The sequence below is a fragment of the Salvia miltiorrhiza genome, chromosome 1 (assembly GCF_028751815.1).
Source record: "Salvia miltiorrhiza cultivar Shanhuang (shh) chromosome 1, IMPLAD_Smil_shh, whole genome shotgun sequence".
Classification (NCBI taxonomy): domain Eukaryota; kingdom Viridiplantae; phylum Streptophyta; class Magnoliopsida; order Lamiales; family Lamiaceae; genus Salvia; species Salvia miltiorrhiza.
This window is the reverse complement of record NC_080387.1, coordinates 25666772-25738860: the sequence shown is the minus strand read 5'-3', so window position 1 is coordinate 25738860 and position 72089 is coordinate 25666772. Positions and strand designations below refer to the sequence as shown.

Below are 72089 nucleotides of genomic sequence, written 5' to 3'. Positions count from 1 at the left end.
TTGTGATATTAGATTACCACGATATTTAAATAGTGGTGTAAATGTTTCTATATTTTAATTTTCTCAATCCTCATATATTTTCATGTCATGAAACTTGTAGTTACTACTTTCCTTTAAGTAATCTCTCACTCGTAGACAAGTTATATTTGAAAATTCAAATGTGACAAACTCTCATTATATACTATCAAGTGTAGTTCATATCAATGTTTGTTACGTAAATTCCGTTATAAATACTATCCATGTCTGTTGCAAAGTACTCTTAAGTTTGTCATAATTAAGAGATGCGAAGGATTAAGAGAAGCAGCACAAACAGTTACATAATTCAATTACGTCTGCAGAATAAACCTACGCCATTTATAATCGCGACGAAATACTCATTTGAGTCTGATTAATTAAGCCTCATGATTATATATTCTTATTTATCTATTACACGACATCTCATATTTATTAGTTATATCTATGATTTAATCCCTCTTATGTTTAATTAAAATATATTAATTATGTAATATATAATATATCCAATAGCAAGTACTATATTATTACTCTTTAAATAATGGGCTACATCTGTAAGTGTAAGTGTGTAACACATACTTACTGGCTACTGCTAGTACTTAGTAGTATACAAAGTAGAAAAAGAACGCATAGATGTATGGAAGCTTTAAACAATAATCATATTAAATTCGGAAACAACATCAAATTTGAAAATGAAATTCAAGCACACAGTGAAGAAAAATATCAAAACTTAACACGATAAATCTAATGTTTCATAGATAGATATTAATGTTCTTCAGTGATTCTTTATGCGATCCGTTATGGATGTCCTTTTCCTATGTGGAGTAAGATGCCTATTCCCACATTTTTTGGCTTTCCATAAAGGGTAGCTAAATTAATTCTTGGGTCCCCACTAGAATACTACTATTAAAATAATAATTACATAAAAGAAAGAAATTGAACATTACAAATTTTGAAATAACATTTGGTATTTCTTTTTATGCACAACGCCATATAAATGTAAGAATAATTGGTGGTCTTATTCTTGAAACGTGGCACAAGGAGGGTAATATAAGGAATTGCCCCCACATCCACACAACATTATTGTTTTGGCACTTAGATATAATGCCAAATCTCGTGGAATTAAACCTTTGTAAGATTCCACACATTTTTCTTCTCATTTTGCTGCTAATATGTATGTGTGGGCGTCATGAACATTATTCTTTTACGTTCGGTTAGGTATAAAATCACACACTATTTATTAACTATTGATTTGGGACCGCATGCACCAATAAATCAGTAGTTACCGCGCCAATAAAATAGCGTAAGTTTGGTACGGATAATTATGATGTACTATTTTATTTAAGAAGAAATAATACAAAATAATTAATTATAAGTCTGCTCCATGTTATTTTTTAACTGTGATTAGGATGAATCGATTTGATTATCCTAATTTTAGATTTAGGGGGTGTATTCGTTCAGGATTTTAATAGATTCTGCAGACTTTTAAAATTTGGGTGTATTCGTTCAAGACTTTTAAAAGTTTATCAAAATCTAGAGGTATTCGTTCAAGACTTTTAAAATTCTATAAAAATCCAGAGGTATTCGTTTCCGACTTTTAAAAATCTATGAAAATCTAGAGGTATTTAAAAATCTGTGGATTTTAAAATTGAACTGATTTTCATTGATTTCATTCAAAAAATACGCATGAACAAATCCGACCTCCGACCACGAGAATTCGGAAGATTTCATATTTCAGCGCCTGCTGGGCTCCAGCGGCCGTGGCTCGAAGAAGCCAGTGGCCGCTGGCACCCAGCGATCGTTGGAGGAGAGCGGCGGCTGTAGAGGCGTTGGGGAGGCAGCGATCGCTGGGAGCTGTCCCAACGCTCAATTAACTCCAACGAGCGCTGGGATGGTAGATTTCAAATCCGTAAAAATCACGTCAAATTCTTGTTAAAATCCGTCCAAAATCCGTTCAAAATCTGTACAGATTCTGTTTAGAATTCCAAAATACATGAAGAATCTATGTGAAATCTGTAGATTTTTAAAATCTCTGGATTTTAAAAATATACAAAATTCCTGAATGAATACACCCCCTTAGATTTCATGATGATATGTAGTTTGTTTTGGTTTGGTTCATTTTTGATGTTATTTTCTTTGTCTTTTGGATATAGTTACTATTAGGTCCTTGAGAGTCTCGAATAGGTGTATGGGGGGATACACCTATAGGCTATTCTAAATCGAAAACAAACTGACACAACCTTTTTCAATAAAAAGAGTTTAGCAAAACTTAGGTTGGCGACTGATACTGAATACTCTTCAGTAAAGAGTTATCAGTTAAGTCAAAGATTTTAACTGATACACGTTAGGATTCAGTCGAGTTTGTAAAATAGAGGAGTGTTATGAATCTTACTGACTATCCGAAAATTTATCAATTAGACTGATAACATTGGCAGCGAAAAACTTTTCTTTCGAAATAACCTTTGTGATTTAAACAAGTTGTCAAGATTTATGTTTCATTTTGCTATTAATCAGTTTCAGTTATCAAAAGGATTGTGCACAGATAAGGAAAGTAAATACTGAAAGCGATAAACAACAAGAGAATTTTTACGTGGTTTGGAAAATACTTTCTACATTCACGGTTTCACTGGGCTTGTGCTTACGGGTGCATAGCAAACCTAAACAACCAAAGATCCAATCTTCAGTACCAACACACACTACATGAAAATCAGGTTCTTTGTGACGACAATTTGAGTGACGATAAAAATTTTGTCACTACAAATGGCTGCATTGTGACACCAATTTTTGTCGTCACAAAATACTGTAACAGTGACAAATATTATTGTGGTCAGTAGTTATTGTCACTATATGTTAGTGACGACCATAATTTTATCACTATAAATATATACGTAGCGACAATAAATGTTGTCATCAAAAAAATGTGTAACAGTGACACAATTTTTCATTGTCAGTATTTATCGTCACTATACGTCAGTGACGATCATGCCGGTGTCACTACAAACATATATGTTGTGAGACTATTTTTTTTTGTCACAAAAAAATTATAATAGTGACAAGTTCTTTTGTTGTCAATATTTTTTATCACTAAAAGTTAGTGACGATCTTATTTATGTCACTATAATTATATATGTATAGTGACAATCTTATTGATGTCACTATAACCATATATGTATAGTGACGATTATTTGTCAAGTCACAATAAAATAAATTAGTGATAAAATATATTATTGTCAATATTTACCGTGACTATATATCAGTAACGATTATGGTGTTGTCACTAAATATATATATATATATATATATATATATATATATATATATATATATATATATATATATATATTTTCGTCCGACACAAAAACTATGTATTAGTGACACATTTTTTTGTTGTCAATATTTGTCGTCACTATATGTTTGTGACAATCTTTTTTTGCCACTCCAACCATCTCTATACTATAATAATATCTTCCGTTACAAATAATAGATAACAATGACATATTTTATTATCATAAATATATATATATATATATATATATATATATATATATATATATATATATGCTATTAGGTAATTTTAATATATATAACATCAAGAACTCATATTATAGTAGTTAGTTTTTTATGTGTTTGGTGTAGATTTGATCATTTTTTTATGTATTGAGATATTAATTTTAATATACAATTTTATTATTGATTTTTTTATTGTACTAAAAGTCAATAAAGTATACATATATTTTTGTATAAAATTTTAAATAATTTTTTGAATTACAATAAACTCATTTTTTTTTTTTGTTGGCAGAATCAATTATTATTTCGGTTCGAGAGTTTAATTGAAGGTTGGCGAAATTTGCTTGAATTAAATTACCCATTTAATGCATAAAAAATATTTCAAATGTTATCATCCTTACTCTTCTATTATGGATAATTGTTGTTAGGTTGTATTCGTTATTATTTTATCAAAATACAAATTTTAAAATTAAACTATATATCGTTAACTTTAAATAATTCGTTAGAGTATATTAACACTCACAAACAAACATGTATATATTAGTATAGTGTACATTTTTATATAATTTTGTATAAATTATTTTAATATAATGTCAACTTTAATTTTGGCAGGTCAATTTTAACAGCGAAATTCACTAATAGTTTTTGGATTTACAGTTCATTACTGCCTCGAGAAAATATGTTGTAAAATACAAATATATTAAAAGTTTTAAAAACTCCTTCTATACTAATATAAAATTTGAAAGAAAAAACATTTAGATATTTTCCTGAATTTTTTTGAAAAATATATAATAATAATAATAATAATAATAATAATAATAATAATAATAATAATAATAATAATAATAATAATAATAATAATAATAATAATGCTGATGATGATGATGATGATGATGATGATGATGAAGATGTTCATTAGATAAAAAAATGTTTTGCCAAGATATTGGGTCATTCATATGATACGTCTCCAATTATAAAATGAATTCATCTTTATTGATTAGAGCTCTTTTACATAATAAATAATTCATCAATTTTATTTTTTAATTATAATATTATAACCAATAAATATTCTAAATTATATTATTGAAAATGTCCTCAATTTATAATCGTGTATCGCACGAGAGGACGTACTAGTTAAATATTCTTAATAATGTCACAAAAAAACACTTTACTAATATTATTAATAATATTTTAAAAAAATTAAACAAGATGATAAAATAAGTATCACATGGGAGGATGTACTAGTTAAATTCTTAATAATGTCACCAAAAAACACTTGACTAATATTATTAATAATATTAAAAAAATTAAATAAGATAATAAAATAAAGAACTATTACACGTGAATTTAAAGGGACGGTGAGTTATAGTTAATTAATTTGGTGTACATGACTATATTTGCATAGCTGATTATTGTCTTGCTTGCATATGACTCAATACGAGAGTATATTATGTTGGGAACTTAATGAAATATCCTATTTCTTGTTTTGATGATACCAAAATCAATAGGTTTCTTTTGTAATAGACTAGAACTACTCGAACTCAAGTGTTAGAGTTCTTTTTCTAGTTTAGTTGTTGTTCTGAAGACTGAAGACTAAAAAACGAAGGACTGAAAACTAAAGATCCCGACTGAAGCAACAGTCGAAGAATCAGTTTTGGACTGATTACCTAATGCATGCCACGTGGAATCAACGGATTGATACTAAAGTCAAGTATCAGTTAAACATTCTTCCTCGGACTGAACCTCCAACGTTCAAAGGAAGCCACATACTCCAGAAGTACAGCCGCATTAAATACAGAGATCTCAGGATCATCCTTTCTCTGCAGAGGACACTCATCTTTGGTGATTACCTTTTCAGAGATGTCACATCTCCTGCTCTTCAAAATGGCCGTTCTCACCAAACAAGGAACCTCGAAGATTGAAGCCTCAACGCAAGTTCAAATTACTCTCTAACGGAAGAAATCTTGAAGACCTTCTTCGCCAACGGATCTATTCAATCTTCACCGATTCAACAACATAAGCTGAAACTCTACCACAAGTGTTTCTCAGCCAAAGCCCAACCTCTCCAAAGTTTGAATCGAAGAAGAGAACCTGATAAACACTCATTTTGCATGATTTTTATGGTTTATATTCTGTAGTTTAAGTCGATTTTACACCCGTTTCATTATTGTTTGGAGTTCATTTACTATTATTTCGAGATTTCACGGTTGGGTGTAGTTTTGACTGTTTAGATGCAGAATTGAGTGATATTGGAGCATTGAGTGTAAGGAACATGTTGAAGAGAAGAGTTTTGAGAGAATCGAGCCCAAAAATCGAGAAAAGACGAAGATTCTGGAGTCGGGACGGAAAAGGAGCAACTCGGCGGTCAAAGGGCGTTGACCGCCGAATTTTGGTGATTTAAAGGGTGAAAACGGCGACCAAGACGGCGATCGCCGGCCAGGTCGCCGAAAACCCTGACTGAATTTTGGCCTGGAGCTGGAAAAACGGCGGTCGCCGTTTTCGTGTACAAAATGGCCTGAATTCGGCGACCAGTTCGGCGACCGCCGAACGGGTCGCCGTTTTGAGGCGTGTTTTATTTTCCTTCCGCGTTTTTACGATTTTCAAGTTATTTTCGGTTTAGAACTTGGTTTTTCACCCTAAGACTATAAATAGGTCCTCTTTAGACCTATCTAGGGTTCCCAGCTTTAGTTTTTCAGTTCCCAACATTCATATTTCAGTTTTATAGCTTTAGAACTTTTTAGCTTTCCAGTTTTCAAGGCTTGGATCAAGATTGAAGATTCAAGTCGCTACAATCGTTTTAATTCGGTTTTTATACAATTTGTTTTTACAATTGCGTTCAATTTAATTATGTTTATGTTTGATTTTATTATGTCTGGCTAGTCTTTTAATCTGAACCTAGGGTTTGTACATATCTGATTGATTATGTGTTTTTGATTTATTGATATCAATTTGCCTTCCAACTTGTGATTCATGATTCCTGGTGCCTGTTCTCTTGTGAATTATCTGATCAATGATTTACATGTCTAGCTATTCAGTTTGAGTCTTGAATGCGATAATTGTTCAGTCGATTCAGGAATGCATGATATAGTGTTAGCCTTGAGTCTTGAATGCGATAGGTGAAGCTATAGGAAGCTATTCTTTATGTGCTATTTGGAGTTAATTTATTCCTTGGAGTCTTGAATGCGAAAAGGGATTTATTAATCTACGTTCATAGGTGGTCGTTAGAGACGCTTGTGAATAATATAGTGATCTTTCATCAGGGTTGGATTAAAATTGGTAATTGAATCAATAGGTTAAATGCATGTAATTGATTAGTGAAAGTACATCCCTAGGGTTAGAGTTTTCCATATATTTGAGTTAAGTAATTGTTATTTATATGCTCTTTAGTTTTAATTTAGTTAATCTTAGTTTATAATTCACCTTCAGTTTCGTTTCACTTGCATACTGTGAGAGTCTGTGTAGGAGATAGTTAGAGTAATTTCGGTTTACAGTCTCTGTGGATACGATACTCTGCTTACTGTTTTAGTACTACAATTACACTGTTTAGTTGCAGTTATTGTTGCTATAAAAATAGTGATCAACTTTTTGGCGCCGTTGCCGGGGATTGTTTAGATTTTGCTTTAATATTTCCAATAGGACTTTATAGTACTGCAAGTTTTCTTTGTTTTTATTTTTGTTTTCTAACTTTTATAAGTTGTGTTTCTGTAGGTTGCATATGCAGACAAGATCTCACGGGAATCCTCTCTTTGAGTTTGACCCTGAAATCAACAAGACCTTGCGCAATCTAAAGAAGCAGAACGATCAAGTTGAGACAGAAACGATGGCTACTCCAGAACAAATCCAAATTCGAGATCTGCAAGAGCAGTTGAAGAAGCTGCTTGATGCACAGGAGACGAGAGAGGCTCAGAAACAACCAGCCATCAATGAAGCGTTCATACCACAATATGTGTACCAGGAGCCCCCAAGAGTGAACGTTAACAACTTTGAGCTGAAAACGGGTTTGATCACGATGGTCCAACAGAGCCAATATGGTGGACAGGCGATCGAAGACCCTAATGCGCACCTGGCGCATTTCCTGGAGCTGTGTAGCACGGTGAAGATGAATGGTGTCCCTGATGACATTATCCGTCTTCGTCTTTTTTCCTTTTCACTGCGGGATAAGGCGAAGTCGTGGTATCATACGCTGCAGCTGGGAAATAATATTGTGTGGGAGGATTTGGCTCATGCATTCCTACACAAGTTCCATCCGCCTGGCCTTACATTGAAGTTGAAGATGGACATCGTGCAGTTTCAACAGTACGATGGAGAAAAGCTAGCGGAAACCTGGGAGCGATATCAGGAGAAGCTCAGAAAGTGCCCAGGCCATGGATTCGATGAGGGCACGCTTGTGATAATGTTCTACAATGCTTGTGGGGAGCGTACAAGGATGCACATGGATACAGCTGCAGGTGGCTCTCTACTCCAGAAAAGTAGTTCTGACGCATGGAACATTATTGACAGTATGGCTTCCACAAGCTACCAATGGCCATCTGAGCGAATACAATTGAAGAAGGTCGCAGCTGCTTCCAGTTCTGATCCTATTGCAGCAATGGTTACTCAACAAGCTGCGATGGCTACGCAGCAGACAGCAATGGCTACACAGCTGGCAGAGTTGACTACGAAACTTGGTGAGTTGAATGTTGGACGTCCTGAGCAAGCTGTGATAGATCCGTCAGTCATGGAAGATGTAAATTTTGTGAATGGCAGAAATTATGGGAATTTCCAACGAGGACAGCCAGGAATGTATGGCAGAAATCAACAGTTTCAGCAGGGTCCTCAGCAATTCCAGCCAGGAGCACGCCCACATCCAAACCTTTCTTACGGCAATCCGAACAATGCTTTGCAGCCTCCACCTGGATTTTCTGTGTCTAGCGGAGGAGTTATCAATGAGCAAAAGAAAGATTCGATGGAAGACATGATGAAGCAAGTGTTGGGAAAGATAGGTGGTTTGGAAACGAATGTAGGTGCGTGGAAGACCAACATGGAGAACCAAGTGAGTCAAATAGGAAATCATGTTTCATCACTGTCCAAACAAGTGCAGATTTTGGAGACTCAAGTTGGTCAAATTGCCAACCAAGCAGCTGCGCAGCACACCCCAGGAAAGTTTCCCAGCAACACTGAGATCAATCTTAAAAATCAGTGTAATGCGATTCATCTAAGGAGCGGGACTCAGTATCAGAATCATCCAGAGCTGCAGGATGGAAAGGAAAAAGGTGTAGAGATCATTGAGGAGGATGATTTGGAGACGATTGTTTGCGATTCGCCGCCTACTTCTAAGGCATCGAGTTCTGCTGCTGTGAAGGAGCCCAATCCTACTCCTACGTTTCCCAGGCCAGAGTACAAGCCTGTAGCGCCTTTCCCGCGTCGCCTGGCAAAGCCAAAGATGGATGAGAAGTTAGCCAAGTTTATGGAGGTATTCTCAAAGCTTCACATTAATATTCCTTTACTTGATGCTTTGAGAGATATGCCAGGCTATGCCAAGTTCCTCAAGGATGCAGTCTCCAACAAGAAGAAGTTGGGGAAATATGAGACGATCAATCTTTCCGAGGAATGCAGTGCTGTGCTACAAAGAAAGCTACCATTGAAGCAGAAGGATCCTGGCAGCTTTACTATAGCTTGTGTGATTGGAGGGCAGAATTTCTCACGTGTTCTGTGTGATTTAGGGGCAAGCATCAATTTGATGCCTCTCTCTATTTTCAACCGGTTGGAGATTGGAGAAATCAAGCCTACATCTATCGCTTTGCAGATGGCAGATCGTTCCCTTACTTATCCCAAGGGAGTTGTGGAGGATGTTCTAGTGCAGGTGGAGCAGTTTATCTTTCCTGCAGATTTCGTAGTATTGGACATGCCGGAGGACAAAAATACTCCATTGATCTTGGGGCGTCCGTTTCTAGCTACGGGCCGTGCGTTGATAGATGTTCAGGAGGGAGATCTGACTTTCCGTGTCAATGATGAAAAGATGACGTTGTCTATCTATGATGCGATGAAGAAGCCAGCTGAGCCACAAGTTGAGGATTGCAACCTAATTGATACTATGGTGGATTTTCCTGCAGCTGTAGATGATCCTTTGGAGGAGTGCATCACACAGTCCTTATATCCTTATTCCGATCTTGATGAGGCGTGAGATGAGATTTTAGATTATATTGCAGAGCTGGAGGCCGTTGAGAGCCATCCCATCGATCCTGTGCCTTATATGGATATTCACAAACCTGTTGATGGGGGAAGCAAGTCCACGGAAAAAGGAGCTGAGTTTCCTGCGCCAGCTGCAGCTGTAGCTGCACCCAAACTTGAGCTGAAACCGCTTCCTGAGCACTTGAGGTACCAATTTTTGGGTGAGAATGAAACGTTTCCTGTTATTGTGTCTGCTTATTTATCTCCGTTGGAGTTGGAGAAGTTGATGCGAGTGTTGAGGAAATACAAGTCTGCTATAGGATGGTCTATTTCTGACATCAAAGGAATTAGTCCTTCTATTTGCATGCATCGTATTTTATTAGAGCAGGAATACAAGCCTAAGGTGCAGCCGCAACGACGTTTGAATCCGGCGATGCAAGAAGTTGTGAGAAAAGAGGTGCTCAAGTGGTTGGATGCAGGAATCATATATGCCATCTCTGATAGTGAGTGGGTGAGCCCAACTCAAGTTGTCTCTAAGAAGGGAGGCATGACTGTGGTTAAGGATGAGGGAGATGAGCTTATAGCTACGAGGCTAGTCACAGGATGGCGCGTGTGCATTGACTATCGAGCTTTGAATGCAGCCACACGTAAGGATCACTTTTCTTTGCCATTTATTGATCAGATGCTTGACCGCTTGGCAGGATATGAGTACTATTGTTTCTTGGATGGGTACTCGGGCTACAATCAAATTATGATAGCCACGGAGGATCAGCATAAGACCGCTTTTACTTGTCCCTATGGCGTTTTTGCTTTTAGGAGGATATCTTTTGGTCTCTGCAATGCTCCTGCCACTTTTCAACGCTACATGATGGCGATTTTCCATGGGTTGATTGAAAACATTATGGAGGTATTCATGGATGACTTTTCTGTTTTTGGTTCCTCCTTTGATAATTGTTTGGACAATCTTGCTCAAGTGTTGCAGCGTTGTGAGGAGACGGTACTAGTGCTCAATTGGGAAAAATGCCACTTCATGGTTCGAGAAGGCATTGTTTTGGGGCATAAGGTTTCTGCCCAAGGTTTAGAGGTGGATCGTGCTAAGATCGTGGCTATAGAGAAGTTGCCGCCTCCTACGTCTGTGAAGTCGGTGCGGAGTTTTCTGGGGCATGCAGGATTTTATAGGCGATTCATCAAAGACTTCTCCAAGCTGTCCAAGCCGCTTTGTGCTTTGCTAGAGAAGGATGTGAAGTTTGTCTTCACCGATGAGTGCCTCGTCTCCTTTGAGAAGTTGAAAGCTGCACTGACCACTACGCCAGTTTTGATCACGCCGGATTGGAGTGCCCCGTTTGAGTTGATGTGCGATGCTAGCGATTGGGCCGTGGGAGCTGTGTTGGGGCAAAAGAGAGATAAGCTGTTCAAGGTAATTTACTACACTAGTAAAACTTTGGATTCTGCGCAGATGAACTACACTACCACGGAGAAGGAGCTGCTAGCTGTGGTGTATGCCTTTGATAAGTTCCGTTCTTATTTGATTGGAACTCATTCAATTGTCTACACTGATCATGCCGCCATCCGCTACTTGTTCACAAAGAAGGACTCCAAGCCCCGCTTGATTCGTTGGATCTTATTGCTGCAAGAGTTTGATATGGAGATCCGAGATCACAAGGGATGTGAGAATGTGGTAGCTGACCACTTGTCTCGATTGGAGAATCCGATTGAGGGGGATGATCCAAACATGGCCATCAATGAGTCTTTTCCCGATGAGCAGATTTGGGCGGTGCTATTTAAGGATCCATGGTATGCCGATTATAGCAACTACTTGGTTATTGGAGCTCTTCCCGAGGGGTTATCGCACTATCAAAAGAAGAAGTTCCTCCATGATGTCAAGTTCTATTATTGGGAGGATCCTTACCTATACCGGAGGTGCGCCGATGGCTTTATTCGGCGATGTGTTAGGGAGCATGAATGGCCGAAGATCATTGAGGAGTGCCATAGCTCACCTAGTGGAGGCCACTTTGCTGCCAACCGCACTGCCATGAAGGTAAATCATAGTGGATTCTATTGGCCTTCAATTTTTGCAGATTGCCATGCTTTCGTGAAGTCTTGTGATCGATGCCAACGCATGGGCAACATTACCAAGCGGGATGAGATGCCACAGAACATCATTGTTGAGGTTGAGCTATTTGATGTTTGGGGAATTGACTTCATGGGTCCTTTTCCTCCTTCATGTGGTTTTTCCTATATATTGCTTGCGGTTGAGTATGTGTCTAGATGGGTGGAGGCGATCCCGACTGTCACCAATGATTCAAAGGTAGTCATTAAATTCTTGCAAAAGAATATTTTGACTCGATTCGGAGCACCGAGAGCGTTGCTTAGTGATGGGGGTTCGCACTTCAACAATAAGCTGCTAGCAAGCGTTTTGGCGAAGTATGGAGTAAAGCACAAGGTGACGACTCCATATCATCCTCAAGCTAATGGGCAGGCAGAGTTGGCAAATCGAGAAATCAAGCAGATTTTGGAGAAGAGTGTCGCCAACAAGAAAGATTGGGCCAAACACTTGGATGATGCTCTTTGGGCGTATCGCACCGCCTACAAGACTCCAATTGGTATGTCTCCCTATCAACTTGTTTTTGGCAAATCCTGTCATTTACCTGTTGAAATAGAGCACAAGGCATATTGGGCGACGAGGAGAATCAATTTGGAGTTCAAGGAGGCCGGTCATACAAGAAGAGATTTGTTGACAGAATTGGATGAGTGAAGGAATGAAGCATATGAGAGTTCCTGTATCTACAAGGAAAGGGCGAAGAAGTTCCATGATTTGAGCATTCGCACAAAGGAATTCAAGCCGGGACATGAGGTACTCTTGTATGATTCTAAGCTTCGACTTTTTCCTGGCAAGCTGCAGTCTAGATGGAGAGGTCCATATGTGATTCACAAGAGCAATTGGAATGGGACTTATGAGTTGCTTGCATCGAATGGGTCCACTTTCACTGTTAATGGACATCGCCTCAAACCGTACTTCAAAGCTGAGATGGACCACGACGTGGAAGTGGTAAACTTCATTGATCCATGATTGGAGGTATCGTCAAGCTATAGACGTTAATTTTAGCACTTGTTGGGAGGTAACCCAATTTTTATTCCTTTGTTAGTTCTTGCTTGTTTTTATTGCTTTTCGTTTGTCGTTGTTTTTCCTCTCGCTTTTGTTAGTTTTTATTTTGTTAGTTTTTCTTCGTTTTTAATGTTTTTCCTAGTGTGTTTCGTTTTTGCAGTAAAAAAAAAGGGGGGGGGGGGGAAAATCGAAATTCGGCGATCAAAACTCAAAATCGGCGACCCAAACGGCGATCGCCGGCCAGGTCGCCGTTCTCCCTGGACAAAAATTTGCACTTGGTTCCGAAAAACGGCGGTCGCCGAAATCCTTCATTAAAATGCCGAAAAACGACGACCAACTCGGCGATCGCCGAGTTGGTCGCCGAACGGCCCAGGTCAGTTTTAAATCACGTTTTTTCCCCTATTTTTCCTATCTTACACCCAAAACACACACTCAGCACACATAGTAGCATTTTGGTCGAAAATTCTTCATCCAATTACTCCCAAACGACTTTGAATCTTCACAATTCCTTCCATACATTCACTACCCACATCATTATCTTCCATTCCATCCGATTACTTCGGGTTTTCATCCACCAAATCGGGAGATTCACGAATTTGGGATTTTTGCTCAAGAACACTTGAATTTTCGAAAATCACTCCTAAATCCTCAAGGTATGTGCTTCTAACTCTTAATCTAGTATCATTCCTATGCTATTACTACGTTCCTTTGGTTTGATTGTGAAATTGTTGATGGGTTAGTAGAGCTAGGGTTTATGCTAGAAATTTTTATGAGCTTAATTGTTTAGGGAGTTTGAATCAATTGCTTTGTGTTGGTGTTTGAACTTATTGATAGATCATTGTTGGTGTTGATGAGTGATGGAATCCAAAAGAGCATGCTAGTTCTAGAATTGTTAAGTCTCAAGGGGATATCGTCGTTGCTTTGATTTTGATCGGTCTTTATTTGAAGATTATATGTGATGTTGATTGTGGCATTGATAATATTCATGAGGCTTTGTATCTTTTGAAAGACTTAGCATGATGTGGGGGATTATGATAGACACAAGAAGTTGATTTTGTCAAGAGAAATGGAAAGGGGGTGCTAGTTGGCTTGTTTTGAAATCTTGTGGATGTTTAAATGGTTTCTAACTAGCACTTAATCCAGGTACAATGGCCCCAAAGAAGCGTAGAACCGCCGGCGCCTCAAGCTCACGCCAACCGGGCGAATATACACGGGAGGACCCCGAGTTTCATGGGGTAGTCCTGATATCCGACGATGATAGGGTCCGGTTTAAGAAGCTTGCTAAGAAGGGGATTGAAATCACACGGTATGCCGATCATGACCTTCTCCGGGAGATGGGCATTTATGACGACGTGAAAGACTTGTTCTACCATGTGGGGTGGGTCTACATCTTCAACGGTGGATGGCCCACCTATGAACGAGCAACGCTGGAGATTCTGAGCTCGTTGGATCAGTCGGTCTTCAAGGAAACCAGACCGAGAACCATCTCTTTCCAGCTCAATAATATTTGGGAGGCGGATACTTCGGTGAACGAGATCACCAATGCACTCAACTGCAGGGTAGGGGGCTACACCGTGCACACAATTGGTACCGAGTTCAATGCTGGAGCATTTTGGAGAGAAATAGCCCTGCCGAGCGCTGGTGCATTCGAGTCGGGGACATCGAATGCGGCGGATATCAGAAATCCTGTCCTAAGGATGGCACACCGCATCTTGGCTTATACGGTGCTTGCACGGAAGGACAACACTCATATGACGCAGCAGGAGCTGTTCATGATTTGGGGGATGCTCACACGCACCCCAATGGATTTGACTCAAATCCTCCTCAAGCAGTTGTTCAAGGCATCCAGCGCGACCAGAGGAGTGATTACAATTGGAGGGATGCTTACACCCCTTGCCCGACGTATTTGTCCTGCCGTTGCTCAATGGGATGCGTTGGCAGGTGATACGCTACTTAACGGTCGCCGATTGGTCCACATGCGATTCTTGACGAGCGCCCAGCCCCCGTTCAAGCTGGTGCAAAGTGATGGAGACCACTTCCCCCTGCCGAACCCGCCTCTCACCCGAGTGGGCGGACGCTTTGAGACGTAAAATTGGCTAATGAACACTGACGCCCATTTGAGGGTTATTGCAGGACAGCGGGTTGATGAACAGGTCCTTCAGCAGGAGCAGGTGCATGAGGAGGAAGAGGAGCAGGAGGAGCCCGCGGCAGAAGCAGCAGGAGAACAATGGGGACCGGGAGCCCATTTTGATGTGACTGACCTCACCGATCGGATGCAGCGGTTGCAGGGCTTCGTCGAGCAACAGGAAGCGCAGCTCACGGTGATGCGCACTGACGTCACAGCGGTTCGCCTGCAGCAGCAAGCGATGGATGCATATCAGCGCGAGCAGTTTGCTCATTATGGCGCTTTTGAGACTTACGCCCGGGAGGAGTTCAACCGGCAGGCGACCTTTGAGGCGTGGCAGCGGGCTGAGATGGCGAGACAGCAGCAAGAATATGTGAGGCAGATGGCTATGCAGGAGGAACTCCTACGACAGTTTCAGGAGTTCCAGAGGCGACAAGGAGGACCGCCATCTTGAGTGATTTGTAAGTATGCTAACCATAACTTTTATCTATTTTTCCCTCCAAACTTATTTTCGAGCATTCGCTCCTTAATAAGTTTGGGAGAGGGGGATGGAGATTAGTTATGGTTTGCATTTTTAGCCTAGCATATTTTTGATCTTTTTGATGTTTTGAGGAGTTTTACTTAGTTTTTCATTCGTGGGCCTGTAATTAAATTGATATAATCTCTCAGACTTACTCCATAGTTTCTGTGCTATTTGAATGGTTGTTGCTCCATTTAGTTGATTGGTAAGGTGCCTGTGACGATTTCTGCGAAAAAGAAGGTAATTCTCAAATTTTCTTGATATGTTGACATGATTTGAACCGATGTGTGTGATTGATGAGTAGATTTTGCCTTGACTTTTGACGTTGAACAAGCTAGTGAGGAATTGAGCCTTAACTGCCCATATTTGCAGTTTGTTCTTTGTTTTTTAGTGTTGTCATGCATGTAGTGCGCTTCTAGAACTTGCCATGAGTCTTGGTCGAGGTTGCTTGTTGTGTTCAAGAGTTTGAGATGATCTTAGGCCATTTTTCGTGATCCACGTTATATCCCAAACACTGTCCTGAAAATATTATTCCCTTGTTAACCGTGTTTGAGCATTTTTAAGCTTTGATTAATTAACCGGATGATAGGGGTGATGGAGTATATGGGGATCGTCGTGTGATATTGATATTGGGTTGATTGAAATAAGGGTGAAACATGATTCTAGTCATTCTTATAAGCTCTAGAAAAAGAAAAAAGAAAAAAAAAAGAGAAAAAGAAAGAAATTTTGATGAAAGTTGATTGAGAAAGTCGAGTGATAATTGAAAAATTCATGGATAGTCGACTTTGTTGTTATGAGAAAAACGAGAGCATAAAAGAATGTCTAATTTGATTTATGATGATTATATCCATTGGTTTGTGATGATTATGGAGATGTTGTTAGGTGGAAGATGGAATTTATTCCATGCTTGAATGGTGAAGTCATAAGGTTGGTGAGAGCAATTTAATTTGAGTCACTTAGCCAAATTTCCCTACCTAATCCAATGTTCCTACATTAGAACCCAAATTTAAGACCTATTTGATCTTACCCTTGACACACTTTTAGCGATGGAGATTTTGAGACAATTGGCAAGCATATGGTAAGTAATCTGCATTTCATGAGTTTCGATGAGTGATACACTTCCTTTTTCCATCAATTGAGAGTTGAGCGAAACACTTTTATCTTGAGAGTCAATTGTTGGAATGTCGAGGTTGAATTTGCCATTGATTATGCTTGTTGCTGATTATTGTGTTCATATGTTGAGAATTTGAGGGAATTCGAAAGGTTTTATTTTTCTGAGGCATCGATGATCCAATCATCTTACCCATTCGTGTTTATTGTTTTGTTCTTCTCGTTGTTCGAGGACGAGCAACATCTTAAGTTTGGGGGAGTTGATAAACACTCATTTTGCATGATTTTTATGGTTTATATTCTGTAGTTTAAGTCGATTTTACACCCGTTTCATTATTGTTTGGAGTTCATTTACTATTATTTCGAGATTTCACGGTTGGGTGTAGTTTTGACTGTTTAGATGCAGAATTGAGTGATATTGGAGCATGGAGTGTAAGGAACATGTTGAAGAGAAGAGTTTTGAGAGAATCGAGCCCAAAAATCGAGAAAAGACGAAGATTCTGGAGTCGGGACGGAAAAGGAGCAACTCGGCGGTCAAAGGGCGTTGACCGCCGAATTTTGGTGATTTAAAGGGTGAAAACGGCGACCAAGACGGCGATCGCCGGCCAGGTCGCCGAAAACCCTGACTGAATTTTGGCCTGGAGCTGGAAAAACGGCGGTCGCCGTTTTCGTGTACAAAATGGCCTGAATTCGGCGACCAGTTCGGCGACCGCCGAACGGGTCGCCGTTTTGAGGCGTGTTTTATTTTCCTTCCGCGTTTTTACGATTTTTCAAGTTATTTTCGGTTTAGAACTTGGTTTTTCACCCTAAGACTATAAATAGGTCCTCTTTAGACCTATCTAGGGTTCCCAACTTTAGTTTTTCAGTTCCCAACATTCATATTTCAGTTTTATAGCTTTAGAACTTTTTAGCTTTCCAGTTTTCAAGGCTTGGATCAAGATTGAAGATTCAAGTCGCTACAATCGTTTTAATTCGGTTTTTTATACAATTTGTTTTTACAATTGCGTTCAATTTAATTATGTTTATGTTTGATTTTATTATGTCTGGCTAGTCTTTTAATCTGAACCTAGGGTTTGTACATAGCTGATTGATTATGTGTTTTTGATTTATTGATATCAATTTGCCTTCCAACTTGTGATTCATGATTCCTGGTGCCTGTTCTCTTGTGAATTATCTGATCAATGATTTACATGTCTAGCTGTTCAGTTTGAGTCTTGAATGCGATAATTGTTCAGCCGATTCAGGAATGCATGATATAGTGTTAGCCTTGAGTCTTGAATGCGATAGGTGAAGCTATAGGAAACTATTCTTTATGTGCTATTTGGAGTTAATTTATTCCTTGGAGTCTTGAATGCGAAAAGGGATTTATTAATCTACGTTCATAGGTGGTCGTTAGAGACGCTTGTGAATAATATAGTGATCTTTCATCAGGGTTGGATTAAAATTGGTAATTGAATCAATAGGTTAAATGCATGTAATTGATTAGTGAAAGTACATCCCTAGGGTCAGAGTTTTCCATATATTTGAGTTAAGTAATTGTTATTTATATGCTCTTTAGTTTTAATTTAGTTAATCTTAGTTTATAATTCACCTTCAGTTTCGTTTCACTTGCATACTGTGAGAGTCTGTGTAGGAGATAGTTAGAGTAATTTCGGTTTACAGTCTCTGTGGATACGATACTCTGCTTACTGTTTTAGTACTACAATTACACTGTTTAGTTGCAGTTATTGTTGCTATAAAAATAGTGATCAGAACCCTAAAGCGAAAAATCAGTCACTGCTGATTACATGAATTCTCTTAGACCTTAGGCAAACCTTGTTTATCCAAAGCTTAGGTCAAACTAACTCCAAAGAACTTGTTCTTTGAAGTTTAGTTGGCAAGTTTTCAAACCTCCATTCGACCGACAGAATCGAAGTTTGAGTTGCAAAGGAGTTCAGGAAGGTACTCTGTCTCCGTGAGATCCTAATGACCAGAGCGTGTTAGGAGTGAGAAATCCAACAAGGTGTGTTGGTACTGAAGATTGGATCTTCAGTTATTTCTGTTGTGTGCACCCGCAAGCACACATTTCGGTTTGCTGTGCACCCGTAAGCACGAGCATCGGTTTGCAGTGCACCCGTAAGCACTTGCAGAGTGAAGTTGTTGGTTTGATCAACCGACCGTGGATGTAGGAAGTGTTTTCCGAACCACGTAAAAATCTCTGTGTTATTTACAGTTTTCAGTATTTACTTTCTTACTTGTGCTCTTCCTTTCATCAATTGAAAATTGATTAATTGCAAAGAGAAACTTAAGACTAACAACGTGCTCAACCCAAAAGGCTATTGCGAAACAAAAGTTTTCCACTGCATGTGTTATCAGTCTGACTGATCTATCATCTGATAGTCAGTGAGATTTATAACATCTCTGTTTATCAAACTCGACTGAAGCTTTACGTGCATCAGTTAAGTTATTTTAACTTAACTGATAACTCCTTACTGAAGAGTATTCAATATCAGTCGTCAACCCTGTTTTGCTCAAAACTCCTTTCAGTTAACAGGTGTCTGAGTTTGTGTTAAAAGTTTCGTTTTGATCTCTGTGTTGAGATTTCAAAAATAGCCTATAGGTTTATTCCTTCCGCCCCATACACCTATTCGAGACCCTCCGGACCTAACAATTGGTATTAGAGTAGATTGTTCTCAAGAACAATTCTGTTTTGATTAGGTTCTAACTGAACTAGATCCTTCAGAGGGTTGTTTTCACTGATCAAAATCATCTCAAGATTTTTCTTGAGATTGCATGTTCTGTGTTCTTTTCTTTGTTCCAGTGTTTTTCCTTTTCTCTTTCTCATGAACAGGATCAAGAAAGACTCCTCCAGCGACTACATCAAAACATTCTTTCAAGGAGTCAACGGACTTGAGATTGGGACATTGGACTCTGACCTCAACGACAGATTCATCTTTCCAGAAGAAAATCAGAGTCCAACTCACTCACCGTCAGAAGGAACTTGCAGATATGATCAAGATCGAAAAGAGTATCAAGACCTAAGAATGAGATTTGAAAATCTCTTTAAGGAGCACAGGCAAATCATCAGAGAGATTGTCTACGTGCAAGATGCTCGAAGGATTGTCATGCGCCACATCTCAGACGAAGACGAAGCTGATATAAGAAATGTTCAAGAGCGCAGACTAATCAACAGACTGAAACTTCTTCAGTTTCAGAAACAAGAACTTCTGCCACGTCTTGAAGAAACAGAGATGAACTTCAAAAGGACGTCAGAAATTTTTGAAGGAGTAATTCATGAAGCAACTGTTCAGACCAGAAGAAAGATGAAATAAGAAAAGAAGGTGCAGCAACAGTCAAAACCGGAATCTAAAGAATCAGTCATCGCTCAAGGGGGAACTTTCACTGCTCTTAAATGTTCAAATCAAAACTGGTTGACGTGTAAGTTTTTCTCAATGAGCTCATAAAGTTTAACGACTATTTTCCTTTTAGGACTCTCCATTGTAAACTGTTAAAAGGCTGATTTGTCATGATAATATCATTTCCTTTGCTTAATGATACTTAGAACTTTCGTCTAAATATGTTAGTCACACGTTCGCACGATCCCGCCCTTTTTACTAACAAGCGGATTGATCCACACGTGTCACGTATCTATTTGCACGAATTTCAAAAGTTCATTGAAACCGCCTTGTGCACGATCTTCCACATTCTCTTCAAGATCGTTTCATCTTCTGCAAAAAATTTACTCAATCTCAGAGATACTCATTCACTTAAAATCAAAAAGTGTCTTCTTCTCTCTCGACTCACCGTGAAATCCACAGTTCAATCTCTGTGAGAAAATTTCAAGATCTTTGCAGGAACTCTTCATTCCAAGTCTTACTCATGGCAAGATCTTCAAAATCCGCCTCCCAACAAGTTGTCTGTTTTGAACCCTTCATCACAACTGAGGCTCTTCAGAAACTTTCTGAACACGACAAGATCAATGAGATCTTAAGCCGTCATGGATGGACAAAGTTTCTTCACAGCTCACTGACTCAACCTAGAACACCTCTAGTTTGACTTGCAATAGAACAAGGACATTCTAGTGATGGTAAGTTGACCCAGTGTCATCTCTCAAGGAAAGTCTTAAAGGGCTTCTAGTAGTATCGTGGAAAAAGTAATAAAAGAAAGCAGTAAAGAGTTTGATTATTAATCTAGAACTGAAACTTAAAACTGAATTAAAACCAAATTGTAAAATTACTAGGCGAATTAAATTATTAACCCTAGGCAGAATTAAAACAACTTAAATAAAATCTAACTTAAGAAATTAAGTACTTGTAAATTAAAAATAAAACTAATCTAGGCATGAAACTAAAGTGCATAATTTAAATTGCATAATTAAAAAGAAAGCATAAACATGAACTAAAAACATAAACATGATTAAACGAAAATAAATTGAATTGAAATACGAAATACCGTAAATGTCTTGAACGTGTAATTGTGTCACGCAATCACAATCCAATAAATAACTAAAAACTTAACTTAATCGAAAACTAACTAAAAACAATGAATTTTCAATACTATGAAAAAGAACTATGAAAGCAATAAATTCTAAATTTCGAATGCCAAGAGATCTCAAGGATGGAGTCTAAAACTATAGCAAAAGATAGATGATTTTACAATAGAAATGAAACCCTATTTATAGACCTAGCTCTGATGAGAATAAGCATAGCTAGATACACATGCGGCAGCGCTGGCAAGAATAAACATAGCTGGAAAGTAATGATGCTGGCAAGAATATGCGGAGCTGGAAAGAATAAACATAGCTCTGGAAAGTGAACTCCTATGATTATGCTTGGGAAAGGTAGTCAGCGTTGGCGAAATAGGCGGAGCTGGAAAGTGGTCAGCGCTGGCAAGAATGGGCGGAGCTGAAAATGGTCAGCGCTGGCAAGAATGAGCGGAGCTGAAAATGGTCAGCGCTGGCAGTTATGAGCTGAGTTGAAAATGGCCAGCGCTGGCAAGAATGGGTGGAGCTGAAAATGGTCAGCGCTGGCAGTTATGAGCTGAGTTGAAAATGGCCAGCGCTGGCAAGAATGGGTGGAGCTGAAAATGGTCAGCGCTGGCAAGAATGGGCGGAGCTGAAAATGGTCAGCGCTGGCAAGAATGGGTGGAGCTGGATTCGGCAGCGCTGACTGCAGTAGCGCTGACTTTGACTTTGGCACTTAGCTCTGCTATGTCGATGTCTGCTAAAAACACCATTTTTAGCCCAAAAATCTCCAAAATTGCATTCTTCCATCTATAAACCCAAATCTCCTGCAAAGCATCAAACAAACCATAAAACGCACCAATTTCCAGAAGATTTAATTTAAAATATGCACATGCAAACCCCTAAAATTAGAACAATTAAGCATAAATCAACCCTCCCACACTTAGCCTTTTGCTTGTCCTCAAGCAAAATCCATATGAATCCTAGGAAGAGATTGATTTCAACAATGCAAATTTCCATCCAAACATTCACAAAGTCAATTCAAAATTTTATCAACAACACACATCTCTTGATCATGCAAGTAACTCAAAGTTTAAGACGCAACAAAAGAGTAATGCAAGTAATTCGATCAGACCCGATTCTCCGCTAGAAGTGAATTCCCTAATGTGATCACCTTTATAATCAATATCCCCATTTTTCACACTTTTTGTGCTTAAGATTTTCAACAGTTGAGCCATAATTCATGAAATAAAACCATTTGGATGTAATCCAAAGTCTTTTCACGTGGTTTCCCATGCTCATAGTTAGTCTAGAGGAGCAGAGACTCAGAGCTGTCACGTTTTCAGAACAGGCCAGATGTTTCAGAGCTGGAATTTTCAGAGTTGGCAATTCGTCCAACATTTTTCACATTTCACAGATAAGATACAATCGTAGGTAATCACACTGACAATACTCCTTCTAGTATCTGCCGGACAAATCACGTTTTACTAACAATCATGTTGCAACAAAACTCATAATTCTTTGTATAATCAAGAGACGCATATTAAAAATAAAACAAGAATAACCACCATTCATTCACAAACCCTAAATGCACATCGAAAACCATCTTCTCTTCCACAAATTCATAAAAATTCGCATGAGACAAAGACCAAAAACTAAGCATAGAAGACTAATCTCGCCAATTTTTTTTTTTAATTTTTTTTTATTTTTTTTATTATTATTATTATTTTTTTTTTATTATTTTTTATTTTTTAATATAAGCACAAGAAAACACCCCCCCACACTAAAAGCATGCCATGTCCTCAGGGAAGAAAAGAAATACGAAAAGTTAAGAAAACTTCTCTGATTATCGGCATTGAAAAACTGAAGCATTGTGAGAGGCGGTTAAGAAAGGGCTTTGTCTGTTGCAAGTGGAGAGTGGCAGCATTGATAGCTGCAGAATAGAAAGGCAACGCTGACTCGTCGTGTTGAACGTAGCACAGCGGGCTGGCCAGCGATGGCAGTGTGGAGCGAAGAAGCCGGGCTGGGCTGCCGTGTGGCGTGACAGCGCTGACGGGTGTTGCTATGAATTTGGAGAGCGAAGGCACTGGGCAGGTTGGCAGAGCGCAACCGGGCTGGCTGGTCAGCGTTGGCAGCGCTGGCATGGTTCGGCGCTTAATATGGAGAGCGAGAGCGCTGGGCGGTTGGCGGGTGGCTGGCGGGGTGGATGGCGGGGTGGCTGGCGGGGTGGCTGGGCGGGGCGTGGATGGCGGGGTGGCTGGCGGGGTGGCAGCGCTGGCGGGTGGCAGCGCTGGCGGGGGCGTGGCTGGGCGTCTTGGCAGCTGGCAGCGCTGGCGGGGCGGCTGGGCGGGGCGTGGATGGCGGGGTGGCTGGCGGGGTGGCTGGGCGGGGCGTGGATGGCGGGGTGGCAGCGCTGCCGGGGGCGTGGCTGGGCGGTCTTGGCGTCTTGGCAGCTGGCAGCGCTGGCGGGGCGGCTGGGCGGGGTGTGGATGGCGGGGTGGCAGCGCTGGCGGGTGGCAGCGCTGTCGGGGCGTGGCTGGGCGGTCTTGGCGTCTTGGCAGCGCAGGCGGGTGGCTGGGCGGACATGTGGCGGTGTGGCCGGATGGGGCGTGGCTGGCGGGGTGTGGCTGTCGGTGCTGGCAGCGCTGACGGGGTGGGCTGCGGTTCGGGGTGGCAGCGCTGGCGGGTGGCAGCGTTGCCGGGGGCGGGCTGCGGTTGGCGGGTGGTTATTTTTGGTGACTTTTCCTTCTTTTGCTAGCCTGCTCCATTCGACGTTTGGCCATCGCTGACTCTTTTAACTTCAATCGTTGACGTAATTTCCTAGCCAAAGCTGCGTTGGCCCTTTCTTAGTTTTTAATCCAGCGCTGACTCCTTCCCCTCTCTTTTAGCAATTTTTAACACCTTTATCAGCTTTGGCCCACACATTTTAAATCAACGCCTTCTCTTAGACTTGGTGTATTCTCAATCTTTTAGGCAACGGACTCCTTCAGCTATTCTTTTTTTTTTTTATATACGAATTTTTTCATTTTTTTTTATTATTAGCGTTGGCTCCCTTCTTCCCTTTGTCGGCGTTGGCAACCAAAACTGAAGAAAGACTCAAAACAATCAACGAAAACAAAGAAAGCAAAAGAAAAATAAAAATTAAAAACAAACCAAAGGTGGGTTGCCTCCCACCAAGCGCTAGAGTTAAAGTCTCCAGCCCGACTTCAGAGCTGAACTTCAGCTAGGGTTGTGCAGAGCTTGAGACTCCTCCTCCATAGGCGAGCTCTGGTGCTCGTAGTACGGCTTCACTCGATGGCCATTCACTCGGAAACTCTCCTTTGTGTGCTCGTTCAACAGCTCTACCGCACCATGCTCGAACACCTCTTTGAGTAAAAATGGACCGCTCCACCTGGATTTCAGCTTTCCTGGAAATAACTTAAGTCGAGAATTGAACAAGAGCACCTTCATTCCAGGGCAAAGATTCTTGTGGCAAATGCGGCGATCGTGGAGTCGCTTCACTTTGTCCTTGTAAATTCTCGCATTCTCATACGCCTCATTGCGTAGCTCATCTAGCTCCTCCATTTGTAGCGTGCGCTGCTTCACAGCAGAGTCCAAGTCATAGTTAGCAGCCTTGATCGCCCAATAAGCTTTATGCTCAATTTCCACCGGCAGATGGCAGGCCTTGCCATAGACGAGACGGTACGGACTCATCCCAAGCACGCCCTTGAAGGCAGTTCTGTACGCCCAGAGAGCATCATTCAACTTTGCGGACCAGTCCTTGCGCGAGGGTTGAACCGTTTTCTCCAAAATTCCCTTGATTTGCCGATTGCTCGTCTCGGCTTGGCCAGAGGTCTGCGGGTGATAAGGTGTTGCTACCTTGTGCGTGATTCCATTCTTCTTCATGAGCTTTGCAAACAACTTGTTACAGAAGTGCTTACCTCCATCGCTAATGATGGCTCTAGGAAATCCGAATCTAGAAAGAATGTTCTCTTGCACAAACTTAAGTACCACATTAGCATCACATGTTCGCGTGGGAATAGCCTCAACCCACTTGGACACGTAATCTACAGCAAGTAAAATATATTGAAACCCATGTGAAGTAGGAAATGGCCCCATGAAATCAATGCCCCACACATCGAAAATTTCAACAATTAATATGCTTTGGAGAGGCATCTCATTCCTGCGGCCGATATTTCCTACTCTCTGGCACCTATCGCATGCAAGAGTGAAAATGTGTGCATCTTTGAAAATGGAAGGCCAAAACAAACCTGATTGAAGAATTTTATGTGCTGTTTTCTGCCCCCCAAAGTGTCCACCACAATGATCTTCATGGCACATCTTCAACACTTGTTGTTGCTCCTCTGTCGGCACACACCGTCTAATGACATCATCCTTTCCAAGCTTGAAGAGGTGAGGAATCTCCCAATAGTAGTGCCTGCACTGAGCTAAAAACCTCTTTCTCTCCTGTGATGTCAGCTTAGGTCGTAGAATACCACAAACTAAGTAATTGACAATATCGGCATACCAGGGCTCGGCGCTCGCAGGGCTGTACTGAGCCGCGTTGGGCTGGGCAGCGCTGCATTCGGTGGAGCTGGGCTCGGTAAAGCTGGACTCTGCAGCGCTGCACTTGTCAAAGGTTAATGCATATGTTTGCTCAAAAGGAAAAGATTCAGGGATGCAATTAAGATTCGACTCTATCCGATGATTATCCAAGCGTGAAAGGTGGTCAGCTACATGGTTCTCGCTCCCTTTCCTATCCCTGATCTCTACATCAAATTCTTGCAACAGTAAAACCCAACGGATCAGACGAGCTTTAGCTTGAGGTTTAGTCATCAAATATCGCAGCGCAGCATGGTCACTATGAACAATAACCTTAGACCCAATGATGTAGGCACGAAATTTATCTAAGGCAAAGACCACAGCAAGCATCTCTTTTTCAGTAGTGGTGTAATTTACTTGTGCACTGTTCAGAGTTAAACTGGCATAGTAAATTACACGTAACATCTTATCCACACGCTGACCTAGCACAGCTCCTACAGCAGAGTTAGACGCATCACACATAATTTCAAAGGGCAATGACCAATCAGGCGCAATCACCACCGGGGCAGAGCTCAATTTTAGTTTTAATGTTTCAAAGGCATTCATGCAAGAGTCATCAAAATTAAACGGAATGTCCTGAGCTAGCAGTTTGCATAGAGGTTGGCTAATTTTAGAGAAATCTTTAATGAAACGTCGGTAAAAACCGGCGTGACCTAAGAAACTCCTAATTCCTTTAACATCAATAGGGGGTGGTAACTTTTGGATTACCTCCACTTTAGCTCTGTCGACCTCTAGTCCATGCTTAGACACCACATGACCCAAGACAATACCACGTGTAACCATGAAATGACTCTTTTCCCAACTCAAGGTTAAGCCACTTTCAATGCACCTTTGCAACACTACATCAATCTTCGTCAAACAATCATGAAATGACTGCCCAAAAATCGAAAAATTATCCATAAAAACCTCCACGAATTTACCAATCATTTCAGAGAATATGGACATCATGCATCGTTGAAACGTCCCGGGTGCATTGCACAACCCGAACGGCATCCTCTTCCATGCAAACGTCCCAAAAGGAGTGGTGAAGGCAGTCTTGAGTTGATCTTCCGGGGCGATCGCGATCTGGTAATATCCTGACAAACCATCAAGAAAACAATAAAAATCATGCCCAGCTAAACGATCTAACATTTGATCAACAAAAGGGAGAGGAAAGTGATCCTTCTTGGTGACGGCATTGAGTTTCCTATAGTCAACACACATCCGCCACCCCATCGTAGGACGCGTCGGTACCAACTCCATCTTGTCATTGCGCACAACCGTCATTCCTCCTTTCTTTGGCACGACATGCACGGGACTCACCCACTCACTATCAGCGACAGAGTAGATGATCCCTTCGGCCAGCAACTTAAAGATTTCCTTGCGCACGACATCCATCAGAATAGGATTCAATCGTCGCTGAGCGTCTCGCTTGGGTGCTGCTCCCTCCTCTAGGTTAATTTTGTGCATGCATGTGGCTGGACTTATGCCACGAATGTCTGCCAGGCTCCATCCCAAAGCTGCCTTGTTTCTCTTCAATACCTTGAGCAACGCTGCCTCTTGCTCCCAAGTCAGCGTGGAAGATATGATCACTGGCTTCTCCTCACCTGCTTCTAAAAATACATATTTGAGATTGGCAGGGAGTTCCTTTAGTTCCAGCGCTGACCTCTTGGTTTCCATCTGTTCATCAAAGGGCAGCTCGGTATGGCTGAAGGGTGCTGAGCTCGGCAGAGTTGACTGTAGCAGCGCGGGAATCGGCAGAGCTGGCTGCGGCAGCGCTGACTCTTCAGGCAGCGCTGATTCTTCAGCTTCCTTAGCTAATTCCTCCATGTCGGCCGATCCAGCAAAAGCTTCCATATACTCCTGTTCCTGAATAAATACCTTCTCAACCAAGCCATTAATAGCATCTATATATGAACATTCACTTATGAAATTCGTAGAAGGCATTGCACGATTTTCATGCACCGAAAAAGACACCGACTCCCCTAACACCGTCATTTTAATAGTTCCATGTTTAACATCAATCAAAGTGTTAGTGGTTGCCATAAAGGGTCTTCCTAATAGTAGAGTGTGGTCTCTACCATTCTCATGCACATCCCCAATCTCAAGCACTACGAAATCAACAGGCACAATCAAACCCCCGACTCTAACCAGAATATCCTCTACTATCCTACGGGGGTACCTAACGGACCTATCAGCTAGTTGTAGACACATGCGAGTGGATTTCAAATTACCTAACTCTAATTGTTGAAAAATAGAGTAAGGCATCAAATTAATTCCTGCTCCCAGATCTAACATACCCGTGGCCTTCTTACCATTTCCCAAAGCAATATTAATCACAAAGCTACCTGGATCGCGCTGCTTTGGTGGTAAGGATTGCTGCATGATTGAGGTCGCTACTTCCGAGACTAAAATTTTCTCATTATCCCCGAACTTTCGCTTGTTGGAAACCAACTCCTTGAAAAACTTCACATACGCCGGTACTTTTCTGATCACATCAAGGAGAGGAAGATTCACGTTCACCTTGGCAAGCATGTTGTAGAAGTCGGCGAACTGTTTATCCAGCTTTTCATTCTTCAATCTGCTAGGAAAAGGGATCGGAGGTCGATAGGGTGTGGTAGACTTATGAAGTTTATTCTCCTTTTCTTCCTCCATCTCTCCATCTTTTTGTTGATCTGCCTTCTCTCCATTGGTAGGGTTGGTCAGAGCTGAGCTCGGCATCTCTGGTCTGGGCTGTGCTGAGCTCGGCAGCTCTGCTCTTGTGAAGGCAGAGCTATTCAGAGCTGAATTAGGCAGAGCTGGACTTGGCAGCGCTGACATCGGCGGAGCTGGATTCGGCAGCGCTGACTGCAGTAGCGCTGAATTAGGCTTTGAGAGATTCTGTAATGCTGAGTTCGTCAGGGATGATCTTGGCAGCGCTGGCACTTCCACTTTGTTATCCACCATCTTACCATTACGAAGAACAGTTACAGCTAGAGCTTGATGCGGCTGAGCAGGATGGCCATGAAACTTTCCGGGCTGTTGTTGTTGTTGGATTTGATTCAAAGTACCGGAAAGTTGACCGACAGTTGTTTCAAGCCTTTTTATGGTAGATGCTTGGGACTCCATATTCTGCTTAGTCATCTCCATATTTTGCTTACTAATCTCCATGAAAGCTTGCAAGGTATCCTCTAGGGATGTTTTCTGTGGTGGCATGGGCTATGCACTCTGCTGCAGGGCTGATTGTTGGTGTTGGTATTGCGGTCTATATGGTTGAGAGGAGCTTTGCTGCGGAGGGAAATATTGTGGTTGCTGTTGGTAGCCCATTTGGGGTGGTCGACGGTATTGATTCCCCCCAAAATTTTGATTTCCCCATCCAGCATTTGGTTGACTTCTCCATCCTCCATTGACATTCTGTTGCCCTTGATTCATGTTCTGCCCATATGGTCTACTTAGCCCTTGATTATAGCTTTGAAATCCTTGTGCCGCATAGACCTCGGCTTGTCCTTCCGGAGTAAACTCTCCCATTCTATGGCACTCATTAGCTCCGTGGCTGAAATCTCCACAAATACCACAAGGCTCCATATTCTGCATAGCTGGGTTCGGCAGAGCTGACATCGGCAGTTCTGCATTCTGCAGAGCTGGTGTCGGCAGCGCTGAATTCTGCAGAGCTGAATTCTGCACCGGAACGGAAGGTGTATCCATCTTGCCCATCTTCAGCTGTTGTACGTCCCGCATGATTGAAGCCAATTGTTGTTGTATTTCAAATTGATTCGTCACTGCGCTGGCTTCAACTCTTCTTCCACGGACGGATTTTTGTTGGGAGCTCTCAGCTAAAGTTTTGAAAATCCCTTTTAACTCAGTTGCTGTCTTCCGAGCTATGTTACCTCCTGCCGTGCTATCCACCATAAATTGGGCAGTTTGCACTAACCCATCGTAAAAGAACTGCATCAACATAACATTAGTGAATTGATGTTGAGGGCATTGACGGAGGAGTTCTTCATATCTCTCCCAAGCTTCATGCAAAGGCTCGTCCGCTCCTTGGGTGAACTCCATTATTTTTGTTCTCAACTCCTGTGTCTTATGGCTTGGGTAGTATTTCAGCATGAATTTTTCACAGGCATCTCCCCACGTAGTGATTGAGTTGGGTGGCAGAGATGGCATCCACGTCCTCGCCCGGTCTTTAAGTGCATAGGGGAAGCACTTGAGCTTGAGTTGGTCCTCCGTGAGACTAAGCAAAGGAATTGTTTGCACTTGGGTGCAAAAATCCCGGATGAATTGTAGAGCATCCTCGCTTGGCATCCCGTGGAACACCGGCAGTAAACTCGAGTCATTTGGTTTGAGATTGTAGTTTCTCACAGCAGTGGGGAGCACGATTGCCGACGTGTTGGTATCTCCAATCACAGGTCTGGTGAAGTCTCCCATGTATTCTATGTTCTGGGCCATCTCCTTCTTCTCCTCGTTTAAATTCTGCTCAACTTTGTCCTGTTCAGAGCTAGTTTCTTCCTTGGTGGTTTTCTGCTCAGTGTGGAAGTTGGCAGGGCTGGCTTGGTCTGTGCTGAAATTGGCAGTGCGAACTTCGGCACGGCTGCCAGCGTTGACTTCGGCAGAGCTGGCAGCGTTGACTTCGGCAGCGAAGAACTTGAAGGCAGGGCTGGCAGCGTTGACTTCGGCAGAGCTGGCAGCGTTGACTTCGGCAGCGAAGAACTTGAAGGCAGGGCTGGCCTCTTCCTCCTTGAAGGCAGGGCTGGCAGCGTTGACTTCGGCAGCGAAGAACTTGAAGGCAGGGCTGGCCTCTTCCTCCTTGAAGGCAGGGCTGGCAGCGTTGACTTCGGCAGAGCTGGCAGCGTTGACTTCGGCAGCGAAGAACTTGAAGGCAGGGCTGGCCTCTTCCTCCTTTGTCTCTACGGTGTGCTCTGGAATTTCAGGTTCAGATTCAGAGCCAGAGTAGAAATCGTCAGTTGGAGACACCAATTTGCCTTTAAGACTACGGCGTCCCTGCATGCATAACACTGAACAAACAGATTACGCGTACCGAGTGGAAGAAACGTAAAAACAAAACCGAGAAAAACTGGAAATTAAATAAAGCAAGTAAAAACGACACAACTAAAACGCCTAAAACTGTCCCCGGCAACGGCGCCAAAATTTGACTCAACCTAGAACACCTCTAGTTTGACTTGCAATAGAACAAGGACATTCTAGTGATGGTAAGTTGACCCAGTGTCATCTCTCAAGGAAAGTCTTAAAGGGCTTCTAGTAGTATCGTGGAAAAAGTAATAAAAGAAAGCAGTAAAGAGTTTGATTATTAATCTAGAACTGAAACTTAAAACTGAATTAAAACCAAATTGTAAAATTACTAGGCGAATTAAATTATTAACCCTAGGCAGAATTAAAACAACTTAAATAAAATCTAACTTAAGAAATTAAGTACTTGTAAATTAAAAATAAAACTAATCTAGGCATGAAACTAAAGTGCATAATTTAAATTGCATAATTAAAAAGAAAGCATAAACATGAACTAAAAACATAAACATGATTAAACGAAAATAAATTGAATTGAAATACGAAATACCGTAAATGTCTTGAACGTGTAATTGTGTCACGCAATCACAATCCAATAAATAACTAAAAACTTAACTTAATCGAAAACTAACTAAAAACAATGAATTTTCAATACTATGAAAAAGAACTATGAAAGCAATAAATTCTAAATTTCGAATGCCAAGAGATCTCAAGGATGGAGTCTAAAACTATAGCAAAAGATAGATGATTTTACAATAGAAATGAAACCCTATTTATAGACCTAGCTCTGATGAGAATAAGCATAGCTAGATACACATGCGGCAGCGCTGGCAAGAATAAACATAGCTGGAAAGTAATGATGCTGGCAAGAATATGCGGAGCTGGAAAGAATAAACATAGCTCTGGAAAGTGAACTCCTATGATTATGCTTGGGAAAGGTAGTCAGCGTTGGCGAAATAGGCGGAGCTGGAAAGTGGTCAGCGCTGGCAAGAATGGGCGGAGCTGAAAATGGTCAGCGCTGGCAAGAATGAGCGGAGCTGAAAATGGCCAGCGCTGGCAAGAATGGGTGGAGCTGAAAATGGTCAGCGCTGGCAAGAATGGGCGGAGCTGAAAATAGTCAGCGCTGGCAAGAATGGGTGGAGCTGGATTCGGCAGCGCTGACTGCAGTAGCGCTGACTTTGACTTTGGCACTTAGCTCTGCTATGTCGATGTCTGCTAAAAACACCATTTTTAGCCCAAAAATCTCCAAAATTGCATTCTTCCATCTATAAACCCAAATCTCCTGCAAAGCATCAAACAAACCATAAAACGCACCAATTTCCAGAAGATTTAATTTAAAATATGCACATGCAAACCCCTAAAATTAGAACAATTAAGCATAAATCACTCACCAGAATTCTTACTCGACGAACAGACCATCAGAATGTTCTATGACACCATTCAGGTTGACGAGTCGACTGGTAAATACACAACAAACATCGACATCTACACCAACGAAGATTTTTCAGAGTCGATAAAGTTTACTATCAACATCTCTCAAGCAGCAAGAGAACTGTTCAATCTTCCTGCAGAAGGACCTGATCCAGTTTTCACAGATGAAGAAGCCACCAATCTCATGAGAGATACCCTGATGGATGATGCCTTCTCCAACTTAAGCATTAAGAACGTCTTGAGCATGTCAAGACTGCATCCCCACCTCAGACCCATTGCCAAAATGATCAAGAAATGCTGGTTTGGCATTCTCGGATCACCTGGTCATCTTTCAAGACCACACAAACTGGTACTGATCGCATTGCTTCAAGAAGGCCCATTCAACTGGGAAAGGGCATATCTTCAAATTCTTGCTGAAGAGAAGAGAGAAACTCATTCCTCCAGACATTTACGACAAGGGACAAGAGTGTTATCCCTGATCCTTCACAGCACAAAAGGGATTCAATGCTTCTGGAAGAACACCACCAAAGTGTCTTCCACAATTCATCTCTTTGAAGAGCAAAAGAGCTCAACCAAAGGGATTTCCAGCTTGCTTAGTGAAACCCTTGTTTCAACAACAGAGGCTCACTACAGAACTCGAGGTTCAACCAAAAGAAACCTTAACAGTTCTTCAACTCCAGTCAAGATTTCTCTTGACTCCCCTCAGCAACAATCGAAGGAGCATTCTGAAGAAGCTGCACAGAGGATTCCGGAGGAAGTACTGATTCCGGGTACCGAAACTTCTCACCAACCACCATCACCCTCTGCTGATCCTCCTCTATTTCAAGAAGAACAACAACCAAAAAAGTCACAAACAGCTGACAAAGAAGGAAATCCAACAGAAGAGCTTCATCCACCTCTTACCGGATTCTTCCATTTCTGCCTGGAAGGATTCAACAAGAAGGTCAAGTTTGCAGAGCCTGTTGATCTCGATGCTGCATCTTCATCCTCAGTAACTCCGCTCGCTCTTCTTAAGAATTATCTGACACTTCTTGCTCAACACTCTGTCTCTACCACTTTTCCCTTAATCATGGCTACCGAGCATGCTGAAGAGTTTTAAGACCTCGTCAGCTACTTCTTCTTAATCTTCGTCAAGACAATGCCCAGATCCAGATTTCATGGAATTGACGAAGTTCTTTCAAACTTTGGAATGACTTTGAATTGCTGAGTGACGAATTCGGCAGCGTTGCAGCTTGTGTAGTTGAATCGGTGAAGATTGAAGTGATCCTCGAGCTCTATTTATAGGAGATCGAGGTCTTGAATAGATCTGTTGGCTAAAATGGTCTTCAAGAATTCATCCGTTGGAGATAGATTTGAACTTTGCTGAGGCTTCAATCTTCGAGGTTCTTTGTTTGGTGAGAACGGCTACTAAAGAATAGGAGATAAGACATCTCTGAAAAGGTAATCACCAAAAAGGAAGGCTCTGCAGAGAAAGGACGATCCTTGAGATCTCTGCATTTAATGCGGCTATACTTTGGGATGGCGTGGCTTCCTTTTAACTTTGGAGGTTCAGTTCGAGGAAGAATGTTTAACTGATACTTGACTTTAGTATCAGTCCGTTGAATCCACGTGGCCCGCATTAAGTAATTAGTCGTAACTGGTTCTTGGACTGTTCAGTCAAATATCAGTATTTGACTCTGGCTTAATTCGTTACATCAGTCGGCAACTTCAGTCTTCAGTCTTCAATCCTCCGATCTTCAGTCTTTAGTCTTTAGAACACTAACTTAACTAGAAAAAGAACTCTAACACTAGAGTTCGAACAATTCTAGTCTATTACAAGGAAAATCTAAGGATTTTGGTATCATCAAAATAAGGATTAAGATATTTCATTAAGTTCCCAATAGTTACTTTTGAACTACATCTTAATATGGTTTTTGTTCTGTCTTATTTTTGTGTTTTTCTGTGATTTCTGCTGGGTATTGTCACTTTTGGACAGCGTCATGTATGAGATACTGGTTAATGTTCTATTTACAGGTTGTGGGTCTGCCTAACCCCTCACCCCCTTCGGGTGTTATTATTATTTTTTTAAAGTAATACAAAATATATAACTTTTTAAAATTAAAAATTCAAAAATATTATAAATAGGAGGTGGTATACGTAATATAAATCTTAATTATAACTATTACTCCCTCCGTCCCAGCTTTTTGTATCCACTTTTAGTAGTATTTACTACTAAAAGTGGATACAAAAAGCTGGGACGGAGAGAGTATTTTTTTAGGGAAATTATAACTATTATTAACTTTTATATAATTTTAATACATCACACCAAATAATATACATTTTATAGACAGTTTAATGAATTCTACCAAACATGAAATTAATATGATATATAATAAAAGTTATCCCAAACAAACATATCACACATTATCCCATACTGCGTACCAAACGAAAAGTAAATAGGAACTAACTTGAGTTTTAGTGAAAATTTCATTTAAGGAACTTTGTACTTAACTTATAAAGTAATTGTATATAGTTAATGCAAATAAAGTAATTGCACTTCTATGATCCTATAAATACATTGTAATTAAGCCCCTTATGGAATTTGAACCCAAAACTAAAAAGGTTCGCTTGGTACATACGATTAAGCTGTATAATATACTTATGAGATCCTAATATCTTGTTTACTATAAAATAAATGACCCTTTATAAATCAAAAGCTCAAAAATATTATATATATTTGGGTAATTTTGTATACCACCTCTTATAGGTGGTATATATACATAATACAAATTATAATTATAACTATTGTTAATTTTATATGATCTTAATACATTATATAAATATTTTAATACATTCGACCAAATATGATATTAATATGTATGATAAAAGACACTTCAACCAAATATATCATACATTATCCCATATTGTGTATTTTAAAATACTTTATAAGTTAAATCTACATACTTTGTATTAAATTTAATATTTTAAATTCAAGTGATTCATATTTTTTAATACAAATAAAGTTTTTATTTGAACTTTTTCGAGTAGGAAGTATCTATAAAATCAACTTCCGTGGATTTGTGTATAAAATTAGACTTTTTTTAATATATCAAAAACTCGATATATCAGAGATATCGTATCGAAAAATACCATAAAATACAGAACATAGGTATATCAAATTTTTCGGTAAGGTATGATAATGTATTGAAGACTTACAGTATGATAAAAGTATGAATTTTTCAGATATTGAGGTATACCGATATCTACCGAACACCGCAGCATATACCAAAAAAATTAATAATTATCGTATTAAAGGTATTATCGGAACAAGGTATGATACCTTCTTACCGGTATACTGTAATATCTTGTATATACCGGTAAGTTATCATACCTTGTTTTGATATACCACAGTTGTCGGTATATATCGGTATACCGAAAATCGCGGTCTATACAATATCAAAATCTATAGTTTTAAAATATATAATATACTCCCTCCGTACCCAAAATAAGTTCATCTTTGGGGATGGCACGAGTTTTAAGAAAAAATGGTAAAATATATTGATAGTGGAGAAAAATATGTTATAATTAGTATTGGGAGTGGTGAAAATGTGAAAAAAATGTTATAATTAGTATTAGGAGTGGTGAAAAAGTGAAAAGTAAGAATAAATAAAGTATTATTAGTGGTGGGGTAGTTGTCCAAAAATGGAAAGAAAGAAAGAGAAACTTATTTGGGGACGTCCCCAAAAAGGAAAAAGAGGAACTTATTTCAGGGACGGAGGGAGTATATTTTTATGTATATATTTTTAAAAATATTGGTTAATATTATAGAATGATGTATATAATTATATTATATTAATATATACAAGTATAAGAATATAAATATCATCAAATGATATAAAAATGAAAAAAATATAATATTTCATCTGTCCCATGTATCTTGGCATATTTGCATTGGACACGGAGATTAAGAATAAGGCGTTAAGAGTGTAAAATGGATAGGGACCACTTATTTAATGTGTGTAGAAAATGTAAGTACCATATACTACTTTTGGAAAGTGTCATTGTAAATGAGATAAACTAAAAAGAAAAATGTGCCAAGATAAGTGGGACAAGTGGAGTATATAGGTTATTCACTTTAATATAATAGAATTGTTTAATTGATATTATAACATAGTTATAATATGATATTCACCTTATGTTAACTGTATACTGTTCGCTATTTTATTTAACAAGCCGCAAGTGTACGGGTGCAATTGTGTACAATAGCAAGCAAGGTCGTATTCCACAGAGACTGAATTAACCAATTCCTATCCTAAATTATTCTACTCTATCTGGACAACCGAAATTAAGAGTTTTGATTTTGAAAACAAATTAAATAAATAAACACTGGAAAGAAAATAAATCAAACTATGAAAATGCGGAGTAACAGATAAGAGAAGATTTCCCAAAGCAAAGGTTTCAACAGATTCTCCTAACTAACATGTTCAATTCAATTAATAAGATGATTCATAAGGCAATCTCTAAACTAGTTCATACCTACTCCCGTGGCATACAAACCGCTGATTACATGTAAGGTTACCATCCCTGGATCACACTTCTAACATGTTACTCCTAAAAGTTCATAGGATTAATGCCCTCACAATTATCAATTCCCTTTAAAATTAAAATAAATGTGTTCTATGTTCTTAGTTCAGGTAATAATCATCATCTTCCGATGTCAAATTAAAACCTATGATTATGCTAAATTGATGATCAAGCAATAAATCAAACAATTATAACAAGAACATAAAAAGGAATAATAATCTCAATTAATTGAATCAAACAGTCAGAAATTCAAATCATATCTACTCCTTAAACCCTGGAAAAAAAAGATTTTAGCCACACATAGACATACGACTAAAAATCAATATCTCAATAAAATAGGAGAACATTCAACAATAAAACCGTAGTAAAATCGAGATTCTTCAGTTCTTGCTCTTGCTCCGTTCTCCGTCTCTCACAGCTCTCCAGAAAGTAAAAATATGATGAAAGATTGATGAAAAGCTCATCAGAATAAGTTCTTGGAGAGTATTTGTATGCCCTAGGTCAAGTAGGACTCAAAAATACCCAAAATCGCGTATACAACTGAAAATCCGAAAATTGGGCGGAAAAACGGCGACTCGCGCGGCCGCATGGCCAGCCCGCGTGAGCTCGCGCGGCCCTCCAGATCTTCCTGCTCCGTCGTGCGGCCGTGGCATGCGGCCGCATACCCGGACCGCGCGAGCTCCGACCCGCGAACTTCCCGACGCTCGTTCTTCCTCGTCCGGTGTCCGAATTGACCTCCGTTTTCGCCTACGGACTCGTCTCTTCATGTACTTCTCTCTATATTCTCAAAATCATCCCAATTCGAATCCAAAACCTGTAAAAACAACACGAGCACGGACGAGTAGTCTATTCTACAAAAATATGCACTTTAAACCATAGACAACTCAACAACTCAAAAGAAACGCCCAAAATATTAAAGAATAACGCGATAAAGGAGTGAAAATTGCATGTAAATCATATACCATAAAAGCGATTTTCACCTGATTTCAAATTTTTACCTTCGTCTTCCTCTCTTCTTCATATTAACTACCCGGTGAAAAACTTTTTTTTTCTTTTTTTTCGATCATTTTTCCATCGTCTTTCAGGTTCGCCGCTGTTCAGGTTCCTTATTTTTCTCTGTCCACTTGATTTCTCTTGTTCTCTGTATATATAATGGCCTCCAAGGAACCTGATTATAACATGGATTGTGGAAATCTTCCTCATTCAATTGTTCATTATAATAACCTTAAGGACTATAGAAAAATTCTTCACTTCCCCATTCATAACTTAAAGCTAAAACAACAGACAAGGGCTTTTGAAAATCCGATGATGATGACCTTCCTCCCAAATCAAGGCAGGACTACGTTTGCCTCCTCCTACTTTTTTAGTTGAGGTCTGCAACTTTTTTGAAATCCCTTTTATCCAGTTAGCCCCGTCTGCTATTCTTCGCGCCCCTACTCTTCCATATACTTCTTACTAACAACGGTGTACAAAACACCGCTCGTAATTTTTTTTATGAAACCCAAATTCTTAAGAAGAATAACATTTTCTACAATTTCTCGTATCAACTTACGATAGAGACTTCCACTCCCAATACTTTTTTGTTGAAGTGTTTGCGGGAGACTGGGCGCATTGTTTTAATTCTGCTTCGACAGATTCCTCGTCATTGATGGTAGAATCTTTTTGCTTCACCTTCTGCTCTTCTTCTCTCGTGTAAAGCCTTTCATATCCTTATTTTACTTCTATATTTTTGAACGTAAATAGAAGCAGGCTATTATTCTGCAAAAATATTCGAAATTCATTTATTTTTCTCAATTGTTTAAATTATAAAGAGAGACAAGTTGGAGGAATGATCCAAAGCATTGACGCCTACATCGCACAATCCAAGTCTTCCTCACTCTTTAAACAACTCTCTCTCTTTCTCTCTCTCCTCACTATTAATGGCGGCTTCCCCATCCCCTATCAGTCAAAACATCCATCTCTCTCTAAAACCACACACCATAATTTCAACTCATACCCCAACCCCTTCCTTCTTTTCAACGACACAATTGTCAGTGCGCCACCGCCACCAACATTCACCATGGACCCAACCGACATTCGCTTCTTCAAGGATAATTGTGTAATTTTATAACAAATGTTTTTTTTTTTTAATCTTTATGAATATTTTAAATTTTTGTTATATAAAAACGAATATTTTCATATATTAACTCTAGAAACTAAATCATATATCCCCATAATATAGAAGTACAACCCACACGTAAGTGGAAATCAAACTAAGAATGACAAGAGATTGAGTATCCACCTATGTTGCATAGGTACGGGGTGCGGATGCGGGGGCGATACGATACGAGTACGGGGATACGGATTTTTAAAAATTATAGGGTGCGATTCGGCAAGGATACATCTAATTATTAAAATTTTATGATATATAATGCTTATAAAATATACAATTTAAATTTTCTTAAATTAATTCTATGTAATTTACATTTTATTTTACCCAAAAGTTAAGCATTTTCAATTATATAAGTTAATTGAGCAACAATATAACGATTCAAATATTATTAGTCCAATATATAAGTCATAACTGAAAATAAAATTATCAAAATAACCTTGTGTAAGCCTTTCGTGCACGAGATACGTGAATTTCGCCTATGGAATTTGCGAATTCGGTTTATTTTTATAAATTATTTTAAAAGATACGCCACGTGGCGAATCAAATGCGAATCCGACGAGAATCCGAGAGAATCGCACCCTAGAAGAATCCGATTCGCCGTACATGCTAATTTTTGAAGAATCCGTGCATCATAGGTATCCACCTATTAAGGATTTTCCAAATGCGAACCTATTTGTAATTTATCTACCCAAATCCATATAATAATGTACCCATAGTTGCAAATACATGTGAATATGTATATACTTTAATTCCATTTTCATTTGAAGGGGTTTATTCTCAACAATACATATTATCTAGGTCTGCAGATTGTCCTGAGTAGTGGGTTGGTTTTGCACAAAGAAGGCAGCACGAACAGCAGTGATGACATAAACCAGCAGCCCCGACCCCACGAAGACCAGCAGCGTCACCACCGCGTATACCGGCTTCCCGCCGCACGACAGCGACCCCAATTTCACCCTTATAAAATCCACGATCGACATCGTCAGGAACGTGCTGCCCACGGCCGATCCGACGGCGGAGGCGAAGAGGCAGTACTTGAGGTGGTCGACGTTGATGTCGGCCTTGTGAGGATCGGTGGGGTCCATGCTGTTGCGCAGGTTGATCTGAAGCTTCAAGCTCTGAGCCACGAGGGATGAGAAGAGGAAGAAGCTGAACGACACCACTTCGAACACGATCAGCCGCCTCACCGTCTCCGAGCTGGTGGTGCACGCTGGGTTCGACACGGTGGTGGCGTTTTCCGGGACGGTCATGGAAAACCCGATGAATAACGACATCGTGAAGAGGGAGTTAACGCTCACTATGCCGTCCAGGGCCGTCACGTGGATGCTCGTGTTCTTCCCGTTGTCGGCCACGGGGGCGGGGGCGGCATCGGCATTCTTCTCCAGCAATTCCGATCTGCATGCACGGTTATACTTATTTAATCCGATCGTGTGTATGTTACACGGTGATTTATGTTTATAATATGGAACATGACATTCAAATTAATTAGTCTATAGATTATATATAGAGAGACGAAATATAATTACCGTACGATGGTAGGTTGTTTGTTGTTCATCATTTTGTGTTGCTGCAGTCGATGTAATTATATAATTTGCTATACTTTAAAGTGTGAGTGTGCGACTATATATATACAAGGTTTTTGTTTCCTATTTACATACATAACATTGCTTCGTGAGATGACCTAGTCAATATTTGGATCAGCTTAATTTCTTCTTCTTAATTAATTTTTCAACACTTTAAACTATTTCAAAGGCATGCATAAATCAAACTCGCCTTCAAACTTGTATTTAATTCCGAAGTTTCCTCAAGTTAGTAACGGTCATGTTGCATTTAAGAAATGATTAAATGGGTGAAGTTAAAGACTTCAAGTTTTCAAAGATATACAGATATTATTGTATGCACGCATTTAATTATTTATGAATTTGATGTACATTTCATGTATATAAATACTACAAAATTATTTTAAAATTGCACAGTATATTCTAGCACTACAAAAAAAATAAACTAGTAACATGAGACTTGGTAGTTATTAAGGGCTGTAAACGAGCCGAGCCGAGCCGAATACTAGCAGGCTCGAGCTCGGCTCGTTTAAATATTCGGGTGTTCGAGCTCGGCTCGAGCTCGATTCGAGCTTTTATCTTGATGATCGAGCTCGGCTCGTCATCCACTTACTAAGCTCGGGCTTGGTTCGAGTTCGGCTCGGGTGATGCTCGATAATATCGAATTCGAGCTTGAGCTCGAGCTCGGCTCGTTAGATGTTTGTATATATGGTGTTCAAGCTCGAATTTGTTATAAATTTAAGAAAATTTTCTTAATTAATATGTTACACGAGTTCGAGTTCGACTCGTTTAAGGCTCGTGTACTAACTCGATTGAAGGCTCGACTGAAGGTTCGTGAACAAGCTCGCGAACAATCGAATTCGAACATGTTCGCGAGCTCAACGAGCCGAGCACTGTCAGGCTCGAGCTCGGCTCGATAAAAATTTCGAGCTTGAAATTAGGCTCGAGCTCGGCTCGTTTATTATCGAATCGAGCTCCGAACGAGCTTTTTTTCGAGTCGAATCTCGAATAGCTTGCGAGTAGCTCTGTTCATTTACAGCCCTAATTATTATATTTATGTTTGTCATAAAAATTAGTGATATTTGATGATATAGTTATCACTAATAATTATACTTTTAAACCCTATTAGTTTTTATGATACAAATATTAGCTATTAAGCCTCATGTTACTAATATAATTTTAAACATATAATATTTTTTGTAGCGTGTACGTACAATATTCAATTTAATAATCCAAACTCTAAGAAATATTCCACGGTTACGCCTAATGTGTAAGAACATTAAAGTCTGACGCTGCAGGAGCATGGAATATTGGAATTGCTATTGCTAGACAATATCAATAAGTTACTGTATTGAGAAAAAAATGATGTTGAAATCTAGTGCCTTATTAATTAGACTACTATAGTCATGTTTATTTATTGAAGCAACTGACTTCTTGATGCATGCATATATTGTTGTTTTAGTCGTATCGTTTTAATATAATTGATTTGACAATGTATTAGTAATTAATGTTAATGTTCTTTTTTTTTAATCTTTATTAACATTAATAAGAAAGGACATACCTCACTGTAATTTTTGAAGAATATGTCGATTTCCCTCCGCCATAATTTTCTATTACCTCTAAATAGATTTTCCCAATTAGCTAGCTAGTAATGGGATCTCTTGTTTTGATTAGATATTAAAATCTTTTAAATGATGATTGTAAACTAATTTAATAAATTGTAGTTCACTTACAAAAAAAACAAACAATTATCGGCGACGTCTGGTGTCGGTAATTTAGAGGTGGCGCCAGAAAAGGGACTACCGACGGCATTACCGGTGGCGTCTCGCCGCCGGACGGTTCCTCGTCAGTACACGATTACCGGCGGCAAACACACACCGGTGGCGCCGCCGCCGTTAACATTCGTCGGTGAATGGTGGGGAGCTGCCGGAGAATTGCCGGCGGCAATCGACCGCCGCTAATTACTGACGGCGCCTACACCGCTGGTAATGTTGACCGGACGGCGGCGGTGCCTTTCACTGGAGTCGCGGAGTATTACCGGTGGCGGCCGCCGCTGGTGATTAGCGGCGCCCGATTGCCGCCCGTAATTTTTTTGAAATTTATTTATTTATTTATGCCCATAATTTATTTCCGTATTTATACAATATTGCATAAGTTAGACGAACTTTTCAGTCGGTTACCCATCTTAGTTGTGCTTTAAGTCAAGCACGCTTAACCTTGAAGTTCCTTTCGAATGGTCACCAGTACAGTACACTCGTATTATTGATATATTTAGTACATATTAATTCATTTAAAGTCTACTTCAATATACAATATCATATATTCATAACCTTGTAATATGTTCATATGATATCCAAGTGATGTTGTTAATTACAGATCGGTACGTCTTGGTTCCGTCCTTATTTTTATGTCGAAAAAATATTTATTTATTAATTTATTATTAATAATTTTTTTAATCAATCTAGTTTATACACCATAAGTATTTTAATTTGATAATTGTAATGTATTTTGAATTTATTTCCATACGTCCTTATTTTTATGTCGAAAAAATATTTATTTATTAATATTTTTTTATCAATCTAGTTTATACACCATAAGTATTTTAATTTGTTAATTGTAATGTATTTTGAATTTATTTCCATACGTCCTTATTTTTATGTCGAAAAAAATATTTGAAGAAAATATTTGTTATAGTTCAGTCGCGACTGATAAGAAACTCAGTTTGAAGAAAATTTTCAACTTACAACTGGTGCTAACTGAAAGTACATGAAGACGAGTCTATTGATCACAAGCGTGCTAAGGTAGATGATCCATGTTCTAGTGTAAATGGTGCATCCACAAAACTGTATTTGTAAACTCCACTGAGAAATCCAAATTTCTAGTGACTTTTAAAAGGGATACAAGGCTTGCTAAAAAGTATAGGAGTTTTGAGTCCCCCTTGAGATGGCCTAGTGGATGGGGTGGTTGCCTGTTGTCCAAGAGGTCACAGGTTCAAATACTCTCGGCCACAATAACCACCATAGGTGGGGTGTGTGTGGTTTGTACTATTTATAAAGAAATTATTCATAAAAAACAAGTATAGGAGTTCTGAGATTAAATTAGTGAGGAGAGTTGCTACTATAGGACAACCCTATGAGCCCTAGGTTCCTCAGTCGAAGCACAATCAACCCAAACTGTAGTAGCCCGCTCTTTTATTTATGATTAAAACTAGTAAATGCAAATTTTTATAAATGAATCCAGTTTATGGTCCTGATTTTTTTTTATCAGAAACGAAGTTATTATTTTAGCTTTATACTTTTATAAGTATGAGAAAAACGCGACAAGGATTATTGAGCCATTCAATAATTATTCAAGTTATAACTGACTTAGCAAAGTCATGTTATTTATTAATCGAAAAACAGAAGCAGTTATATTATTAGTGCTACTTGAAGTCGAGAAATTATTCCGACTGCAACGCAGATTAAATCTACGGATTTAATCTAGATATTAATGGCTTGTAAAGTGAATTAAATCTACGTATTTAATTTATACACGAATAATGAGCAGAAGCCAGTATTTGATTGCAAACACGCGATTAAATAACAGATGCACTGAGTAACCAAGACACAAAGATTTATTATTATTTACAATTAGGACATCACACTATACACGCATAATTACCATCGCTGTTTTCCATCAGCCATTTCCGCTACTTGGAAGAGTAGCCTTTTGATTTTCACATTTGCTAGAATTGTATTTTATTGTGGAAACGACTTTAGTCCTTGATTGCACCAGAAAATCATACATTCAACTCTCGAATTTGCTGGCTTTAGGAGGAAGATCATGATTAAGACAATCGATCTTCCACTGTCTAATTATATTATCAACCACCAACTCCACTTAACAAAAATCTATGAGACCTATGCACTAGCCAACTGAGCCACCACCCTTTTCCACTCCACCAACTCCACTCCACCAAACTTTCCACTTACTTCCTTCCCCACCACACGCAAGAATGCATCCAACATTCCCTTATATCTGCAGCCATGTTATAACAGAGAATTTCTTGCATAGTCGAACACCATCACAAACATCAATTTACAGCAACTCACTCCCACCCATCATCTGGAGAAATCAACTTATTTTCATAAGAGGTAAACACTAGGCTCAGCTCATTCAATCCATTTGCATTTCTTCCAACATACATGATTTGGTAAATGATACAAAGTTTAGAACGAGTATATATGCTTATGAACTTAGCAAGACACACGATCAGAAATCAGTTCATACGTAGTTTTAAAACGAGCATACTATGTATTATGCAAAACAAAGATAGTTTACACCTTGTCCTTGCCTTATTTCGTTTAAAAACAAAACCCGATAGAAATAGGGGAGAGGCGAGTTCGACTTAGCCTTAGGAAAAGCGGGCTGACTGCCTCGGTCGGTTTGAGACTAAGACAACGACGGTAGGGGCAGGGGCGAACGAAGCTGACCGGTACCGAGCCGAGCAGCGGCTGCTCTGCAGCGGCGATCCATTTCTTTCTGGAAATTCGGACAGCGTCGACGGTGAAATTAGAAGGCCTACTGTCACGCATAACCTCAGCGCGACAACAGCAACAACTTCACTCAACGATTGCGGAGAAGAGGCAGTAGAGGCGGGCTGAATTCTCAGAATAGGAAGCTTGAATCTCGGTTGCGGATATGTTGAAAGATGAAACGAGGGGAGGAGAAGGTGAGCGAGGCCGACCGACTCCAGGCCGGAGCAGCACTAGAACGGCGACCAGCCATCAGATTCTGACGGAGACGCGGTGCAGCGGCGACCTGATATTTGACGATTAGGGCTCGAATTGGGATCTGCGGAGAGGAGAGTCCGACGCAGGAGAACGAACGAGACGCAGGCGGTTCGCCGGGAATTGCAGCGGCGATTGCGATGTCAGGAAGGACCTAGGGCACGCCCTCTCACCTCGGATGAACTGCCAGCAAGAGAGAAGAACAGAGAGAGAACGGCGTCGGGGTTAGACTCGTCGCCGGTCGAAGCCAACCGAAGCAGACGACGGCTGGACGGCCGAGGAAGAGGAAGCCGGCCGGATTTGAGAGGTGGCCGAGCGCCGATCTTGAGAAGAAGAGGGCATCAGCTCCTTGAAGAGAGAAAGGACCGAGAGTTTTGAGAAGAGAGAGAGAGAGTGGGCTTGATTCATTTAATTCTTTGGGCTTCATTTATTTTAAATTGTTTGGGCTTAAGTTTATTTCCTTTGCTTGGGCCGATTTTGGAGTATTTTTTTTAGATGGGCTGTTTGTTATCCCATTAATTTGGGCCCAGAACCATATCCCTTAATTTCACATGGGCTAGCATATATTGGGCTTTCCCTTTTAATTTATTGTGGGCCGAATTATTTTAAGTTGGGCTCGATTAATTTAAGGAATTGGGCTGATGCATATTTATGATGAGCTATTATTCTAGTCCCATTTATATTTCGTTGGGCCAGTTTAATTCATCATTTGGGCCAATTAAATTGCCTTTTTGGGCTAAGATTAATTCTTTTCAGTCCACATTAATTATTATTTGGACCCCTATTTTAATTGTTTTGGGTCGAAGACTTTTAAGTTGGGCTTTAATTCTTTTAAAGCTTGAGCTGAAGTTACTCCTTTGAGCTAAGCCTAGCAGTATCAATTTTTGATGGAGCCCAATTATTTATCAGTAATGAGCCGCCCAGTTTATTAAATATTGTTTTTGGACTTCAGACTTTAAAGCAAGCCATTACTTTTTATTTCATTAAAGCCACTATTTTATTTAATTAATCGGCTACCTTATTTTGAGCCATTAATTAATTGAAGTTACACTAGTAATTATATTCTACTGTCAAGCCCGATAAATTCTTACGGGGTTACTTATGGGATGAACCGAGTCAGTTCCTTCTATTTATCGAATACAAGAGCGAGATTATTTTATTTTACGAGTTAAAATATTCCGATGAGGAAGGAAGAATCACAGCTTTATTCGACCGCGTTAGACGAGAATTAGCTAAATCTATTAACGAGGATTAATAGTAGAATTCCCGATTATCGCTTAGAAGATTAGTTCATGCATACAAGATTCATGCATAGTTAAATTACGCTTTCTCATTAATTGAGAATTTTCCTCGAACCAATGTCTTATTTTACATTCTCGTGATTAAGGTCAAGCGCGAGAGTAAGAACTACTCAAGGAATCAGTACCTTAGCAAAATCTTGCTATCAGGTGGGCAATTTCTTACGCGTAAATAAAATGCTATGCAAGTGTTATGCTTTAAAATGCAAATTGGATCTTCAAGTATGGTATGCTTTATTACGCTTAAATGAGTTAAGCTTTATTATGATGCACATTAAATGATTACGCTTATTTACGCTTGAATGCTTTACGCTGATAAGTTTATGCTTATGTTTGATGCTTGCGTCTGTTGGGGGAGGCCTCCCTCAACAGTACGATGCCGTGTCCGCTGAGGAGGGCCTTCCTCACGGCGCGATGCCCGTGTCCGCTGAGAGAGGTCTCTCTCGCGGCGCGATGCCAGTATGCCAGTATGCCAGCGTCTATTGGGGGAGGCCTCCCTCAATAGTACGATGCCGTGACCGCTGAGGGAGGCCCCCTTCACGGCGCGATGCCCGTGTTCGTTGGGGAAGGCCTTCTCCACGACACGATGTTTGTTAATGAAGATTGATGATGAAGAATGCCCTTATGCTATTTATGAATTTGGAAATGTTTAATGAGCAAATGATATGAAAGAAACTCATGCCTCTTATGCGATATTGTGAAATTGTTAATGATGTTATGTTATATGCTTGGCAACTGCCCACTAAGTACTCTTGTACTTAGCCCTTCGATGTTTATGTTTGTGCAGGTTGAGCTGTGATGGGCGATGAAGTGTTGTTGCTGAGTGGAGTTTTTGTCGAACTTAAAGTAGGCTCAGAAAGGATACATGTCTTCATACATGTATCTCAGTTATGCATTCCGCTGTAAACACTGATTATTTCAGTTACGCCTTCCGTTGCAAACTCTGATAATGTTTTAGCCAAGCCCCTAACGATGCCTTTTTCCTTTTAAGGAATATAACGCGAATACAAGTTCTTTGAGTACCCTTTTTATGCGAACTATGCCTTTTTCCTTTTTAAGGAATATTACACGCGTATTCAAGCTCTTTGAGTATTCTTTTATGCATCCCTTTCTAAACCCGCTTCTTAATTTCCCTTCCCCAGTCATGGTTTTCCCGGATTAATTATCCTTAATTAAGGCCGGTCGTGACAGAGTGGTATCAGAGCAGTTCGTTTGCTCTGAGCCTAAGAGTTTATTTAAGCCAAACTTAGAATGGATCACTAAAGTGTCTAGAGTTCAATCGACAAAGCTCAGCACTTCATCGTATCACACTCAACGAAGCAGAATGGTATGCTCTTCCAAGTTTTGAGTTAATGTTTACAAAAAGTGAAAATTATCGTAATAGCAAAGTGAGTAACTGTTAATAACTATGTTATGTTGTTATTGAATGAAATGATTTACGCAAGCGCGATTAAGTATGCCTATGGAATGAATCCCTATGAACATAGAGCTATTAAGATATGAGATCACACTACGACAGAACATAGAAGCAAACATAGAAAAAAATTAGATTGTATCTTTTGGTGGCTATAGTGAAGGAAGCAAGATAAGTGATACGTATAGAAAAAATTTTCTTAAGCTGATGATATTATAGCCACTATAAATCTCCATGACTTATGCTTAAGTATCCAGTTTAGATGATGTGATAATATATGCTTAAGGATTGTTATGACTCATAGATTTGAGATGCTAAGGACCCTTAAAGCTTACTACATCAATGATCAATGATGTCATTGGAGTCATGACTTGTTTACAAGTTATATTAAGTTGACATTTACAAGAATTCTTTTGAGGCTTGTATTAGATTATGCTAGAGTGTACTAATTGGCACATCTTTGCTATCAGAATGCCGCCTAAGAGAGGACGCCCTGCGAAAAACAATAACAATCGCAGAAACCGTAACGCTGTACCCGAAGAACCACAAGATGCTCGAGGACATAACCCATCCCCTCCGCCTCCGACTAGGAGAGTCGAAGAACTCTTTTTAAGGCAAAATCCACCTACGTTTGACGGAACGAGTGAACCGGCTGAAGCTGAGATTTGGGTGCGTGCAATGGAACGCATTTTCAACTTTCTACGTTGTACTGATGAGGAGCGCCTATCTTGCGTCTCTTTCCAACTAACAGGATCAGCTGACTTCTGGTGGGAAGCACGTCGAAAAATTCTGACACCTGAACAATGGGCAAGTTATACTTGGGAAGATTTTAAGACGGGATTATATGATAAATATATTCCGAAAAGCTATAGGAAGAAGAAAGAAGCTGAGTTCTACGAGTTGAAGCAAGGAAATAAATCTGTGGTTGAATACGACAAGGAATTCTGCAACCTGTCTAGGTTTGCTCCGCAACAAGTGGACACAGATGAGAAGATGGCAGAGAAATTTTGTGCCGGTCTACGGTACGAAATTAGGATGGTTCTAGCAAGCCACGGAGGACTCTCATACACGGAGTCTCTGAACAGGGCACTTGACATTGAAGCTGCAATGCCGTCAGACAAGTCAGCCCCACCATTGATCTCAACGCCAAACGATCCACCAGGAGCCTCACATACTCTCAAAGGGAAGCACAAGTGGGACAACAACGAAGACAATATCAATCAGACCAGTAAGAAAGTGTGGCAAGAAAAGGAACGGGCCGAACAGTTTATTCAACCAAGGTACGAGGCACAAACTAATCTCGAGCCAACTGGAGGTAACCAAGGTCAGAAAGGAATTTCACCTTGCCCAAATTGCGGTAAGATGCATAGGGGTATCTGTCGGGCTGGAACTAACGGTTGTTACAATTGTGGCCAAAAAGGTCACTACTCCACGCAATGCCCCAACAGACAACGAGGTTCAGCAATTGGGAACACCCACACCCCCTTGCCAGCAATACGTGGACACTTGCGAAATCAGCCTCAATCACATCAGTGAAAATCTTATGGAAACACCGCAGACAAGAGAAGTTACGCGGGAACTTGAAGACAAGATGAAGGAAAAATACCCCGAACTGTTTTAGCAGAGATATGCAAATTTCGGGACGAAATTTTTGTTAAGAGGGGTAGTATGTAGTAGCCCGCTCTTTTATTTATGATTAAAACTAGTAAATGCAAATTTTTATAAATGAATCCAGTTTATGGTCCTGATTTTTTTTTATCAGAAACGAAGTTATTATTTTAGCTTTATACTTTTATAAGTATGAGAAAAACGCGACAAGGATTATTGAGCCATTCAATAATTATTCAAGTTATAACTGACTTAGCAAAGTCATGTTATTTATTAATCGAAAAACAGAAGCAGTTATATTATTAGTGCTACTTGAAGTCGAGAAATTATTCCGACTGCAACGCAGATTAAATCTACGGATTTAATCTAGATATTAATGGCTTGTAAAGTGAATTAAATCTACGTATTTAATTTATACACGAATAATGAGCAGAAGCCAGTATTTGATTGCAAACACGCGATTAAATAACAGATGCACTGAGTAACCAAGACACAAAGATTTATTATTATTTACAATTAGGACATCACACTATACACGCATAATTACCATCGCTGTTTTCCATCAGCCATTTCCGCTACTTGGAAGAGTAGCCTTTTGATTTTCACATTTGCTAGAATTGTATTTTATTGTGGAAACGACTTTAGTCCTTGATTGCACCAGAAAATCATACATTCAACTCTCGAATTTGCTGGCTTTAGGAGGAAGATCATGATTAAGACAATCGATCTTCCACTGTCTAATTATATTATCAACCACCAACTCCACTTAACAAAAATCTATGAGACCTATGCACTAGCCAACTGAGCCACCACCCTTTTCCACTCCACCAACTCCACTCCACCAAACTTTCCACTTACTTCCTTCCCCACCACACGCAAGAATGCATCCAACATTCCCTTATATCTGCAGCCATGTTATAACAGAGAATTTCTTGCATAGTCGAACACCATCACAAACATCAATTTACAGCAACTCACTCCCACCCATCATCTGGAGAAATCAACTTATTTTCATAAGAGGTAAACACTAGGCTCAGCTCATTCAATCCATTTGCATTTCTTCCAACATACATGATTTGGTAAATGATACAAAGTTTAGAACGAGTATATATGCTTATGAACTTAGCAAGACACACGATCAGAAATCAGTTCATACGTAGTTTTAAAACGAGCATACTATGTATTATGCAAAACAAAGATAGTTTACACCTTGTCCTTGCCTTATTTCGTTTAAAAACAAAACCCGATAGAAATAGGGGAGAGGCGAGTTCGACTTAGCCTTAGGAAAAGCGGGCTGACTGCCTCGGTCGGTTTGAGACTAAGACAACGACGGTAGGGGCAGGGGCGAACGAAGCTGACCGGTACCGAGCCGAGCAGCGGCTGCTCTGCAGCGGCGATCCATTTCTTTCTGGAAATTCGGACAGCGTCGACGGTGAAATTAGAAGGCCTACTGTCACGCATAACCTCAGCGCGACAACAGCAACAACTTCACTCAACGATTGCGGAGAAGAGGCAGTAGAGGCGGGCTGAATTCTCAGAATAGGAAGCTTGAATCTCGGTTGCGGATATGTTGAAAGATGAAACGAGGGGAGGAGAAGGTGAGCGAGGCCGACCGACTCCAGGCCGGAGCAGCACTAGAACGGCGACCAGCCATCAGATTCTGACGGAGACGCGGTGCAGCGGCGACCTGATATTTGACGATTAGGGCTCGAATTGGGATCTGCGGAGAGGAGAGTCCGACGCAGGAGAACGAACGAGACGCAGGCGGTTCGCCGGGAATTGCAGCGGCGATTGCGATGTCAGGAAGGACCTAGGGCACGCCCTCTCACCTCGGATGAACTGCCAGCAAGAGAGAAGAACAGAGAGAGAACGGCGTCGGGGTTAGACTCGTCGCCGGTCGAAGCCAACCGAAGCAGACGACGGCTGGACGGCCGAGGAAGAGGAAGCCGGCCGGATTTGAGAGGTGGCCGAGCGCCGATCTTGAGAAGAAGAGGGCATCAGCTCCTTGAAGAGAGAAAGGACCGAGAGTTTTGAGAAGAGAGAGAGAGAGTGGGCTTGATTCATTTAATTCTTTGGGCTTCATTTATTTTAAATTGTTTGGGCTTAAGTTTATTTCCTTTGCTTGGGCCGATTTTGGAGTATTTTTTTTAGATGGGCTGTTTGTTATCCCATTAATTTGGGCCCAGAACCATATCCCTTAATTTCACATGGGCTAGCATATATTGGGCTTTCCCTTTTAATTTATTGTGGGCCGAATTATTTTAAGTTGGGCTCGATTAATTTAAGGAATTGGGCTGATGCATATTTATGATGAGCTATTATTCTAGTCCCATTTATATTTCGTTGGGCCAGTTTAATTCATCATTTGGGCCAATTAAATTGCCTTTTTGGGCTAAGATTAATTCTTTTCAGTCCACATTAATTATTATTTGGACCCCTATTTTAATTGTTTTGGGTCGAAGACTTTTAAGTTGGGCTTTAATTCTTTTAAAGCTTGAGCTGAAGTTACTCCTTTGAGCTAAGCCTAGCAGTATCAATTTTTGATGGAGCCCAATTATTTATCAGTAATGAGCCGCCCAGTTTATTAAATATTGTTTTTGGACTTCAGACTTTAAAGCAAGCCATTACTTTTTATTTCATTAAAGCCACTATTTTATTTAATTAATCGGCTACCTTATTTTGAGCCATTAATTAATTGAAGTTACACTAGTAATTATATTCTACTGTCAAGCCCGATAAATTCTTACGGGGTTACTTATGGGATGAACCGAGTCAGTTCCTTCTATTTATCGAATACAAGAGCGAGATTATTTTATTTTACGAGTTAAAATATTCCGATGAGGAAGGAAGAATCACAGCTTTATTCGACCGCGTTAGACGAGAATTAGCTAAATCTATTAACGAGGATTAATAGTAGAATTCCCGATTATCGCTTAGAAGATTAGTTCATGCATACAAGATTCATGCATAGTTAAATTACGCTTTCTCATTAATTGAGAATTTTCCTCGAACCAATGTCTTATTTTACATTCTCGTGATTAAGGTCAAGCGCGAGAGTAAGAACTACTCAAGGAATCAGTACCTTAGCAAAATCTTGCTATCAGGTGGGCAATTTCTTACGCGTAAATAAAATGCTATGCAAGTGTTATGCTTTAAAATGCAAATTGGATCTTCAAGTATGGTATGCTTTATTACGCTTAAATGAGTTAAGCTTTATTATGATGCACATTAAATGATTACGCTTATTTACGCTTGAATGCTTTACGCTGATAAGTTTATGCTTATGTTTGATGCTTGCGTCTGTTGGGGGAGGCCTCCCTCAACAGTACGATGCCGTGTCCGCTGAGGAGGGCCTTCCTCACGGCGCGATGCCCGTGTCCGCTGAGAGAGGTCTCTCTCGCGGCGCGATGCCAGTATGCCAGTATGCCAGCGTCTATTGGGGGAGGCCTCCCTCAATAGTACGATGCCGTGACCGCTGAGGGAGGCCCCCTTCACGGCGCGATGCCCGTGTTCGTTGGGGAAGGCCTTCTCCACGACACGATGTTTGTTAATGAAGATTGATGATGAAGAATGCCCTTATGCTATTTATGAATTTGGAAATGTTTAATGAGCAAATGATATGAAAGAAACTCATGCCTCTTATGCGATATTGTGAAATTGTTAATGATGTTATGTTATATGCTTGGCAACTGCCCACTAAGTACTCTTGTACTTAGCCCTTCGATGTTTATGTTTGTGCAGGTTGAGCTGTGATGGGCGATGAAGTGTTGTTGCTGAGTGGAGTTTTTGTCGAACTTAAAGTAGGCTCAGAAAGGATACATGTCTTCATACATGTATCTCAGTTATGCATTCCGCTGTAAACACTGATTATTTCAGTTACGCCTTCCGTTGCAAACTCTGATAATGTTTTAGCCAAGCCCCTAACGATGCCTTTTTCCTTTTAAGGAATATAACGCGAATACAAGTTCTTTGAGTACCCTTTTTATGCGAACTATGCCTTTTTCCTTTTTAAGGAATATTACACGCGTATTCAAGCTCTTTGAGTATTCTTTTATGCATCCCTTTCTAAACCCGCTTCTTAATTTCCCTTCCCCAGTCATGGTTTTCCCGGATTAATTATCCTTAATTAAGGCCGGTCGTGACACAAACAACCTTATTGAAGAAGCACACTACTACACGACACACATCTGCAAACCCGAGTCCATGGCAAAGCCAACTTCCTATGACAAATTATATTGATTTCAATGGGGAACAAATTTGTCTAAATCCCAACGTCTTTCCTCCTCATTTTTTTGGAAATGGTCTAAATCACAATGTTAAATTGATTAGATAAACTAGCGTCTAACCCGTCGAAATTCGACGGGAATTATTTTATGTCATTATTTATAATTATTTTTATTACTATAACATATGAAATAGTTTATATATAAATTATTTCTTTAATTAATTTGATATGATCAAATTAAATTAGTAATACATATTTGAAATAATATTAATCTTAATCACTTTCGCCAATTAAATGTAGGTTGTGATAATAGAAATACATTTTTATATAAATATTCATTTGATGAAGTTTATAAAAAGTTGATGTGGGATTGAATATTTTAGAAGAAAAAAATATGTAAATTTGAAGTATGATATGATGTACGATTGATGTGTCGCATTTACTGTTAATCGTATATCGATAATATTTACTCTCTCCGTCCCTCAAACACTTTCCTTTTTTTTCTATTTTGGTTCATCCCCAAAACATCTTCCTAACCTATTTTTAAAAACAATTTCACTTTTTGTGGGACTCGTTCTCCACTTTCACTAACTCTCACTCTTACAATTTCACTTTTTCTGGGACCCATTCTTCACTTATCAAATGCATAACTAACTTTTATTAAAACTCGTGTCATCCTCTCTTAGGAAGATGTTTGGGGGACGGAGGGAGTATTAAGTTTGTTCAAATTCTTTAAATTTGACGGATAAGAAATAATTTAATTAAACATATGTCATCTGAGTATCATCTCATATGGACTTAATAAGACCAGATAATAATATGAAGCTCTAAAGACCACATACGACATTTGAACGTCAAAATTTTAAAAATCATATTCTTTGGAGTTTGAAATACCACATCTGAATTTTGAGCATCATCTTGTATGGAGTTTGAAGATTATAACTTACTTGTATAAATACATCTATATATAAATGTATTATATATATATATATATATACACATATTAATTTGTGAGTATGATGTGATAAACTTAAACTAATATTATATAATAAAATAAAATACAAATATAAATCTTTTTTAGATATGAAAATTGATTAAAAATTTAGAAAAAAATAAGAATGAATGAAAATTGAAGAAAATTAAAATAGAGTGATTATACGGCGCCACGTAGGATATGATTTATTTTGCTATTATATATATAATGGTAGATAGATTGGGCATATGCATGTATTTTATTTATTTATAACATTTAGTTGAAGAATATCTTTTCTAAAAAATGAGTTGACATTTGAATTGATTGCTTTTCGTGGATTAATTTATTGGTATACTTTATTTAAGTTTTCGTCACACTTGGAACAATCTCAATTAAGTGGGTATAATGATTCCTATTTTGGATGCCACCATTTTATTAAATTAAAATTTTCAAGTGAATGAGAATTGAGGAAAATTAGAATGAAGTGATTATACGATGCCACGTCGGATAAGATTTATTTTGCTATAATATATGTAGGATTTATAATTAAATAGATATGTTGGATTTATCTAATAGTTTTATACAATTATTTAATAGTACATATTTTATCTAATAGTTTTATACGATTATTTAATAGTATGGAATTTATCTATAAATTTATATGATTATTTAATAGTTTTTAAATGTAAAAATTGATTAGAAATGTATAAATAAATAAGAATGAATGAGAAATGAGGAAAATTAGAATGAAGTGATTATACGATGTCACGTAGGATATGATTTATTTTGCTATAATGTAAAAATTGATTAGAAATATATAAATAAATAAGAATGAATTAGAATTGAGAAAAATTAGAATGAAGTGATTATACGATGCCACGTAGGATAAGATTTATTTTGCTATAATATATATAAATTTATAGATAAATAAGAATGAGTGAGAATTGAGGAAAATTAGAATGAAGCGATTATACGATGATACGTAGGATATGATTTATTTTGCTATAATGTAAAAATTGATGATTAGAAATATATAAATAAATAAGAATGAATGAGAATTGAAGAAAATTAGAATGAAGTGATAATAATTAAAATCAAGAGAAAGAGATAATAAAGATGATAGGTTGAAGGAAATAAAATAAGAGCTCAAACGTGGCTGCATGAGGCCGAAATTAGTTATATATGATTGGAATATAATTAATGCATAAGAAATTAGATATAGAAATTTGTTGATGATAGGTTCGAAATTAGATATATAAAAATTTGTTGATTAAAAATTTAGAAAAAATAAGAATGAATGAGAATTGAGAAAAATTAGAATGGAGTGATTCTATTACGCCACGTAGGATAGAGCTTATTTTACTTTTGTATATATAGATAGATTTGAGTTCCAAAGACAATGTTCAAAGACTCAATATATTTTAGGTGGGCACGTAAGACTTAATTTTTGCACGGACCACTTATGACCTAGTAAAATAAGAAGAATGATGGATCGTGCAGCAAAAATAGATGGTACTTGGAAAGTTGGAAATTGGATGTTTAAAACCTAAGTTCATATTTGATAATGATTTTGGATCCTAAAAATTCAATTTGAGACAATTTTGTCACAATGTTCAAAAGTTAGACGAGTATAAATTGTTGGGATATTTTTTTAAGAGGAGCTCTCTCTTGTATAGCTAGGTCCGCACAAGAGAATTTGTGTTTTTTTTTTTTATAAAAAAATAGTTAGATTATCTGGATATTTTTTTTGTATACTTTTCTTAAATATAACAAAAAAAAAATAAAATTCGAGGGGCAATCTTTTCATTTTTACGATAATAGAAGCACTATTTACAAAGAAAGGCACCAACTTTTTATGGAACGACATTCACGTGTGGTGATCATAATTTAGAACTGAAAGTACATAGTACTTAACAATTAACGAGACCTAATTAAGGTTCCCAAATTTAGGCTTATATTTATCTCACTAAACCGAACACATGTTCGCCTTCAAGAAGTAATGTAAGCAACCTAATAAGATCAAATAGCTCAAAAATTAAAAATGAAATAGTAATAACCGATACAATGGAATGGTAAAAAGAATACGGAAAAACAAATTAGGCGGTGCCCACAAAAAGCGCTCACAATAATCATGCTGCATATTAAATCCCTCTTTATATACGTACATATATTCAGGTGAGAGCAATCACGAATAGTTAGTGGAATGAAACATATGTTTTGAAATATATGGTCAAAGCAAAGCGTAGTTACATCTATAAGCAAAAATGATGAGTTGGAATGAACTTTAAGAAGCTGCAGTCGTCTAGAAATGAAGTGCCAAGAATTTGCAAAATTCCAACATATCCAAAGTTGCATACCTCTCCCCTCCAAATAGAGACATCTCATCTATTATATTATCTCACAATGCTTGACTTCACTTTGCACTGAACCACCTCTCTTAGCTCCGAAGGTGTAATAAGCATAAACAGACAGCTGAAACAAACCAAAAGCTGCTCCAAGTCCATTTCCAGTCTACATCCAAAACACCCAAATATAATCAAATAAAATATGAGTATGAATATTCATTATCTACACAATGCAATGATTCATATAATGTTGTAGAACGAGCTTACAGCGATATAAAGGTCGAAGGATTTGAGGCAAGCATAGATGAGCCAAACGACCCCATTTGAGAAACCAGCAAGGCAAACCCAAAATGGCATGAACTCGGGATCTTGTGACTTCATAACTTGTCCCTATTAACGAGTTGATCATCACGAGTCAATGTTGCTCGCGGAGGAATACTAAAGTATGAGTCTTAACATAAAGAGATGGCCGCTTACAATGACGGACAGAGGAGAGGCGTACATGATAATCCCACATACGACACAGATAATCCCCACGAACATGGAGCGAGAGGTATGTGAGTGAAAGCAGAGGAATGTTATGAGAGCAACAATAGCCAGCATGATGATCTCAACGATAAGGAGACAGATTATGATGGCCTACCACATTTAACAACAAGATCATTAGCATTTAGTAGCATGCTTTAAGTTTTGAGAAAGGGCAACACAAACAAACATTCCAACAATTTTTAAGATGGCGGATCATAACTACTCACCCTTTTCCTATTGGTGGTGTAACGGAAGAAAATTCCGAGGTAAATCAGCTCGAGAATAAGGCCAGCTGAATTGATTGAGATCACAAGAATGCTGTCAGGATGAACCACTGGTAAACCATAGAATACCCAGAACATGCAGTTCATCACGGAGGCGAGGTACAGATAAGGGTGGAACTCCTCTGTGGTTTGGTTCCGCCATATTCTCAAACAAGTTGGCCTATATATAGTCAAAATGTTATCAACAACGGTGAAGTGAAGATGAGCTGCTTATTGTTTTGTGCCAGAACAGCCTTTTGGAAAAAAAGTAAAAAGAAAATATGAGTTAGAATTGAGTAATGGAGTAAAATGAGCTCTTTCCTTTTCCTGCATCTTCGTTGAACATGTTCGAGGAAAATGATTCTCAGGCAATCATTAAAATGCTAAGCTTAACTGAACGACATCTTAATCAATACTAAAATCTGAATTTGTTGAATCATGATTCCTTTTGTAACAGAGTAGATATTTTCGATTTCAGATTCAGGATATCCTAATTACAGTATTGAGGTCCAATTATGAACACATGATATAAGAGAGGCATGAATAAACTCCTTCTGCAGAATTTTTGAAAGCAACCTCTTACAGAGTAGAGATTCTGTGCGGAGGTCCAATTATCAATACAGAGAGAGAGAGAGAGAGAGAGAGAAGAGAGTTACCCAGGAGACAGGAACAGCAACAGAGAGAGGACATTGCCTGTAGAAAATTTTGTGCAGCAAACGAATTCAAGTACAAGCATGAATCATGAAGATATTCGCAAAAAGCGAATGGATAAATTCAAAACATAACTGTTCCATATTCCGATTAAGATTTAATCAAATTAAACTCCAGCAGAAACAGATAATAATCATGTTTCAGTCCTATTACATAGTAGAATACCTCAAACTCGCATATTCAAAATCAATACTAACATTCATTCAACAATCATAAAAAAAATACCACCAAAATCACGATACAAAATGAAGAAAACAAATCGATCTTCTTCTCAGTCAATTTGATAAACTCAAGCTATATATATCGTAATAGAAATCTAATCGATTTACGCTCAATCAGTTCTCCAGCAAATTATAATTAAAAAAACTCAAGCTAAAACAGTACACTAAAGTACACACACAAACATGCAAAATAGACATAGAAAAACACTCACAGAACAGAGCTCCACCAGCATGCACAAAATTCTTAAGAAAGGAAAAGCGTAAGAAAGAGCGCATGAAGCACAAACCAACAATGCCGATGATGAAACGAGCGAGGCTTTGTCCGTACATATTCACGGCAGCAAATATCGTATCATCCACGAAAGACGAAAGCCTTCAAGTGTGCGAGTGCGTGAGTGTGTGAGAGAGAGAGACAGAGAGGGTGAAGGGGCGATCAGTGCATCACGCTAAGAACGTGAGTAATTTGGCAACTGAAATGCTAAAATGAAATGCTAACGGTTTATTCTCCCAATTAGCACATGTTGATATATATATTGGTTCGGTCACACAGCAAGAAATGTTATAACTCATGGATAAAGAAAAACTAATCTAGTTTATTTAAGTAAGTAGTAGAGACTGCGTGCATTCACACGTAAAATAAAATTAATTTAATAAATAATTTTTTGTGAGTATAAATTTATATTTTAATTTATTTTATAGTAATATTTATCATTTTAATATATTTTTTGAACCTCTTATTGGGCAATTTTTGAAAACTATAATATTATGAAACTCGTAAAATTGAAAAAATTCATTTAAATTTTAATATAAAATTGAAAAAATTCATCTAAATTGAAAACTATAATATTATGAACATCTTATAGTAAAGACTCTTGTGTATATATCCTCTCATAACACACTTAGAGCCATTCATAACATGTAACATACCATGATCAGAATAATAGGAGAACCCCATAGCTATAAGTCAGTGAACCATTCTTTTTGTGAACAAATGTGGAAAGAGCATGTTGAGTCCATCCATCTTATGGTTGACAACATTTAGCATCTCAGCTTCTTCAACTTGATCTGCAGAATTTGTTCTTTTTTTGGTTAATTTGATTTTGCTTGGCCTGCTTTCTTTTCCAAGAATAGCAATCCTTTCTAATGTGTTTGAGCTTTTTGCAGTGATAGCATTTTTTGTTATCACTTTCTTCCATTTTTTGGATTTCTTCTGATTTCTTTTCTTGGTTTGCCCATTTTCCTACTTGAATTTTTCAGATTTATGTTTCTTGACGTTAAGACTTTCTGGTTGAGATTCTTGCCTTCCCTCAACTGCCTTTCTGCAATTCTTTAGCTCTTAAGACATTCATCACTTAATTGAATGTGATAGAATTTTCCTTCCCAAATAGCATTGCATCTTTAAGATGCTCATATATTTTGGGTAGTGCATTCAGTAGCAAGAATGGCTTTATCCTCATCTGCCAACTTAGCATCAATACTCTGTAAGTCATCAAGTGATTCATTAAACTCATCCAGTTGATCAGAAAGACTCTTATCCTCTGTAAACTTATAGGAGTATAACAATTGTTTCATGTATGATTTGTTCGCAACAAATTATTTTGTATCTATACAGAGAGTGAAGCTTCTTCCATACCTCCAATGTAGTGCCTTCCTTTGCCACTTCACAAAGTACTCTATCACCCAAACATAGAATGATTGCACTGTGAGTCTGATCAATTTCCTCCTGACTGATCTTGGATGCTCATTCAGTCTTTCCCTTCTCATCTGTTGGTGCTTCCTTCAAGGCATCAGTAAATCCCTGCTGTATGAGTATGGCACACATTCTAATCTTCCAAAGACTAAAATGGTTCTTGCCATGCATTAAGTCTCCCGGCCTTAGTTTACCGTTGATATATATCTTCTCCGATGCTGCGACTGTCTTTGACCTCGCGATCTGCAACCGCCGTTAATCCGAATCCAACTTCGCACAGATGGCGCCAAATGTTGATTCAAGAGCAGTTGCAATACAAATTTAGCTCAAGATTCTATGAACTAAACAATTCAGCAAGAAACTAAAACGAAGATTGACGCAAGTGTTTACATGGTTCGCATCCAAAGATCCTACACACACGGGCATAAAGATGAATCACTTTATTATCAATAAAGGAATGAAATATACAGACTCAAGAATGAGTAACCCTAGCTTATCAAGATCAATGATCTAGTTGCACACTTTTACCCTCTCGCTCTACGATGAAGTCTTCTCCTCTGCAAATTAAGAGCTGCCACTATATATATCTCATGCATAGAATGTGAGTTGCACACACGCATAATTGAATCTAGAACTGTTATGACAAACTTAACATATCAGTCCCAATACTCCAGCTAATTGCACATAAGCCCCCCAACTCTACAAGATGTTTTCTTTGTTGGGCATGGCATATGTTTTATTTCTTGGATCTAGATTTTCGTCATCCATGTAGAGTATACATAATTTACTGCGCATATGTCGCTGCATGCATGATTCAAACCACGACCTTGTAGATACAAGGCGCGGCTTCAAACCGACTCACCTCTTTGGTCTTATTTTGCTTCAGTTCTTTATTTTGCCAAAAATTCTCGTCCTCTTTAGTTTGCCTTTTTTATCGGTTTGTTTATTCATTTCTTTCTTATTTTCATTTATCGTTGTGATAGACGAGTACTCTTCTTCCATCACTTTTTTTTTTCTATTGAATTTTTGTCATAATTTTTTTTAATAAAACTCGTCTCTTAATTTTCTGTATTGTCAAGAGTTCTTTAGGTTTTTTTTTTTTTTTTTTTTTTTGGAATTGGTCACTTTCCTATATTAAATTTAAAAATTAATCGATCAAATAATTTTTTTAAAAATGGTCAATTTTTGTGCAAAAATACAAATTTACCCTTAACATTAAAATTTAAAAATTAGTCTTTCGTCTCTCTTCATATTCTATAATTTCATAATTCTCTCAGCAAATCTCTCTCTCTCTCTTCCAAAGTTCCTTCGTCACTTCTCAATCCTTTACCACCAAAATTGAAAATTGCTACCAATTCATCATGCTCTACAAAAACTTACAATGGAGGAGGTAAGTAATTATAATTAATTAACAAGCTACAAGTAACATCATTTATTGGATTTGGAGGATAAGACTGTTACTCTTATTCTTAGCCATATCAAAGTAGCAGTAGGGTTTACCCGTGCACCAGCAGATGGTGTTGTTCCAATTTTAGATGTGCTTATTCTGATGCCGATGCGCTCTGACGCTAATTTCTCCATTTCTTTTTATTTTTTTTTTCCAATGATGATTTGTGAAGTTTATTGGAGAGAATTGATCGATTGAAAGAGAAAGAGATTTTGGATAATTAATTATTGTTCTTGAATTCACGATCGGATCTATGAATTCACAACCAGATTTTTGAATTCACGACTAAAATTAGAATTCATAACCAGCTCGATGAATTCACAGCTAAATCGTTAGTGTTGGTTGTAAATCCGAGTTTAAAAGCTCGAATTCACAACTAGAAATAATGCTAGTCGTGAATTTGAGTTTTAAACCTTGAATTCACGACTAACAATATTACTAGTCGTGAATTCAACTTTTAAAACTTGAATTCACGACTAAAACTATGTCTAGTTGTGAATTCAAACTTTAAAACTCAAATTCACATTCAACTTGGTTGTGATTCGTGAATAGCTTTTAAGTTTTTTTTTTTATCAAAAAGATAAAATGATAATTAAGTATAAACAATTTTTAAATTTTTTATTTTAATTATCAATTACTATTACTTTTACTAGTCCAAAGTGATTATTTTCAAAATCCACTATTCCCCTTTTATATAATCATATTTGAACATAATTTATTGCGCATGTCTAAAGATATCACACTAAGCGGACGGAATGAGATTTAGTGTACCACACTTTATGTCCCACTTTCAATTTTATTTATTTTCTTATATATTTTTTCTTCAATTTCAACTTTATATGCTTTAGTTTAATTTTGTGATTATTAACTAGTGTTTATTTCATCAATTTAGGGTATATAATTATTTTTTATCATTTAATTTCACTTTTATTAGTTAATAATAGGTTGATAAATTCAAAGTCATGGTATATATTTTTTAAAAAATTTAATGTTTTAAAATAAAAATTAAATATAATTCATAGTATCATAATAACTTTTATTTTTATAAAAAATATTTTTAAAATAATAGATATAAAAATGGGATACAGTGACACATAAAATTGTGGGACATTAGATTTCTTCCCCGGACCTAAGCGGACTGCTTGTAAGTTGTAATATAGCTGCAGCTGCAAGCCCACTAGCCTTAATATTATATTAATACATGAAAGAGAAACTAGGTCTGCAGATTAATTTAATTTAATTCCATCCAAACGAAATGAATATTTCTACTCATGGAAACTAGGCCCTCACATTCTCCTCAACAGTAGAAGCAGGTGGTTCATTTTGCACAATGAAAGCCGCACGAGCAGCAGTGATGACATAAATTAGCAGCCCCGACCCCACGAATACCAACAGCGTCACCACCGCGTAAACCGGCTTCCCGCCGCACGACAGCGACCCCAATTTCACCCTTATGAAATCCACGATCGACATCGTCAGGAACGTGCAGCCGAGAACTGATCCGACGGCGGAGCCGAAGAGGCAGTATTTGAGGTGGTCGATGCCGATGTCGCCCTTGTGAGGATCGGTGGGGTCCATGTTGTTGCGCAGGTTGATCTGAAGCTTCAAGCTCTGAGCCACCAGCGATGAGAAGAGGAAGAAGCTGAAGGAGATGACTTCGAACACGATCAGCCGCCTCACCGTCTCCGCGCTGGTGGTGCACGCTGCGCTTGACGCGGTGGTGGCGTTCTGTGGGACGGTCATGGAGAAGCCGATGAACAACGACATCGTGAAGAGGGAGTTGACGTTCACTATGCCGTCCAGGGCCGTCACGTGGATGCTCGTTTTCCCGGGCTCGGGGGCGGGGGCGGGGGCCACGGCCACGGCCGCAGCGGCGGCGGCAGTGCTTGTGTTGTCTTGCATTTCCAATCTGCATGTATCAAAAGATTTAGGAGATTAATTATGGGAATTGAATAAAATTAATGTGCTTGTATTAAGTAGAGTGAGAGGAATTATAATTACTCGTTCAAAGTTGGAGAGGTGAGGGGATTGATGCTAAGACGTCGTCTGCTCATTAGTTTGTTTTTTTAAATATGTAATGCTGTTGATGTAAATATTGTTTCTATAATTTGAAGTGTGGGTGTGTGGGTTATATATATATACAAGGTTTGGTTTGGCAATGGACAAACAAGTGACCTTCCCTCATATATACATAATACTGTTGCTTCGTGGAATTCATTTAGTATCGATGACCCAGTCCTCAAATGAAAGTTGGAATTTCAACTTTAGTTTTTGGAAGTCTGCTGTTTTAATTAAACAAATTAAATTACTATATAGTACTATTGTCAAGTCATGTGTTAAAACCCCATATTTTATCAAGTTAGGTACTATGCATTATCTTTTTTAACTTAACTTTTCTTTTTTCAGTATATATATATATGCTTCTTAATATTATCCAATATACTTTTGAGATATGCATCCTTTTTAGACACGAATACTAATTTTAGAGCTATTGTACAATATCTCTATATGAAAAGTTCTAACTGCTCACCAACGCACATATAAGCAAGTCCAACCTTTTCCCTTTCTTTTCCATTTTAATATCGAACAGGACTTCTGTTGATGTATGCATGTCAAACTATTTTCAATCGTGCTTTTAATTGTTTTAAAGGCATATGTCATACATTCATTTTAAACTTCTTCTCATATATACGCACAAGCGTGCAAATTATATACACACAAGTGCGCAAAGCTACACACAAAAAAAAAAAACGTGCATAACGAGCGAAATTAACTGTCGTTAATAATACGGCTCTAACGACCTTTTATCATTGCATAACAATTGTTTCTTTTTTATCTTTATTTTTTTGAATTTTTACTACTAGGTACTAACCACCAAAATTAGGGCTGGATAACCGATTTCGGTTATCCGGTTAAAACCGTAACCGAACCGGAAAATCGGTTAATCGGTTAACCGATAATCGATTTTTATCGGTTCGGTTCGATTATCGGTTATAGTATTTTACGTTAATCGGTTAATCGGTTTAACCGGTCGGTTAATCGGTTAAACCGAATTAATCGGTTTACACTTGTTGGGTATCTTCGCCTAGCCAGGGTTACACCACTTGGTTCCCGAACCTCCTGTCTCCCCCACTCGTGCTCAAGTACTTGATCTTCCCTGCTCGGGGCGACTTCCCTGCTCGCCGCGAATTCTCTGGCGCCTCCGACTCCGCTGGACTGGACTCGGCTCCGCTGGAATCCGCTGCACTGGAGGACTCGGCCCCGCTGGCCTCGATCCCGCTGGAATGGATCCCGCTGGACTCGATCCCGCTGCGCTGGAGACTCGATCCCGCTGGCGCCTCGATTCCTCTGGCGGTTCCTCTGGCCTCGGTTCCTCGATCCCTCTGCTCTTCTTCACTTCCCTGCAACACACAAAGACAGACAGCAAGTAAAAGAGAAACAAAGTAATTCTGAAGGAAAGAGAGAAAGTAAGAAATTCAGAGGGAACTCAATGTGGCTCAGATTTTCCCACAGTAGGCAGGGCCCTTCCAGCAGCTCAATGACCACGGTTCAAAGGGAACAGGAGAAACAGATCAGCACCCCAATCTCGATTGCACAGCCACCAGCAGCAGGAATCCGATGGACAGGATTTCGATGGCTTGCACACTCACAAAGTATCACCAAACCAGGAAACCGATGGACAGGAATCCGGTGATACAGGCACTCAAACGAAGTGAAGTTCACACTCACAGTCACCAATCAGGAAACCACGGACAGGAATCCGGCGACACTTCAAGAAGGAATAGCAGAGCCTTCTGAGAAAAACGGTGTGAAAACTTCCTTACGATTGAAAGACTTGCAGCAGGGATAAAAAGGAGTGGAGGTCATTGGGAAGGAGGGTGGAGCATTGAAGTCGGAGGTGGGAATCGAGGAGACGGGCGGCAAAAAAGATGAAGCGGCGCAGATAAGTGATAGTGGGCTAGGGTTTGGGAAATGGGTCGAGTAACAGATTTGGGCTAGTGAAATAAAGATCATTGGGCCAACTCTCCACATTCTACCTTTGGCACAATGATCATTAAGTCACCAGGGAAGAGCCTGTCGTTGATTCGAGCTTATCATCACAGCCATTTTTACTATCATCCTATCACAAAGACAAAACAATAGAGGGTGAGAAAAATATTATGCATATTAATCTCAGTCTCAACACCAGAGACCAACCCAAGGGAAATCACCACATTCTCAAACCAGAGAGGTTATCATTGAAGACTCAACAGACTTAACAAACACAAACACACAGAACACACACAAGAAACTCAAGAGGAGAGAACAGCAACAAAACAACATGCAAAAGATAAACAAGCAGGGACACACGCAGGACCAGACAACTACAGACTCAAAAGTCACAGAGCAAAAAGACCAGAGCAGAGCAAAACACAGAGCTCAGACTCAGAACACACGACACAACAGAGAACAAGAAAAGAAAAAAGACAAGCAGCCACAGAGGCTGAACTTGCCACACACACAAGCACAGAGGCAGAACTTTAACCACAATAAAAAAACACAACAGAAGCAGAAACCACATTGCAATCAAGGCCTACCTTTTGTGTAAAGTCCTTAACAACAAGCCTAGCTTTGTATCTCACATTATCAGTTTCATGTTTGGCATTAAACAACAATTTGCACTCAATAACATAACAATCAGTAGGCTTTTCCACTAGTGTCCAAGTTTCTTCAGTAGGTTCATTTATAACAGGCTCATTATGCATGATAGGTTCAATGTCAACCTCAGGGTTTGCATCCAAAATGGGTAGAGGGTCCACCTCAAACGAAACAGTGGGGGTAAACACAAGCTCATTCTTGTTTTGATAAAAATCATTCAGTTTCTCCACCTCACTTGGAGCAGCAGATTGTGAGGATTCAGCCAAACATGGAAAGATAAGTTCATTAAGCATCACATCCCTACTGATGCAAGTTTTAAACCCAGGGACAGACCTATCCCACAACCTATAGCAGTTGTTCATGATGACAAAGAGACTCAAACAGCTGCAAGCAGCAACACTCAAGACAACAGCCTCAAACAACAGTCAACAAGCAACAACCCAGAGCAGAGCTCAACAAACACCAGAGCTTACACAGTCAATCCAGATAAGCCCCTCTCTCCCTTGTTTTCCAGGATACTCGCACGAGGAGACCCACAGGGGAATCCAGACGAACTGGACCAAAACAAGGGAGATCTCACTCGGCTTGGAATGCCAAGGATTTATCGAGATTTCAGACAACACGCGGAAGCACAAAAGAAAACAGGATCGCAAGATACCAAGATCTCAACAAGCAAAACATGCAAAACACCAACCCTAGAAACTAGGAGTTTCAGGTTTAAGCTAATTTACCAGAGCCGCCTTCCCAGGAAGGGGAGAGGCCGGTCCTACCTCTTTCTTTGCTCGTCGGGAGCGAAAATGGCGCAGCCAAGGGGCGGCGGGGTGGGAAAGATGTGTTCGGAGGGTGCCCTGGCTAGGTCACCGTGGCTCTGATACCACTGTTGGGTATCTTCGCCTAGCCAGGGTTACACCACTTGGTTCCCGAACCTCCTGTCTCCCCCACTCGTGCTCAAGCACTTGATCTTCCCTGCTCGGGGCGACTTCCCTGCTCGCCGCGAATTCTCTGGCGCCTCCGACTCCGCTGGACTGGACTCGGCTCTGCTGGAATCCGCTGCACTGGAGGACTCGGCCCTGCTGGCCTCGATCCCGCTGGAATAGATCCCGCTGGACTCGATCCCGCTGCGCTGGAGACTCGATCCCGCTGGCGCCTCGATTCCTCTGGCGGTTCCTCTGGCGGTTCCTCTGGCCTCGGTTCCTCGATCCCTCTGCTCTTCTTCACTTCCCTGCAACACACAAAGACAGGCAGCAAGTAAAAGAGAAACAAAGTAATTCTGAAGGAAAGAGAGAAAGTAAGAAATTCAGAGGGAACTCAATGTGGGAAAAATGTGTCCTCGGGACACTTTGGCTCAGATTTTCCCACAGTAGGAAGGGCCCTTCCAGCAGCTCAATGACCACGGTTCAAAGGGAACAGGAGAAACAGATCAGCACCCCAATCTCGATTGCACAGCCACCAGCAGCAGGAATCCGATGGACAGGATTTCGATGGCTTGCACACTCACAAAGTATCACCAAACCAGGAAACCGATGGACAGGAATCCGGTGATACAGGCACTCAAACGAAGTGAAGTTCACACTCACAGTCACCAATCAGGAAACCACGGACAGGAATCCGGCGACACTTCAAGAAGGAATAGCAGAGCCTTCTGAGAAAAACGGTGTGAAAACTTCCTTACGATTGAAAGACTTGCAGCAGGGATAAAAAGGAGTGGAGGTCATTGGGAAGGAGGGTGGAGCATTGAAGTCGGAGGTGGGAATCGAGGAGACGGGCGGCGAAAAAGATGAAGCGGCGCAGATAAGTGATAGTGGGCTAGGGTTTGGGAAATGGGCCGGGTAACAGATTTGGGCTAGTGAAATAAAGATCATTGGGCCAACTCTCCACAACACTATTAAATTAATTAATTACTTTATAATTTATTAAATTAGAATTTAGAAAATACCCAAAAATCCCAAATAACTTCAGGTAGGTGTAATCTGAGTGTGGTGCGTGGAATTTCTAAATCTAAAATCTAAATACATATAGTGTGGTGTAGTAGATTTAGCAGATTTATGGGACTTGCAAGAAAAGATGAAATTGGACAATATGTTATAAAAATGGGTTCTTGGAAAATTGTCGGATTGCTGCGGGAAAGACCCTCCAGATTTGCTAACAACAGTTTCCTGCTGTTGTTTTGAAGCAAAGAATACAGTTGATTCTGTTGGAAAAGCCTTTTCCACTTTGTGTGTTTCAAATCACCTCCTTTTTTATTCATTTACTTTTATTCTCACTCTTTTTTCTAATTCATACATGAAACTTTGAGATTTTGGTGATTTAACGGATTTTGAATTCTCTACTGCTGTACAGGTTTGGGCGTTTTTGTAAATTTTGGATTCTCACTCTTCGGCGTTTTCTGTAAATTTGCAGCACTTTTAAATGGGTTTTTGAATTAACCGGTTAATTCGGTTAACCGATTAACCGGTCCGGTTAACCGAAGTATAAATCGGTTCGGTTTTCGGTTATCACTTTGGCTATTAATCGGTTCCGGTTAACCGGTAAATCGATTTGGTTATAACCGAATCGGACCGATTACCAGCCCTAACCAAAATAATGGTCATTAAGATTTTTTTTGGTAAATAATTTAAAGATCGTTAGTTTATTTGTTTTTTTTTTTTAATTAAGAGCATGTTGCATAAGAATTAATTAAATGGGTTGGGAAATTAGTTTTTTCGAACATATAGTAGGTGACTAAGTTTGTGTTCATGTATATGAATTTTATGAACTGTCATGCATATATAAACGTGACAAGAAATTATTTCGATATTGCAGAATATATTCCCGAATTTCACCTCTCCACTAGCTGGCAAGATAATGATGTTGAGACATTGCAAAGTAGGTACGTTCAATTTTTATGTAACTAAAATATTGTGTAAGAAATTCCATATGTTTAAACAGCGTGTTTAAGAGCAGCCAAGTCTTTTTCAAAAAAAAAAAAAAAAAAAAAGAGCAGCCAAGTCTGACGTTGCATGTTGCTTGGTTGTTAGCCAAAATTATTCATTTAATTAATTAAAATTTATATTGAAATATGGTGCTATAGACTATATAATAATGTTAATTTTTAGAAGTAATTGATTGGATTAGTCTCATCATTAACCAATAATGGTTGAATTAAATGTACTGATGCTTAAGTTTTATTATACTACTAGCTAGGATTTAACGTGGCCGAACTATCGGAATATTTTGGTGGATTAGTAGAAATTAGCATTTGCAACGTTTTTATATTTGTATGAATTGACATATACCAACTTAATTGTTATATTTATAAATATATAAAAAAAATAATTTTAACCGAATATATTTGAGTTGAATATTAGAAAAATAAAGATGAATTTAAAATAATAAAAATTAATACTATGACAAGGCAATAAATAAAAATAAGTTAAAATGAGAATAAATTTATATATTTAGTTTTTATTGCCTTGACTACTTAGACCACAGTTAGATAAGCACGATGAGCAAGCAGACAGAAACACAAGAAAAGAAAACGCGTGACGCCCCAATTTTCTTAAGAAGTACTTTGATTAAAAAAATAAGATTTTAATATTTAAATAACTAAAACCCAAATCCAACAGAGAAAAGTAAATAAACATCATAAATTGAGTCTTTATTCTAAACGAAAATAAAACATTATTTCTTCTTTATTCTTGACCACCATCACACTCCCGCCTTTCATCACCCGAGTAGTCTCGTGAAAAGATATAATATTATTTTGGGGTGAGTACAATAAACTCATTGGGGTACATTTATCCATATTATAAGAATCACAACAAATATAAGTGCAATAAAAACTGTATGCTCTTTCATATTGCCCGAAGGCTATAACTTTCTGTCTCTTAGCCCGAAGGCTATAACTTTCTGTCTCATATAGCCCGTAGGCTATAACTTTCTGTCTCTTAGCCAGAAGGCTATAACTTTCTGTCTCTTATAGCCCGTAGGCTATAACTTTCTGTCTCATATAGCCCATAGGCTCTGTCTGCATTTCACACATATAATTTGAGTAAAACGTATAATAAAGATAAATATTAAATGCAACGTTATAACCCCACCTTAACCTTTCTTGGATAAAACTCGCAATTAAATAATTAAGTCTTGCGCGCCGTTCCTAAAATGAATTATGAAAACATAATTAAAATACATTTAAATCAGTGAATGCGCATGGAAATATGTATATAATATATATATCTATATATATATATATACATACATATAAAATAATATAATCTTTTTCTACCAATATTTTACTAATTAAAATTCAAAATACTTTTAAATAACTAATCATAGGAAAATATTATAATATGTATTTAAAGGAATAAAAAATCATAACTCACAGGATACATTTATTATTCGAAGAGGTCAAATATATAAATAAACTCATGCTCTTAGCCTTAAATCAAAAAAAAGGGGCTAGATCTTATTTAAAAACGTAATTCTTGCATAATATTTATAACAATATTTATATATATATATATATATATGTGTGTGTGACTAACTAAAAATATAAACTAAATATAATATAAATAAGGCAGACTACTTTAACATATACACTAATACACACATATGTCAAAATATATACTTAGAATATTAAATGAAATAAGTGTGTATAATGTAAACAAAAAAAAAAAAATAAGAAATAGGTTGTTGGAAATTTGTTGTGAGTAACCAATATTTGATAATTTTTCGAGTACCGAAAACATTTAATTTAGTAGAATTAAATGAGCCAGGATCGATCTACGTTCCGAGTAGATGATCGTAGTATATTTATTTACTCAAAACCGATTTCCGGTGAGTGAGAAATAATTATTTAAAGTTGGGTACTTGAAACATGGAGCTGTGGGAAAGATAAGCATTAAAGAAGGATTAATGCTTATCCCACATTGAAATGTGAATAACATTTATTACAGTATAAATGCTATTACATCAGAGCACGTAATAAAACTGTGTGCACATGTGACGGGTTGCAAAGCCCACATGCGCGCGACGTCGCCGCCGCCCGCCCGGCCCCGACGCCCGGCATCCGGCGTCCGGCCCCGGTCCCGTGGCCGTGGACTTGGACTTGGACTTGGATCTTGGATCTTGGCAATTGGTCTTTGGGTGATCTTTGGCCTTTGGCCCGGGAGGACCCTTGGTCTCCCAGGAAGCTTCCCACGTAACTGCTGTCGGAGGTGTCATGGCAGATTCAAACAGCCCTGCTGTTACATCTGTTACTGCCTGTAACTCCCGACACTATTTGAATTCCATCAATGGAATTAAACCCGCAGGCTCTCCCTATTGATGTGGTCTGTGCCTATAAATAGAACAGCCTCCATGCATCATTCTACACATCTGAACAAGCATCTACGCACTGATACTCTGCTGCATTCTGCATCTCTGTTAAGTTTTGTTCTCGCCTCATTCCAGTTCGCCGGAGCTCATTGGTCTGCGGTGCTGCTACCTACGAGACGAAGCCGTTTCATCTTCTGGGACGACACGCCAAACCGAGAGCACTACCGGGGCATATCTCGTCTTGCGGAGAGAGGACCCTCCTCGACTCGACTACTTTCCTGGTTTTATTCTATTGTAATTTCAATACAGTTTTTACCTTGTAATCTCATCTCCTGCTTCCCATTTTCTGTTTCATTGTAACGCCCGCAAGCTTATATTCCAACAATCGCAAGACGAGATAAGCTTGCAACGTGGGAGTTTTGAACTT

The 72089-nt window shown here is 39.0% G+C and overlaps 4 protein-coding genes and 1 long non-coding RNA gene across 6 annotated transcripts; 2 read left to right on the top strand and 3 right to left on the bottom strand.

The window, feature by feature from the left end:
- Positions 1 to 39394: 39394 nt before the first annotated feature.
- Positions 39395 to 40313, bottom strand: LOC131016789 (uncharacterized). Its single transcript, XM_057945521.1, has 2 exons — positions 40205 to 40313; positions 39395 to 40073 (listed from the first exon to the last, which is right to left on the bottom strand). Exons 1-2 carry the CDS (start codon positions 40234 to 40236, stop codon positions 39473 to 39475), a joined length of 633 nt encoding a protein of 210 aa, XP_057801504.1. The 5' UTR covers positions 40237 to 40313; the 3' UTR covers positions 39395 to 39472.
- Positions 40314 to 46392: 6079 nt separating this feature from the next.
- LOC131016778 (uncharacterized) lies at positions 46393 to 49475 on the top strand. 2 transcript variants are annotated; one of them, XM_057945507.1, is made up of 3 exons: positions 46393 to 46454; positions 47092 to 47692; positions 48189 to 49475. In XM_057945507.1, the coding sequence occupies exon 3, from the start codon at positions 48190 to 48192 to the stop codon at positions 49252 to 49254; it is 1065 nt and encodes a 354-aa protein (XP_057801490.1). In that variant the 5' UTR covers positions 46393 to 46454; positions 47092 to 47692; position 48189; the 3' UTR covers positions 49255 to 49475. The 2 variants fall into 2 exon arrangements, with proteins under 2 accessions (XP_057801490.1, XP_057801494.1); XM_057945511.1 differs by lacking the exon at positions 46393 to 46454 and having other exon boundaries at positions 47415 to 47631.
- Positions 49476 to 50213: 738 nt separating this feature from the next.
- Positions 50214 to 53338, top strand: LOC131016771 (uncharacterized). Its single transcript, XR_009099215.1, has 2 exons — positions 50214 to 50346; positions 53068 to 53338. It is a non-coding gene; the product is annotated as an uncharacterized LOC131016771 (long non-coding RNA).
- A 3251-nt stretch (positions 53339 to 56589) lies between these two features.
- Positions 56590 to 59076, bottom strand: LOC131016764 (bidirectional sugar transporter SWEET5-like). Its single transcript, XM_057945491.1, has 6 exons — positions 58880 to 59076; positions 58317 to 58353; positions 57625 to 57841; positions 57347 to 57508; positions 57137 to 57259; positions 56590 to 57035 (listed from the first exon to the last, which is right to left on the bottom strand). Exons 1-6 carry the CDS (start codon positions 58920 to 58922, stop codon positions 56913 to 56915), a joined length of 705 nt encoding a protein of 234 aa, XP_057801474.1. The 5' UTR covers positions 58923 to 59076; the 3' UTR covers positions 56590 to 56912.
- A 3319-nt stretch (positions 59077 to 62395) lies between these two features.
- On the bottom strand, positions 62396 to 63887 carry LOC131016755 (uncharacterized). The gene is made up of 3 exons (XM_057945479.1): positions 63731 to 63887; positions 62859 to 63638; positions 62396 to 62471 (listed from the first exon to the last, which is right to left on the bottom strand). The coding sequence occupies exons 1-2, from the start codon at positions 63781 to 63783 to the stop codon at positions 63008 to 63010; spliced, it is 684 nt and encodes a 227-aa protein (XP_057801462.1). The 5' UTR covers positions 63784 to 63887; the 3' UTR covers positions 62396 to 62471; positions 62859 to 63007.
- Positions 63888 to 72089: the final 8202 nt, after the last annotated feature.

Bases quoted from the DNA above. Each gene is read 5' to 3' on its own strand.
- LOC131016778 (XM_057945507.1), top strand. From the start codon at position 48,190: ATGCCGCCTAAGAGAGGACGCCCTGCGAAAAACAATAACAATCGCAGA.
- LOC131016755 (XM_057945479.1), bottom strand. From the start codon at position 63,783: ATGAGCAGACGACGTCTTAGCATCAATCCCCTCACCTCTCCAACTTTG. The intron at 63,639-63,730 runs GTAATTATAATT...TGATACATGCAG, and splicing joins ACCTCTCCAACTTTGAACGA to ATTGGAAATGCAAGACAACA.
- LOC131016764 (XM_057945491.1), bottom strand. From the start codon at position 58,922: ATGTACGGACAAAGCCTCGCTCGTTTCATCATCGGCATTGTTG. The intron at 57,509-57,624 runs GTGAGTAGTTAT...TAAATGTGGTAG, and splicing joins ACACCACCAATAGGAAAAGG to GCCATCATAATCTGTCTCCT. The intron at 57,260-57,346 runs GTAAGCGGCCAT...ACTCGTTAATAG, and splicing joins CCTCTCCTCTGTCCGTCATT to GGACAAGTTATGAAGTCACA.
- LOC131016789 (XM_057945521.1), bottom strand. From the start codon at position 40,236: ATGATGAACAACAAACAACCTACCATCGTACG. The intron at 40,074-40,204 runs GTAATTATATTT...CCGTGCATGCAG, and splicing joins AAACAACCTACCATCGTACG to ATCGGAATTGCTGGAGAAGA.